At 46.2% G+C, this 71,684-nt stretch overlaps 1 protein-coding gene across 3 annotated transcripts; it reads right to left on the bottom strand.

Annotated features, from left to right (window-relative positions):
- Positions 1-52,183: 52,183 nt before the first annotated feature.
- On the bottom strand, positions 52,184-71,385 carry TFAP2A (transcription factor AP-2 alpha). Of its 3 annotated transcripts, XM_062499036.1 has the most exons (8): positions 68,151-68,733; positions 64,606-64,632; positions 62,879-63,313; positions 59,911-59,962; positions 58,071-58,302; positions 57,086-57,204; positions 54,635-54,776; positions 52,184-53,068 (listed from the first exon to the last, which is right to left on the bottom strand). In XM_062499036.1, the coding sequence occupies exons 1-8, from the start codon at positions 68,199-68,201 to the stop codon at positions 52,780-52,782; spliced, it is 1,347 nt and encodes a 448-aa protein (XP_062355020.1). In that variant the 5' UTR covers positions 68,202-68,733; the 3' UTR covers positions 52,184-52,779. The 3 variants fall into 3 exon arrangements, with proteins under 3 accessions (XP_062355020.1, XP_062355037.1, XP_062355029.1); XM_062499053.1 differs by lacking the exons at positions 64,606-64,632; positions 68,151-68,733 and adding an exon at positions 71,353-71,385; XM_062499045.1 differs by lacking the exon at positions 64,606-64,632.
- Between the last annotated feature and the right edge of the window lie 299 nt (positions 71,386-71,684).

The raw sequence follows: 71,684 nt of genomic DNA, 5'->3' as shown, positions 1-71,684 counted from the left end.
CAGAGTTTCTTCAAATGAGGTCAGATTACCCAGTCCTATCTGACCCTCACTATCCATGCTGCTACCTTTGTTGTGTGGTAGCAGTCATCTTTGGAGTGTTAGCACCAAAACCACTACCTCTGCTGCTCTAGAAACAGCTTTAGCCTTGTGGCAATTTTCATCAGAAAGAGACTCAAGGAGTGAAAGAAACAAAATCCAGATTTGCTAATGTCTCATTCTCTGCCCCAAGCGCCAGGTTTTTTCTTTCTCTGGGGTGCAATCTCCCAGCTTACATCCGAGTTTGAAAGCACTGCAGAGATGTTCCTCCCCATGAGCGGGCTGCAAAGCTTTGGAACTTCTGCTCTTTCAGTCTCAACGGACTGCAACAACAACAACAGAGCATCCTCCATATCAAGGTCTTGGCACGTTATGTCTGGACCCATTCCCAGGCCCCATGGTTGGAGAAACACACATTTTCTACCCAGTGGCTCTTCTAGCTCCTCCTCCCATAGGACTGAAAGTATGGGGAAGATTTTATCCAGGCTTTCCATGCGTGGTTGAATTTTGCCCGTAAGGACTTGTTTTTACTCATCCCACACTTTCGTCACACCAAGTATGAAAGATCTAATAGACTGGGATGCAAATGCTGTTAAAGTGTTAACTTATGTGATTTTTTTTTTTTGTTCTAGATTGCAGCTTGTCATTATTTAAGTTAGATTGGTTATCTCATTTTGTTATTTCACTCTGCTTGCTTTACTTGCTATTTATTGGTTGGCTTTTATAATGACTATTATTAAATTAATAGATTTTAGAATGTAAATTACTTTCCAGTAGTGTTTATTAGATACATCTACAGATAGGGTTTAAATAAAAACACAGCCTGAAATCAGAGTTGCTGTGCATTCTAATGTTAATGGGTGGCATGGACCTAACTTGGTCTTTGTTAGGTTTGGGTATCTGGAACAACTCTCTTCAGTCCACCTCTGAAAACCACTAGGGCAGATGTTGTTGGCAGAAATTATTTTTTTTTCTCTTTCTTACAGGGGCCCAGGTCTGTATCATTCAGATACAGACACCACAGTGAAATCATCAACCTTTGCAGCTTAAAGAAGACTTAGGGTTGAAAAGGCTCCATAGAAACGCTAAGCAAACACAGACTTTCAACAGAAGTTAGAAAGTCCAAAGGGTAGCAGCAGAAATTACCTATGTTTTTGTCCCTCCAAATGCCTTTTTATTTGCTAGTATATTTTTCTCCTGCTTCTTTTTGGTAAAAAGTCATTACTATCTGACTCTGTCACACACGCACTTCAGTCTAAACTAGTTTTGCAGCAAGCAGGTCAGTAACACTAAAGCTACATGAGCTGAAGGGCACCTGTATGTCTGCACATTTGCATGTAGTCATCCATGATGACTGGTGGTGATTCTTGACTCCATGGAGCTCTTGAGAGTCATGCTCATCTGGCTCTCTGTGCTGGAAAGCATCAGGAAGCAGCAGCCTTCCCAAAGCATCTTGCAATTATTCTCAGTTATTGGTATGATACCAGTCTGCTGGGATTTTGAGGAGGATCATCCTGGCTTGTCATACAGGACCCCTGTCCTCTGCAGAATCAGCCCACCAGTTCACAGTGCAACTACTGACATTGAACACAAAACCATGAAGTCTCTCCTGCACTGCCCTGCTCATGGGGAAGCAAGTCCTTGCTCTCTACATTTCCTGCCCCTGCCACCCCTGCCTTTAGTACAGCCACATGTGCCCGGGTGGTTTTCCTTCACAGCTCCTTCTGCTCCTTTAAAAGCAATTACATGGGGAATGTTAGTGATGCAAACTTGTTTAAACCTGAGCACATGGTTAAGTCAGCTTTGTAATTAATTGCCTCATCACTGCAGTCACCCTTCAGGAATGTTGTGCTGCTGGTTCAGTATTCGAATAAGAAAGAGCCAGATCTCCAGCAGAGATCCAAAGTGAATGAAGTCATAAAGCTGTGCAGGAGGTCAGGTCCGACCCCCTGAGATGATGAAGAGGGAGTGGCATCATCACAGGCCCACCAACAGCCCAGTAAGCAGAGGTGGGCATGGGGGTGCCATGAGAGCCCCCAGTGCACTGCTGGTTTTGTCCTGGGGAAAGGATTTGTTCCCCCAAGCATGGCCTTTGCATGGCCCACCACCCCGGTGCTGTGTCATGACAGGACTGCTTCCCACAGGGTCAGGTGCCTCAGAGCCCTCCAGGGCTCACACACTGAAGGGGAGAGAGTAAGCAAGGTACCCACTACCAGCGTGTGAGCTAATGGAAACAACATGGGACTGAAAAACAAGTCCCTGGAGGCTTGTCTAGAGACAGGTGTGGATGCTGCGGAGGCACAGTGGCAGCACCTTCTCCCTCATGTACCCTTGGCAAGAACAAACAAAGGCAAATGGGCTGAAGCCATAAAGCTCCAATTACTGTTGTCTTCTTTCTACTCACATCTAAATGTGCCAAGGGTGAATATGTTCAGTACGTGGTTTCACTGACACAATTTCTCCTTGACACTGACACTCATGTACATACAAGTGAGGAGAAGGAAGAAAAAGGAGAACAAACTTCTCAAAGAGTGACAAGTGAAAAGAGGGCAAAGAAGGAAAAAAAACAGTAAGTGAGAAAACAGGATGGAGGGAGCTGTGCCTGCAAGGGGAGAGCAGAGAGTGACGATGACAAAGGGTACCAAACTAAGAAGCAACCTGGAAAACTTCTGTATCAGTTCATGGCCATCTCTTCAGCCCTTGTACCTCTTAGAAGGCTGCTGTCCATTATGGAGGAGAAAGGGGCTGAAAGATATATAACTAATTCAGATAAGAGTTATTCTTATTATTTGTGACAACTTTTTAATTGTTACTTACATACCAATTAAATAACTACATTGAGGAAAAGACTAGGGTCTGAATTAAGGGCTAGATGAATGATGTGGAAGCACCCTGGTAGCAGGAACTTTAGCATAAGTCCTGCTCAGAGAATAGCCCAGGACACACAGCAGCTCTCATCCCTATGTCTGCCAGTGACCAGTGCAGCCCCTAGATTTAACAACTCGTGAAAAGTAGAAAGCTTTACATGGACTTCTGGGCAGATTTTGCACTGCTGGGGGGAAAGGGTGTGTTTATGCCAGTTCTCCTGCAAAGCTGTCAGCTAGTGCAGAGTCACAGGTTCACAGTCCCTCTCCCATACCACCACGCAGCTCTTCTGCAGGCTTCTGGGGGAATTCTAACACAACGAGATAAAATGGGCAATCAGTGCCTATGATAAGATGCTCTCCAGCAAACTGTTTACAATTTTTCTCACTGGGCTGCAGATGACCTAATAGGCTCTTTTCCATCTCTAATTTCTATGAATCTGCAATCCTATTATTTATATTGTATCTTGAGGGTTTCTTCCAGAGTAAATGCTGTAATTATGCCCTGAACCATAACATTTCAGGTTCTGGTGTAATAGAACTAAATATGCGATTATGTGGTTAGTAAATGTAACAGTACAAAACTCAAAATCTGTATCCATGTACTGTAGCTTCATAAGAATTTGTTTCCTGTTCTGTACACAGCAGATGTAATGTAATTATTGCTAACTGAAAAGTATCAGCAGACATTCATATGATACTAGCAAAAAATGCCCTTCCAGCCAATTCTTCATTTAAACATATGAAAATAAGAGAAATCTGACAATTCTATCTTATCAGTGAAGTCTAGGCACATACATTTGATACTCTGCAAAATCAATACTTTCCAGGCCTTTAGATACATAGAACTCACAAAGAATATACATCCATACACAAAGGGAAGGATCAGACTCACCCCTGATGTTAGTCCAGCCACTTCAGATGGATTACAGGACAGCAGAAGACAGTCCATTATGCAACTTGTGTGGATTATGGCTGGAAGAAATAAACCTGGCCTCTGACATTTATACAACACTGTGTGACAAAAGGAAGACAACATGAAAGAAACCACAGCCTTGTGGCTAAGGAGCTAATCCTGAACTTGGGAGATACAGTTTCTACTCAAAGGTTTCCCACAAGTTTCACATATGAAAAGAAAAAGAAAAAGAAAAAGAAAAAGAAAAAGAAAAAGAAAAAGAAAAAGAAAAAGAAAAAGAAAAAGAAAAAGAAAAAGAAAAAGAAAAAGAGAAAAAGAAAACAAAAAGAAAAAGAAAAAAGAGAAAAAGAAAGAGATGAAGACCTTTATTGTGGGCCTTGCCTGCAAGAGGACACCTTACCAGTAAAAAGTGTGATTTTGCACAGGCTGCAATGCCCTTTAACTGGCTCTTAAATTCAAATGTGAAATGTGCCTAGCTGTACCAGGGGAAAGTGCCATCAACAAATCTTGAGTTTTAAAAAATTATTTGAAGAGTTGGGACAGCTCTAGCTTTAGAAATCTTGGGATTCCCATTTGCTTAATGAGACAGCTACATGCTGGTTGGATGGGTATGGTGGGAACCCTCTGGGTAGAGCCTTCAGCTGCAAAATCAGGCAGTGAAGTGGGAGTCACCACTGAGCCACTGTGTGCCCTTGCAGCAGCTCTATTACCTCTTGGTGGAGGCATGACATCTCACCAGGTTTGTCAGGCACAAAATGACAGAACCTAAAGAAGCACAAATTGTTTTCCTGTAGAAGCTGCACTTCAGTTATCCGAGTGTAAAAAACCTATGATACTTGAAAAGGGTGTTTTATTGCTAGGCAAACATCCATCAGGCTTCCAGCATTGCATGTTACCTTGCTCCTTAGAAGCAATCTGCACCATTCACCCGAAGTGTTCAGCCACAACACTCCTTAAGCTTGAATGCCATAACAGAGCTCTGAACATTGCTGTGTTGTACTTTCATCTCCACTTCTTTGCAAACTTATCATTTGCCAAAGGAGAGTAAATATCCCACCATCTCCACTGCTGAGTGACGGTTCCATGCCTGGGTGCCTTAGAGAACTGTACAGTTCTTTCTTACCTTCTCTACAATCAGTCATGGATTCTGCATCATATGACTGAACCACCAAGATAAAAATTAGCATGATGCTCTGTAATGATATGTAGTTGCTTTCATTTGAGCTGGAATTCTTGATCATAGTCTCCCACACTTGTGTCATGCTATTGGCACTGGAAGCATTAGCTTTGTAGTCACAATTATATGAGAACTAAGTAAACTGCAGAAATTTGTAAACTGTTGCATTGCTAAATTAAATGCTGTTTTAACTAACAGTTAATAGTGTTTACTGCTGTGTAATAGTAATTTTCATTTTTTACTGTATCTAATGACTTTCTGATGACTCAAATTCTCTGTAGGGATACCAAATCATTACATTAAGGATGAGTGATTTTAGTATGCAATGACTGATCAGTACAATAATATGTAGACTCATGCTTCAGCTAGTAAATTAAATCATTTACACCAGAGCGTTTGTCAACCAGAAGAGTTCTATTACATTGCTGCATTATAATGTAGAATCTGCTCAAAATAAAACACATGCTATATTAAATCTGTGCCACTTTACAAACAAAACCCTTAAGGAGCAACAATTTAGCATATAGTGAGGCCATGGAGGACTGTTTTTCACACAGAGTAGATAAATCCAGAAATTTTGTCATTCATTTGGAAAAGCAGCATGGCAACATACAGGTGTGAGTCTACTAATTGTCTCAAGTGTTCCAAATATCACTTGAACACTTCAGTGGTACAAAAGGGACTTGTGGAAGGGAAAATGCCCACAGCCAGAATTTGTGAGTTTTCAGATAAACATACAGTTGAGCCAGCCTCAAGACTTGGTGGGATCACCACATCATCCTGAGCCAAAAAGAATAAAACGACAGATCACTCTGGGATGTGAACACTCAACAGGTCTGCTGAAATTCGGTGGTAGAATGTCACTGGTGAACATAATTGTATGTTAAGAAGCTAGATCAATTCTTTGTTTGAATAGGACTTAAAATGCAACCTCTTACAGCAATTAGGAATTTCCTAGTGTAGGCTTTGGTTTGGACCCAACAATTATTTTTTTGTCAAAATGTTCAGAAGAACAGAAGGTGCTTTAGGAAATTTTTGTTTCAGTGTTTTGTTTGAGACACCAAGGGGTCTAATTTCCAGTAAGATGAAAGCATCAGATTTTCCATTTGCCGTAATTAGAACAGAAGGTTCTTTACTATTTGGAGGAAATAAGATCCCAGAGTCTCAAGGTTATCTCCTAAAGGCCATGCACCAATGTTAAACCATTGACTCCACTGACTTTGATGCAGTCATGCTCATATAAGAACGTTTAGTGATTCGGAACCCCACGTTACCAACACGTAACTATGCCATCCAGAAATACTTGTAGGGACCTATTACCTTGGACAAATTTTCCCTGTTTGTTTTGAGACACATCCTGAGACACATTTATTATAAAGCCTTGAAGGACAACAGGAGATGCTTCATCATGTTTGCTAATTTCATCCCCAGAAGCAGCAGCTTTACTGTCAGAGAAGGACTCTGAGCTTCTCATAATGGGAAAGAGTTGTGACAGGGCAAAAGGCTTGTTTTGTGAACTACTTAAACCCACATGAATTTATTGCTTTTCAGGAACTTAATGAGTCATTCAATCTTTTTACCCTTGGGATATCGAGAGTCACAAAAACAGTGGTATTTTGACTTGTGAAATCTTCATCGTAAAAATGTTTTCTGTGCTACTGTGTGGGAATCAGGTTTCTCTGGCAAGAGCTAAAAAGACAGGTTTACCATGACTAGTTTATTACTTGGCATGCTTTGCTGCAAGCCACTTAATGGATGAGATTGATAGCAAGACAGTGGCGTTTTGTGGTGCCTTAACACCTGATTCAAGGGGGCATCTCCTGTGCAGAGCGGGATCCCACATCTGTAACTTTACATGACACATCTAAGTACAACATACACTGTCTGCTCAGCAAAACATCCCATATGAGCCAACGCAATCAAGACTGGCCCCCTGAATTTTTTGTTGCTGTTGTTTGCTTAAGTAGACATAAAAAAAAGAGATATTAAAAAAAAGCACAGCAAATGTTTTTTATCTTTTTGTTTAAAATATAAGTGTGTTAAAATGCCCTAATAATCTGAAGTCTTGCCAGCTTGTAGGCAGGCATTAAGTGAGGTTTAATTTTTGCACAGAAATCAAATATTAGCAAGGGGAACATGAACACATACAAAAAGACTGCTCATCTGGCCAACATCTGGTTTGATGCGGCCGTTATTTCAACAAGTACTTATAGGCAGATTTTTTGTTGTTGTTGCTTCCTCCCAGAGCAGCAACAAACTAGTAGAAGAGATTAAAATTTCCATATCATTCCCACACACAGAGTGGTGTTTTACAAGTTGCCCAGGATGCCTAATTCATCCCTTCGCCTTTTTTCATTTAGCTTAAAAAAAACCACTATCGTATTTAAATACATGGGCGGGAAAAGCGAGAGTAGCAGTTAAAATTGTTACTTTCCAATACATTCTTGCACGGCAAGTTGTGTCTGTGTTTATCACAGGTGTTTAATGAAAGAACTAGAATGCAAACCTAAAAGCAATTTGGGTTGGGAGGTGAAATCAGTCATCCTAAGACTCAGTGGCTCTCAGTTTTACAAATGCACACATATTTGGAAGCTCAGAGTGTCTTAACTGCTCATGCTGAGCCTATTGATCTCCATGTGGAAAGGTATGTCCTTTTTCACTCCACCAGAAGAGAGGTATTCTTCCTGGAATCATTGAAGATGATAGGCAGACTTAGTTGTGCATCCAGTTTTCTTTGCTATGCCTGCAATTGCTATACCTGTGCTTGTTTCCAGATCCCCTTTTCTCTCTCTCAGTACAGTGGTGAGTACCTTTCAGGGTAAGAGGGGAGTCACCACCAGTCCTGTGGTTAAATGACAGCCCCAGGTACTTTGCTGGATGGTGTTTATCAGGCCTTTCAGTGCTGCAAAATTCCAACCCCTTCAAACAACAGCCATGCCCTTGAAGCCATTCTGCTGTGAAGAAGCAATGTTCCACATAAAGAGAAAACATAGAAACCAAGAATAAATCTGTGTTATAGATTGGAAACTAGTGACAGAAAGGCAGCCAGTGATGGAGTACATCTGTATGCAGAAATGGAACTGAGAGAACTATCTCCACCACTGCTTTGCTTAATCTGCTTTTCACAGTAATTTCATTTCTTCTGCTTGTAACACCTCCTGTCTTTATGTTGCTTCTCCTCTCTGGTATGACTGTGACCATTTCTGAGGTTTCCCAAAAGCAGAAGTCAAAGTTATGGTTAGACTCCCACAGAAGTAGTTGCACATTAAGTGTGTGCATCCATTTGCTGCAATCAAACCAACCCACACAACTTACAGACACAAAAGGTGATGAAGGCTGGTCAGCCTTGTCATGAAAGACAGGACTCTAGATTTAAACTGGAGTTCTCAAATCTTTCTATCTCAAACTCTCATCTCCCCCAGAGCAAACTCCTCAGAACGTCTTGTTCCCTGTACGTGATGCATCCTGGCCATCAGACCTCTGAAGGGCTCCTCATCCCTGGGCTCAATTCTTCTGGCTGCCTGCAAATGGCTTTCTCCAAAATGGGAGGGATTAAGGTGCCAACATGGTTTTTGGGTGGGGAGAAAGGACACAGCTATCCTTGTCCATTGCTTTGAGACTATGAAAAAACTTTCCTTCTGAAGGTGTTGCTACATGTCCCAGTGGTAATAGTCTCAGGTTTGGGGGAAGAGTTGGCAGGTGCATGTTTATATTGTCTCCTTGGGAAGGAGACAACATGCTGAACATGACTAAATAGTACCTTCTTCCCCCTCCAACCAGAGCAGTCATGGAATTAGCCAGGAACTCAAAACCAAGTCAATATGTGGCAGGTCACCCCGGCAGCAGGAAGGGGAGAGTGCTAAAACACAGATGAAGTTTAGAAATTAACTTAGTGGCTGTCTGTGCAGGCCTGGGTGGAGATCTTTGTTGCAAGCAAGTCTTCTTTCAGCCTTTTCTTGCGTGAAGAAATTGCTGACACAAGGGGTCCAGAACACACCTGGAAATCAACTTTTCTTCAACTGCCCTCACACAACTTGCTACCCTTCACTCCCTCTCTGTGCTTTCACCAGGCTGCCTCTGTGCTTACAGCAACTGTTGCAGCTCCATCAGTGACCAGCTCTGTTTCCTGTACGTGCCAGGCAATAATTAGTTGGTTATTTCTCGTCTCTGATTGACATAGCTCCTACTCCAGCACAACACAGAACTTGTTCTCGTCACTTTGCAACTTTCTCAAGATGCCATTAGTGGGCAAGGTGACACAATGTGAGGTAAATCACACAACAGTACCATAAACACAAGGGCAGGGCCAGATTCACAGCTCCGTCTTTGCAGTTTCACTCTGTAGGAACTCTGTTGAAATGTATCTGTCACACATAAGACCAGAGTTGCATATTCAGCCCACAATGTGGTCATGAGATAGTGCAAAGGTAGAGTACTCATTTCTATTACTAGAGAGCACTTGTGCCACACAGTTGTTTCATGTTCTGTGAACAAGTAAAGATAAGGCAGAAATACATGCACAAAGAGGAACAAAGATGGGGTTTCTATGGAAACACAGAATTTCCTGACTCGTGTAATTAAAATTAACCATATCCCTTGTTAATGGAGTTGTGGGGACAAAGAAATGTTGAATTTTTTTTCTTTATTATATGTGAGCAATTTTAGTTATCTTTCTCTTTTTACTTCATCTCTCTGACACTGCATGTCTATGCACAGCTTTTTACTTTTATATATGTTTTATGTACAATGAGCACTCCTTAGCTTTCCTCACTCCCAGTAATATTAACAAGAGCTACTCATGTAAATCTCCCATTCTTTGTTGGGACAATGAATATCAAAGAGTGTGAAAGCACTGCACTGAACTCATTTTTCTCAGTCCTGATATGAATCTAGGATGCTAACATCTGGATGAAATGGCACACATAAACCTAAGGATCCACTGTTGCTGGATATCACACATCATGTAGCTTATCTCTCTGTGCAGTACTGAGGGAGAATGCTCTCAACAAAACACACTTGTATTTCCACACAGCAACATCTCTTGCTAGGAAAATTGAAGCAGCACCAGTACTTTAAAGCTTTCCACAGTGAAATACAGGTTGTCTGCCTGTAGCTTACAACTTTTGGTTCAGACTGTGCCATATATCACATGCTAAGTAGGAGTGGGACTGATCAGAGCTTGGATAGACAACCTCCAAGGAAAGCTTTAATCTGGCAGAATAGGGTATCAGTGACTCTCTACATGGTGTAGATTCCTAAGACTTAAAATTGAACCAGCATTCCAGGTGCAACCCACTGGTACTGATGGAGGTGCTAGTTTTTAAAATTAAAATTTAACCACAGCTCTAACCCTTTTTGAGGAGAAGTAATAATATATTGCCTCCAGTTTTGCACAGTTTGGCCTCAATTTCCTTCTCATGTAAATCACAGAATCAGTCCACAAAAAATCTTTTCATTAGTAGCTGCAAAGTACTATCATATAAGAAATTAACTTGGGGACACCACTGCTTCCACACACAAATAACAGACAGGTAAAATAATAAAAATTAAGTATTTGGAAGATTTTGATGCCTTGGAGATGGGAAGGAGAAGATTCTTCCTGGTAGAGTTACAGACATGCTCCTATTATCATAATAAGGCAGGATGATAGCCTTATTTCAACCTCAAATGGTTTATTTCTGCAACGGGTATAAAGAGAGCCCTTGTCGTACCATCTGCCAAGTACCTTTGGGATCTGACAGCATGGAAAGATCATTAAAAATGTAAGAAGTTGCTGTTTGCATTAATAAAAACACAGGTTCAAAAATTAGGTTGAAAATGCAACAGCATTGTAAACACGCCTTTAAAATGGAAGTAATTTCCTCTTTGAAAGGCAGGTTTTATTTTCATTTGTTACTTAGGATGTGACTGTGCCGAATCTGGTTTCAGTGTCCTCACTGTGCCACTCTCTAATGCAGTTTGCACTCACAACAAATTAAATGTGCACTGTACATGGGACTCGCTCTGCTCTTTCACCTGGACAGAAATAAGTGCATTACAACCCCTACACCATTACTAACAGAATTCTTATAATGAAGGCTGGGTAAAATTGAAGCCCATAATAATAGTATACAGTTCCTTTTTTTAAAGCCTGACCTGCAGTTCTGGTTTCCAAACCAAATGACTGTAGTTAGGCATATTAGTGCTTTAACCTTTTTATTACATTACATACATGAAAACAATTAAGGCTGGGATTCTTTCCAATGCATTATCATTTTATGTTCCCTCTGGCCTTTTTCCATCCATTTCAAAGAATGTACATAACATCAACTGAACATTCTCTCATGTTTTATTTTTTTGTTTCTTTTCTGCTTAACAACTGTCATGCTTTCAAGATCAGCCAACTATAGAGTATCATTCAACAGCAGCAGCTGACAGCAGCAGCAGCAAAAACAACAACAAAAAGTTTGGGAGTTTAAAACTCCTCATAAAATTAATTCTGAGATTTAAATTCTCCCTCATATTTTATTGTCTTTTCTTTTCTTTTTCCTGTGGTAAATGGTAATTAGAGTCAATAATCTTTTGCTGAGAGAGCACCTTGTCCTCACAGTGTTTATATCATCATCATCAAAGATCTGCCTTAAGGCCCTGGCGTGTTAATAATTTAAGGTGTGCACAGCCTAGTTATAGCAGGAAGCCTAGTTATTGAGTTTGTAAACCAGCTGATGATTTATGGGAACACCTTGCATGAGTCATGCTCATTAAATAAAATACTTCAGTTTAATAAGGAACATGGGGTAAACAGTTCTTCCCGTTACAGGGTGACTGTGCAATTGGAAATTGCTGAGTTTTGTCACCAGCTTTGCCACTGCTATTTTGTCTTAATTGTAATGTTGGGGTCAGCTTGTCTGTGTGCTTGTGCAGGCACATGCATGTGCACACACACACATTCCCTTGATAGATAGATATATCCCTTCCACAGATAGAAAGTCTTTCACCAATGAAATTCCCCCCCCCCCACCCTCTCTGTTTCTCCCTTTCTCTCCATACAGCTGTTTCATAACTTACCCTCTGATAATGAAGATGTTAAATCTCTCTTTAAAAGGCTACTAATTAAGAAAACAGAAATGTTCACAGAAATAAAATTACACAGGAAAAAAGAAATCAATATATGGTTGTTAAATGTAGCTTGCATTTGAGAGCCATAACCATATTTTACTTTTAAGCACTAGAGTTAACTCTGACTCATTAGAAATTCCTTGGGAAATTGAGGCAGTAAAAGCCCTACACATTGGCCTCTTCTGTTTAACCAGAAGCAACCGTGCTTTGCCCTTTGCTTTAGAAACCCACTGAATCTCCAAGAGATTTCAGTGGAATTAGGTAGTGTCAGCATCTACCCTGGGTTGGCAAATATTCAGACAATAACCTCCTCTGCATCAACGATATTGTCAGCATTTTTCAGCCAGTTAGGAATCTGGGCATATGGCTCCTTAGGGTCACTGGAATCCCTCCTCATTCCCACCAAAGCCAGTGGCACTTAAGCACTGGGAGTGGAAGGAGCCAGTGCAGCTGTGGCTGGAGGCTGGAGTCTTCCCTAGGCTGGAGACTACTGCAGGGCAAAATTACCCTTGTTTTCACTGGGAGGAAGGTGGGACGCATGGAGTTACAACATTTCTATGGAGTAAGGGGAGAAACAAATTGAGTAATAACATTAAAAATTCCCATATACTTTCCTTGATGGGTTTCAGTCTTATCATCCCAAACCAAAGACAACTCAACTGTTTTTAGTTAAACTCTCAAACAAACAACAAGAAATTAGTTTTTAAAAAAAGCCAAATTTTCTCAGCAACAGTGTATTTGCAAACATGCCATTACCCCTGCAATATTGATTTTTGTGCTCTTTATGGTTCCTTTTAGATGTACTTTTCTGTATTCTTTTCACAGGGGTGATACAGCTATAAGTTTAATTTTCTGACTAATAACTGAACATCCCCAGACACAGACAGCCTGTCAAATATCATTAATAGATTTGTGCAAGAACATTGGGCCAGGCCTACTGGTGGGGTAATTTTGGATTTAACAGCACCACACAAATGAGTGATCTGACTGCCAATTTGTAAAAAATGGCTTGACTACTCCCTTTTTTTCCCAGGAAATATATAGCATGACATAACAGGGTGCACATACTACTGGGCCATCTCTCTGAGGTATCTAGTATTTGTATTTTGCAACCTTTTGATTGACACCTGTACCAGTGTAAGTCCTAGCATGGTCTTGTTTTGCAGAGAGAGAAGGCAACATGGACTGCTTCTGGTGAGACCCACAAATGAAATAAGGCAACCAATTGCGCCTTATTTATGTTTGGTTTTGGTTTTTCACTTGGTTTTGTTTTGTTCTTCTTATTACACAGTCCCCTGACTTAGTCCAGGGGCTGCTCTGAGCCCTGTTCTCCTGCAGCACTACCTTGCATGCACTGAGGTGTCCAGCCTGCAGCAGCTGTACCTAAACATGTCCTTGGGTGCTTTCAGATTACAGTTGTCTCCAGGCAGCTCAGTGAGGTATTTGAGAGTATATATTTTACAGGTAATGGGAGTTAGGCATGTCCTTCTCACCAAAAACATCCAAGTCACTGAGTCAGAGGTACACAAAGATCCTGGGGCAGAGCAGAATGAAAAAAAAAATTATTTTATTCAAGGCCTAAAATAATGTCCTAATTCATACATTTGTCTTCTAAATGGGAGAAATCTTTGCAATGTCTTAGATATTACATTCCTTACTCCTGGAGGCTATAGCAAAGGTGATGTGGGAAGGAAGGACACTGGACTGCAGGAGAGGTACCCTTTTTACAATTTATTCATTGTAGAGGACTGCTTTGGGCATTTTTTTTTTATTTTGTTCCTCAGCTTCATATAGTGTCTGTTGTGGCTGCCTCTTCATAACCACACAGAAGGAAGAAAACAAAACACATTTCTTTCTTATCTTTTGCTGTGTTTTGTGAATGCAAGAATTGCATCAGCCTCATCTCCACTGGAGTGACCACCTCCCTCCAGAAAGTTCCCAACTGACTGCACTTAACTGCATTTTGTGCTAGCAAAACTCATTCCTGGTGCCACCTTCAAGCCCTATAGAAAGTACCACCAAATTCAGAAAATCTGTTTTATGGAGCTATTCCTACCAGTGCACTGATCCAAGGGTAAAATAAGGCCTGAGAGTTCACTCAGACAAGGGACAAGGAAATGCTCCCAAAACATGGTAATACTAGCCTAGACTGGAATATGATGCTCTTGACACCGTGACAACTCCTAGTGCATCCCCAGTCTCCACACTGGGGTGGTGTGAGGAGCAGAAAAGTCCTTGATGCAGTGCAAGCCCTGCTCGTCAATATAAAAACATCCCTGTGCTACCAGCCTTGTGTTCAGCACAAATCCAAAACACAGCCCCATACTATCTAATGAAAAGAAAGATAACTCTATCCTAGGCAAAACCAGCACTTCTGATGCAAAGTTCAGGGGTCCACTTCCCTTTCTTTGGCTGGAGTCAATGGCAAGAAGTTTGGATGATCTAATTACCAATGTCAGCCAGAAAGAATAGTCATATATGAACTAAATGTCTCCCTCTAGAACTCTGGTCCCTGCTGCTGTGGGTTCTTCACCCATGGCATGGAATAGAACATAATCTTTGATCCTGCCCCATACCAGGAGTCAGAGGCTGGTTCCTGGTCTCTCTACAGAGAGACCCATTCTACACCCATTCTGGTCATGTACCCAGAACAAGCTAATTCTGGGGAAAAGTGGGCCAAATTAAACCATTTGTATCCATTTATCTAGAACTGGTAAAGAGCAGCAGAGAATCTCATGCCTAGGTTGCACGATGCTAAAGAGGAATGCTTCCACATCTGGAGTGGCTGTAAGCCAATTTGAGGTGCCACAGGAAAAACACACTATTGCTTCTACCCTTTATGGTGGGTGTGGTAGGAGGGCAAATATCTTCCTTTTGGAGACGGGTGAAGTGGCAATTACGATTATTTGCATTGCAATAATACTTAGAGACTACATCCCTACTGTTCTAAATTATATAGCAAACTATTCAGCCAAGGTAAAGGATTTTTGGACTTGGTATAGAAACATAAAGTTTCATGTATTGGAGGTTTCAGATGAGCTGACACAATTTTGGATGATCCTTTGAATTGAGGTCAAAAATAGTCACAAAGTATAGAGAAAGGAACAAGCATGAATGTGGAATTGAAAACATAAGGAGAGGAAAAGCTAAATTAGGCCATTACCTTATAAAAGAGGTATTAAGTGGAAAAGGAATTTTGTTGGCATAACTTTAGATTATATAATGGAAAGATACCGAAACAAGGCAGTCTCCTATACTTAGGCAGGTTAACATATCTAAGCAAATTCATCCTGTAATTGCCTTCAGTTAAGTGCTCTATTCAGAGCATCTTTGGGAAAATTCAGAGTGCCACTAGGTTGCCTGGCAAGTTAAAAGCTTCTGGGAATTAAGCAAAAGAGTCTCAGAAACACCCCTAATGAAACCACTGGAAGATAACAAAGAGTGTGATGCAGCTTCACCTGTTTTTTTAAGGTTGTTTGTCAACAAGACACAATGGGACTCCGACTGAAAATTGGAAAAATAATAAAAAAATAAAAAGAGCTGGCTGATGAAACTCTTGCATTCATGAATATGAGTAGAAATAAATCACGGTGAAAATGAGTGAGTCCATATATTAAGGATGCCATTTATCATATTCTGGCAAAACTGCCCAAATTTATCCAGAAAATTGCAAAATGAGCTCATGCTCAATATAAAGGGAGCAAAGAATTTCAAAACACTAATATGAAGCAAATGTTAGCCCTGCATTTCCTCATGTCCTATTTGAACCAAAGTTGACTTGCATCTGTGTTGAGGCAAACTCAGGACTTGACCCAGCCTGACTGGATTTTAAAAGCATGGCTCCAGATGAGCAGCCAACACACAGGGTCTAGGTACCTACAGATAAGCTTCTTTCTTTGGATAACAGAAGACACAGAATAGCACATCATCCTAAAACAGTCAGAAATCTTAGTCATAGCCTTCAGTGTTCAGCTGAAGCACAAGAACAGAGCTGGAAACTGTTCCTTTGTAGATAGAAGAGCACCCACCAGAGATGAGATAAGATAACTGAGTGACTCTGTAATAAATAGCAGGAGCAACATCCAACAGAATCAGAAAAACACCAAGATATTCCTGATAGATTTTTGTACCTGGCAGATGGATACCTATGTGATTTAAACCAGAAAGGTCACTGAGTGACCTTACTCTGACTCAGTTTTGAGTGTTTTGATAAGGTGCTGCACAGCACATGCCATAGGAATTAACCAATTATAAATCCTAGCTTTCTTTACATACATTTTTATTTAAGTTATAAAACAGCTACCATAACTCGTAAGTGGTTCTTCTGACCAAGATATCTTTGAAAATCAATCAGGAACACCATGCCCAGCCTACACCATGCAATGTCAAACAGCCTGGCAGATGTCAAGTGATAAAGGACTTGATAACAAAAAGTCTTGTTTGAGTAAAAAGATTAGTAGTTGTCATCGTTACAACATCATAACACACCTCACAACATTTTATTAGGCTCACCAGTTTGGGGCAAATAGGCAGAAGGCAAATTACAATCCTGCCAACTTCTTGAGCAAATACAATTAATTCTGAGGTATAGTTACAGAAGAAGGTTATGCCAGGACAAGAGCAACATCCAATGTTGCCAAATAGCTGCTATATAAATAAAAGAGATTTCAGCAAGTATCTGGGAACCTGACATACTTACGAATATTGTGCCTGTGCCAAAGTCAAATATGAGGAGCTTGCATTACAGGAAGGCCTGCAGCAGGACTTGGAGCTGCCACTGTACCTTGAGGACATCCAAAAGCAGTTGGCATGGTCCTTGTGCTGGCAGAAAGCAGCACATGCTCACCCCACCACTGGCACAAAAAAAAAAAAAAAAAAAAAAAAAAAAAAAGTGGAGCTGACATGAATGCCAGGTGCTGCTGAACAAATGCTGGAGATGAGGAGCATAGAACACGACAGTAAAGTCCTAAGAGGCGCTCAGGATGTGGTTGCTAATCCAAGCCCTGTGCAGCTCAATAGCCTCTTGGCAACAAGGTGTTTCTGGTCTTCTCCTCCTCCCCATCCCCACATGCACAATATGCGCATTGATTTGAGTATGTGTTTGGGGGGCAAGAGATGGTAGGTTGCTACTGTTTTGTCATGTTTGCTTTCAATTCCTTTTTTCCTCTTTTAGGTCTATGGTTTAATAGCAGTTGCTGAAATAAAGACATTTACCTCCTCCCTATGGAAAGGACATAGTCCTCTGCTCCCTGGCCCATGAGCAGGAGCTCAGGGCACAAGCTTAGCAAAGCTCCTCTCTATCAAAGCTGTAAAAAGTGGCATTCTCCAAAGCCTGGTGGAAAACTTCACCTCAGGTGGCAGAAGTGGCAGTGTAATGTTTCAAAGCCTGAGAAGGTTCTTGCATCATTTCCAGGTAAAAGAGACAGCAATAGTCATCAGCAACCAGAAAATTTAGCTTCCAATTACCATTATTTTAAAGGACTTCCTTATAATACGATGTATGATGTAACAAAGAGCAAAATATATGGGTTTTTTTTAGAAAAGGGACTCTAAAAAGGAAACATAATGGCCTGCAATTGGATCTGGCTTGATCTTGCTCTTGCTGAGCAAGCACATCCCAGGCAGTGTCAGAGGACAGTGTCTTTGTATCAGCTATGTCATGGACATGAGACACAAAGATTGAAGTGAGTCTGCACAGCCATACTCACTGAAACACCAACTGCCTTGTAAATCACTTTGTCTTATCTGCCTGGAGTTTTCTGAGGAATTGAATTGTTCTGGGAAGGATGAGCCTACAGGGACACAGCCCAGAGTCCTGCAGGAAGTGCAGTCATAGAGCACTGCAGGCAAGGGGGGAAAGCTTTTAGAGGGATCCAGACAGGGGAGCACACCCAAAACCTGACACATGAACTGTGTGGGGTCTGCCCACGCTTGTGATCAGAACATGCAAAGAGGAATGAGAACCCCAGTAGGTGCAGGGCATGTAACTTAGAGGTTGATGGTCTCACTGCCACATGCCTTAGCAGTCAGGGACACTCCAGCTCACTAGATTAAAAACTAACACACAGTACTCGAACTGAGGTCAGACTCCTCATTGCAATGCAGATAGACTCAGACTGGGGAAATAATTGACATGGGAACAATAATGAGAAAATCAATTGCCAAGTCAGATATCATTGACTGCAATGAAAATTTTGTGCATGGAGGATTTTCAGGATAAAGACCCAGCTTTTCTTTAAGGTTAGATGAGTTGGTAGAGATGTGAGAAAAGGTAATGTGGTTAATAGTGCTGTCCTTGTTACCCTGCTTCGAGATTTCAAAAGGAGTCTTGATGGCAGGGTGATTCTTCAGCCAATGTTTCAGGCTGTGCTTCTGCAAACGTTTAAACCTGTGCATGATTAAGACCTTGGGAGGCTAGAGCATTTTGCTAATGGTGTGGGGCACAGCACAGTTTCATTAAATTTGACATTAGAGATAATATATCAGCAAAAAATACAGCCCAGTGTCACCCTGCATATCTTTGCATGTGTGGGACACTCCACTGGATAAGGCCCACAGAGCTTGTACTATTATTTGCAGCAGCTCGCAGCTGTACTCAAAGCTTTTAATCAGCTCTCCACTAACACAGGCAGTGTCCAAAGTGTAAAAAAACCCCACATACTATCTGAGAATGCTTAATACCATCATGAGCCATTCGCTGTTTGGCATGATGTTATCTCCACCTTCTGTCAACAGTATCTGCTGGAAGATCGATAGCAATCATAAAGTAATGTTTATTATCACCTTGCCCCTCACACCTGCCCCACGGAATCGTTGCTCTTTGTCTCAGAGGCCATAAAAGTGCAGCAGAGGAAAGCAGAGGCATGCCTTTACCTTACAGTGATGTGTATTTTTGTTGCAGGATTACGGTGCTAATTAAACGCCACGTGTACGTCACTACCATTACTCTCTGAGCGGCAAGAGTGAAGCACTTTTCCTCCCGGAGCTCTCTCCACAAATGCATTCATAGGTACTTCCACACCAGGCACGCTTTCCTATTTCAGTACTAAATACTCGGGTTTAAATCTTCCCCGTGAAACGAAAGGATCAAGAAATTCCAGGTGTGAAGGTGGCTGACGGGGCACGGTGCGGGTACTCTGGACCGCGCTAGCAACCGGCCCGTGTGGATGCTCCCTTCCTTCCCCATTTCTCCCTTCCTTCCCCATTTCTCCCTTCAGAGAGGGGTCCCTACCCGCTGGGCATGTCGCTCCCAGTCGGGAGCTTGTCGCGACAGGGACGGGCTCCCCTCGAGGGCGGGCGGCAGCGCCGGCGGCCCCGGAGAACAAAGCGGGGCCGGGCGGGGAGGGCGATGGGCTCGGGCACCGGCCCCGGGAGGTACCGGGTGATGGCCCCTCGGGGAACAAACCCCTCCCCGGGCTCTGGAGAGTGATGGGCTGCTCCCGGGGCGGCGGGGGGTGGGAGGGTGGAGGGAGGGACGGGTTGCGATTTAACCTTCTGTCGCGATTTCGTGATTGTCACGACGTGCGACGGGACGGCACGCTGCTCGTCGACCTGCAGGCAGGGAGGAATTTGTTCCCGCAGGCCGAAGGGGAGCAGAGGGCAGGGCGCCCCAAATCAGAGGCACCGCTCTCCTATCCCTCCTGTCAGCAGCGCCCCCGACATCGGCGGCAAATTCTGGCGCTGATGTCATCTGATCGCCGATATATTTTTTTAATTAGGTGGCAGCTAAATGAAGAGTGATGTTGAACATCGTGAGTGTAATTATCCATTGTGCTTCAGAGAGACGCCTATAGATCTTTTTTTTCTCGCCCTCCTCCCCTCTGAAAACTATCAAAAACCGGGGGAATTCAGATAATCTTCCGTCCCTGTGCATGGACGGAGCCTGTCAGACTCTGTGCTAGGGCTGCTGACAAACACAAAGGAGCAACAGTAACTGCACACCACTTACGGCACTGCTAGACTTATTCATTCATTGTAACATAATAATTTTAGATGGTCATTGAAGAGAAGCATATGTTTCGGGCAGACATCAAAAGAACAACCAGACGTTTAGATAAGACAACTAAAACTCAGTTTTAAAGTTTCAGATCTAATCCTGGGTAAAGACCGAACAAAGAGTCAGAGAGCAGAAATTACGTTATTTAAACTGACACCACCTAAATCGGATCCTTTCTTCTGCGATCTCACATAAACACAGCGCGTTCATCACATCCAGCCGGCTTCATTACTATTTATATTACCGCGCGCTGGCTGCGTGCAGTCAATTCATAATTGTCCAGTTTTTCTAATTAATCACAAAAGATTTTTGTTTTGCCTACAGCTAGTTCTGGGGTGACTCACAATGGCAAGCCAAAGCTCATACATCAAACGCAGCCCTCCTTCGCTCCAGCCGGCTGCCGGAGGAGGCGGCCGGGCCGCCCTCGCCTCTCCCGGCTCACGGGACATGCGCGGCCCCGGGCTAGAGCCCGGCCGTGTGACTTGTTATTTTTATCTGATGCTCGCATTCTCAGCCCAAACCCGACCCAGAGTTGCTGGTTTGGTTTTTTTGTTTGTTTTTTTTTGTTTTGTTTTTTTTTTGGCAAGACGTCTCAGTTTCGGAGGCGCTCGATTTCCCTCTCTCTCGTTCTGCCCTATGTGCGTGTGCATGCTCCCCTCTCCTGCTCCAGCAATCTGTTCGAGGTCTGTGCGGCTCCAAAGGAAGCGAGCTGCATCAAACGCTGCTCAAACTTGTGCCTGATCAATATTTTCTTAATGAGCTCCACGCAGCCAGTGTAACCCGGCAGAGGCTGCTGGATCTCCGCAGCTCCAAAGCACCGAGGTCTTTTGGTAACATCCGTAGCGGGCCGGGTTGCTCCGGCCGCCTCTGCCCGGACCGTGAAGAGGAGCTGCTCACAGAACTAAAATTTTTTGGCTGCAAGACGACTGCTTCTGAAAGCCACAGCTTGCCAACCTGAGTCACAGGACAGCGATCTGACCTCTATTTCTTGTGTTGTCAGAGGTGCAAGCACACAGAAGCTGTACCATGAACAAAGAAATGGGGCATTTTGGCTGACAGCAGCATAACAGCGTGTTCTTTCTACACACGTTTTTTTTAAAAAAAAAAAAAGCAAAAAAAAAAAGCCCAACCAAACACACCCCCAAGCACACAATCTTAAAAACAAACAAACAAACAAACAAACAAAAAACCCCTCATCTTTATTATTGGCAACATTGTAATACCAAGTGTCAGCCCAGTTAGAATCTGTTGAATTCAGGTGAAGAGAGGCAAGAAATAGACACACTCTGCCTCTAAAGCGCACTCTAAGGCTGCAAATGTTGTTAATTATGTGGAAGCTTTCTGGTAAGATGCATCTATCAATGCATCTTCCTTGATCACATTCTGCCCACTGCTGGGTTTGCAAGGAGTCAGCACAGTGGTGGGAGAGGGGTGTTTTATTAATAAACCCTGCACAGAGCCCTGCACTCACTCCGGGTATTTTGGAGTGAAAATGGTACTGAAGCCAAAGCTGGTTTCTGTACGACAAAGAACGGGCAAGCAAACAGTTACTGAGAGCAAATTAAATAGAGTTTTAACAACATAGGAGAGAAAAATGTGTTTTCATATCTGATGGCATAGAGGAAAGGATATTTCTGATCTATTGCATGAGATTGCAAGTGGATTTGTTTGGAGGAAAAAAATATTATGTTTTGAAAGGCTGAAAAAGTATGAATTAGCAAAAAATGATGTTTTCAGAAATTTCTGTCATGGATTATTTAGCTGGCAGCAGACCCCTTTCTTTGCAGACCAAAGAGTCCAAAAGCAGGGGAATTGGGGTGAAAGCTGCTTTTCTCAGGTCACCTGGGGGATAAATTGCAGTATACTATTTCTGAATGTACAGCCATACCTTCTAGTGTGTTCCAGTTGAAGACATGTTCGTATCCTTGTTTGGGAACTTAGCGCATCCCCAGTAACATGCTGTCACTTTTTAAGTCATCCATGTGAAAAATACTCCACAGAAACTCCTGCAGGACCAGAATAAAGTTTAGACCTCTGCAGATATGATAATGTGTCTAAGAGCAGATTCAGAGGATAATCCATGAGAATTATTTTGAAGGATCAAGCCATACTTTCATTCCAGTACCCAGCCCTAGTTTTCCACCTCGGTATTTACTGTTTCACGTGAACATACACAGGCCCTGCATGTGACAGGAGCACACACATCAGCCCATCATACTGACTCAGATTTGCTGCTCTGGTGCCAGGGATGGCCTTTGAGGAGCCAGGAGCAGCTCTGACAGCACATTTTGCCTTCCCTTTTCCTACCCTCCATTGCATAAATCAGCAATAGCTAAGTCCCCTGTCCTTGCTGTCAGCCCCTTACTGGGACTCACCTCTTCTGAGGCATGTTGGCCACAGTCACACACAGGTGACACCAGCAACCCCATCCACAGCTGCCGAAGCCTTGGTCATAGTAAGGCTGTAGATCCGGTGTTCCCTTCTGACTCTTTTCACTCACAGGAAGCCAGATTCAAAGCTCATTGAGCCCAGGGGAGTGTTTTTCAACTGGCTTTGTCAAGCAGGTGAGGCTCCCCTAGTCTATTGCCACCTTGCTGTAAAGACCATAATTTTGCTGGGACAAACTGCTTATTACCCAGTTGCAAGCTTAATAATAACCAAGGGCTGTGATTCCTCCTAAGGAACTGAGGACCTGAATTAAGTGTTATTAATACCAACAATATTGTGCTAACACCAGAAAAAATAGCAGAATTAGTAATAATGTTATCTAAATGACAGTGTAAATATAAGGTAAGTACTGTACCTGGCTTCCGAGGAGTGTGAAGCCAAATGATGATTTCCTCTCAGGGCAGTGATAAACAACTCAGTCATACTGAGTTTACAGTTTTAGTAATAATTGGCTTGGAGGGAAAAAAAATTATATAAAGCACAGTCACAGGTTAACTACATTATAATTACATGGTATAATTTCAGCCCCTGCTCCCAGAGTGGAAGGCACAGTTGTTATCTGATCATCCTCTGTGTGCAATTCCCTGCTAGGTTTGGGGCTAAGCATTGCTGTGCTGCTTTATAAAATGACTAAGCCGATGTGCAGAGACTGCAACGGGCCCCAGGTCACAGCGAGTTTGGCAATGGGCTCAGGAGTGCAACCTCCAGCCGTGGGCATGTGGGGCTGGAGCAAGAACAGGTGGCAGCAGCTGCATGGCCGTCGGTGTGTGCAGTTCTCCATGCCACCTAGGCAGGGTTTTGGAGCTGAGCCAGGTGATGCTGCCCAGTTTCCCTCTGAGGGTGCCCAGGTTCTGTGGGTATGGTGGCAATGACAGCTCCTGTCACCATGCTGGACCTGGGACACATGATGTCCCCCAACAGTTTAGTAAATCCTGATGCCTGGTTGCCTTCCCAAAACATTCTGTCAGACTTTTCCGAAAACCAACGAATAACTGGTCACACCACATGATTGGAAAAGGGACCTCCAAAAAGACTTGCTTATAAGTAGATGCAACAGGCAAAATTGGAAGCCAAGAGCAGCATCAACTGCAAGTAGTGACTTGAGTGATGTCTTCTGGGGAAAGGGTAGAAACTGCTGCTTCTTGATTTTTCACACCCTTTTCTATTTTCACTGGAAGCCTGATTATGAAGCCAAGCTCCAGAGGTGAGGGGAAGAATGGATGCTACTTGCTTTTTTTCATCTCCTTAGCGTCTCGCTGACAGAAATCTGTGCCGCTTCCACTAGGATAGGCTTAAAGCAGGGGAAGACTTTAGCTATTGCCTTCTCTTTTTTTCAACTCTGTCAATCCACACACTTCAGTCAGGATGAGTAGGATAGGTCAGGTCTCTTTTAATGTGGGATCAGGTACAGGGACAACCAGAAGCATCAGGTGACTTTTCTTACTGTCCTGTATACAAAGCCTCAGCTAATTAACCCAGGCTCTCATGGCTTGCTGTAGGTGACAGTAGATGCTGAGCCCAGGACACTGAAATATCTGATTATGCTCCACTTTCAGGAGACTGTCCCATGAGCCAGCTCAAGACATTGAGATAGAAAGCTGAACATCTTCTCCATGCACAATTAATAAACAGAAATGTCAAAAATCTGTGAGGTACCGCTCCTCCTCCATCCAACTTGAGACCTCTGTGAAAGCAAATTTCTGCTGTCCCTCACCACTGGTGCCTCACACAGACTGCAAGGCAGGTTGGAATAACTCTCAGCTTTCCTTTCAAAGAGGCTGAAAGGCACAACCCACTCCCTAATGAGTGAAAATGTGGGTCCCATGTTGCTCACTATGCAATACAAGAAACATGAGAAAGGCTGAGGGGGAAAGGGAAGCCCAGCAAGACAGAGCTGTCTATTGGCCCTGTGGTGCAGGAATATCATTATTAAAGTGAAAGCAACGTCTCTATCTTTAAATGCACTTCACTGCAGATGGAAAGTTTACTTGGGAACCAGTGTAATTCCTTCCCAGTGTCATCAGAAGAGATGCAATTTTAACCTGTTCTGTCCCAGCCTCCATGACTTGGCTCACCACCCTTCTCTGGGATTCCCTTGCTCCCTTCTTGCTTGGCCAAGGCATGTCCAGGCATGGAGGAGCTATTCTGGCAGTGTCAAAAGGTCCTGCTTGCTGGGTGCTTTGAGATTGCTTGTGATGGGCTTGCATGGCAAGGGCTGGGGCAGGGACCCCATGCTGGAGCAGGGGAAGAATCTGAGAAGTTCTGGCCCTGAGTGGGAAGGAGTGGCAGAGACCACAATGTGACGACAGCGTGACCACAACCCTCATTTCCCATCCTCCTGTGTTGCTGTGGGGAGGAGGTAGAGAAAATCAGGAGTGAAGTTGAGCCTGGAAAGAAGGGCTCTCATTATGCTACTCTGACTTGACTGGGAAAAAATTAAATTAAATTAATTTTCCCAAGTCTAGTCTGTTTTACTCGTGACAGTAATTGGTGAGTGATCTCTCCCTACCCTCATCTCAACCCAGAAGCCTTTCACTGTATTTTCTTTCCCCTGCACAGATGAGCAGGGGAGTGATAGAGCAGTTTGATGGGCACCTGCAGCCAGACAGGGTCAACCCAACACATATACAATGAAGGAAAAAGGAAGTCTAAGAAAGTCATAAAAGCAACTCTCAACATCCAGGCTAGCTCTGGGGAGGAGCAACCCACTGGGTGTGGGAGCAGAAGTGGAACACAAGCAACAGGAGAGACCCCCACAGCTGAGCAGAGATGTCCTCCAGCTGGGGGGGAAGAAGGTCCAGAGCTTGCAGAAGGATCTTTGTGTAATTTGGGATTTTCTACCACAGAGTCATGTGAAGTCCACTTCTATATTTTCTTGCCTGAAGCATTAACCATTTGTGCTGCTTAATAGGGAGCAACTCAAAATATTATCCAAGCTGATAATAAGTACTCTTGGTTTCTAGCATCTGTGCCTGCAAACTTTTTTCTTCCTTCTTGTACATGGGTATGTCCCCAGGCATTTCCTCACCTCATCTTTTCTTTAAATAATTTTTCTCTCAATCTTCATTTCTGCTGCAGCGAATCTCCATGAAAGGAGATATCTTTGCCCTGTTTATCATTACCCTTGTTAGCCTGTTTACTAAAAGGGCTTCAGAGAATGATGTAAGAATAGCATTATTCTGAGCTAGTCAAGGCTGGGTGAGAACAAGGAAGCCTTCCCAAAATGTTGGTATTTTACCCTCTTGCAAAAAGCACTCAGGCAGCAGTGGAGCTCCACTCTGCCATAACATGGCCAGAACCAAGGGCTTCCCCTTATTTCTGTGAGAATATTTCACAGGAGCCCAGGTAGTACGAGCAGAAGGGGAGGTCTCTGGAAGTGACTTTCTGTCACTGGTGTATTAATGGAGTAGTAAGACAAATGTAATGTCCTGACATGCCCAACTCTTTTGCCTGCTGGTGCTAAGCTGTCTTCTGCCCGACGGGGCTCGACTTGTGCAAGGATTCTTGCAGTGCTGTGTTTCTGTCCCCATGCCCCCAACCCCTCCCTAGACAGTAGTCCAGCTCCTCTAACTGATTATTTAAAATCCAGCATTTTAGTAAGACCCTTGGTCGCACCTGGGGCAAATTTGCATTGCCAAACACAGATAATTTCAAATAGGTGTAGTGACTCAGGAAAAAGCTGGGAAGGACTTCAGGTGGACTCCAGAACATCGGTTCAGAGCTGTGGGGCAGGAAAGCCTCTTTCCTCAGGATGCTCAAGAACAGACCAAGACTGATGCGCTGTGCACAGAGAGCTGATTTTTGCCCTAAATGCACCCCATGAGTGATGGGGCATAATTCTGGTTGACATCACTTGCAGTGCACACAGGAGGCTCCTTGCTGCATTCAGAGTCCTTCCTTGGAGAGTAGGCCCTCTGCTGTGGATTTCTGTTGATTTTTTTGAGGTTGTTTTTTTATTTTTTTATCAGGCTAAAGAGGATATATTTTATCATAATGGTTTCAAATCCAATGTGTACAGGCCAACGCAAATAGGGTATTACAAGTTGAAGAACTGTACCTCAGGCACCATTTTATTAGAACTAGTGTTTACATCAAACAATACATCCTAAGTACTTCATATTAAGCTTGGACAAATCATTTGCCTGAGGATTAGGGTGTTGTGCCACTGAAATGTAATCCTTCTGTTGATTTTTTTTTTCCAAGCTGCCAAAACAAACATGGTAAAATCAGTAACTGTTAAAAAATCAGAAGAGTGAAAACCTTAGCCCCAATTTGACATGTTTAATAAAACATAGAAAAAATTATCAAGGTAGATTTGTAGACGAATATCTGAACAACAGGTCAGATTTTCACTTGCTCAGATCAGCAAAACTCTACAGGGTTAAAAAAAAAAAAAGTAACAGTGGGTTTCAGTGTTCCCCCATGGTGGCTGAGAAGGGAAGAGAGGGGTGGTCTGGCTGCCTCCCATAACCTGTAGACGACTCTTGCATGTGGAACTGAATGAAAAAATTGGGGAGTTGAGCCAGGAAAAGTGGCCAGAGCAGGCTGTTTCTCACAAGGCAAAGTCCTGTGTCCCTGCACAGCCCAGGGAGCATGCCCTGCCCCAACAAAAGGGCAGGATAACATGAGGGAGAGCCTCACTCTTCTGGCCTCTGCTCCCAAAAATGGAAGAATGGGTGGTGAGATGCAACATGTAAATGTGCAACAACAGCTGTGAGGTGAGGTGGGTGGCAGGGGCACAGCCAAAATTTGTAGTGTTGTGTGGAATGGAACCAGGCCAATCCCCGTTGGCTTCAAAAAAGCAATCTGCACTTCACAAAAACACCCCACGCCTTTCCAGTACCCAGCAAAGCACATTTCTCCACGTGTCTTACACAACCATGCCATTTGCTTTCCCATGCATGCACTGCCTGAGCCTCTTTTAACAAAAAAAACCCCAAAGGATGGGTACTCAGGCACACAGGACACCCTTGGTGGGAGCTGCTGTCATGTACTGAAAGGACAAGGATGGCGTCAAGGTGAACACAAAACACCTCCTGTCTCCTCACAGGGATTTAAGCTCAAGTCAGAGGCAGAAGGAGTATTACAGAGATGCCATCCTGGAACTGAATGCCCTGGAGACTGTTCTCAACAGAAGCCCCATAGCAGTGGCCGAGGAGGATACATTTCCATGCTAGGTAAGAAAATACCTAAATATAAGTGTTTGGTTTTACTGAGAGAAAAGAGTGGAACTCTGGCTTCAAACATGGGAAAGAGAAAGCTTTCGTGGACTTGTGCAGGACTGGCATTTCACCTGTGTGATTTGTCCCATCTCCAGCAATGCTCTGGTGCTCACACGCTCACGTGAACCTCAAGCATGTCTTCCCTGCTGTCCCTCCCTTCCCTCCTCCCAGAGCCATGTCTCACTTCCCCTGGGGGTGCCCTCCATCCTCCCCTATGCTTTCTACCTCACCAGGCAACCTGAGATGCTGTTACCAAGCTGCTGGCTGGCTGAAGCTTCAGGAATCAAGAGGGAGCAAAGGGGGCTAGCAATGCTCTCTACCCACTTCTACTCCTTTTTCTAAAAAATGTATCAGGTTACTTAATTCCACAGTTTCTCTAGAGAATCAAGAAGGTGGGATATGTGCAATGTCAGAAATCAATATCTTGTTTTGGGTACAAGCTTGCCAATAATGACTTTCGTTAATAATTCCAGGGGAATCTGCGTTCGAGAAGTCTAGTACCCAATAGCTGTGAGTAGTATGAGATAAAAAGACATGAAGGGGGTTGTGCAGCCACCAGTGAATGCCAGTTCCAGCACATGGTGCACTGGTCACTCACTGGCCCTCATCTCTCATCACTACTACAGTTAAGGAAGGCAAAGTCCTGCTCAGAGGGAACTGAGTATGGTGAAATTTTGCTTCACTACTAAAGGCACTTACACTGCAGGGTAATCAAAAACATTGAAGTGGATAGCAAACCACAGAATATGCCTTGGGAGACACATTTAAGCAGATCAAGGTTTCTGTAAGACTTTACAGCCAGAATTCTTCAACAAAGTATATGCTTTGGTTTTATATACGTGTGTCTGTGCCTATGAATTAATCTACATCTGCATAATATTTTATCTTTCGGAATGACACACAACAGATATATACCTTGACAGAGATGTAGATACAAACATAGACACAAGAGACCTCTATGAAGAGGTTACCCAACACAGTGACGAGTGATAGTATGCAAGCACTTGAAGAATCCATGGGTCTGACCCCACAGTCAAACAGATAACTCCCATGTTTAAAGTTAAGTACAATAATAAGTGTTTCTGAATAAAGAATTAGGCCATCATGAATGCAATCACCTCCATCCTTTTGGAAAGAAGAGTCACTGAAGATGACATAAAAAAAGCCCACAAAGACTTGTACTCTTGCATCACTGGGAAGAAAAAAGAGGGATTACATCTAAGAAACTAACTATTAATTACCTAATATGCTTCCATACTCTGGTGCATACACACTAAACTTACTGCTTGTCTTATCACAGTTTAAAAATAAATCTAAAACTAATTTATATTCTTTCACCAGCCATGAGTTACCTGCTAAGTAAATTCAGCAGCAGCTCTTTGCCTTTTGCGGCTGCTGAGATGTGTCACAGACTTGTGAGGGAGCTCAGCAGCTCAAGCCAGGTGTGAGAGCCACAGACTTTTATCCCACCCTGCAGTTAATTTATCAACACTCTCACCACCCTCCTGGGTAACTCATGCCTCCTCAAAGGTGGGCAGAGCACCCAAAGCTGTGTCTGTTGCAGAGTGCCCATGACCACCTGCTGCATTCCCATGCTTCTAAGAATTCTGAAATCACCAGTTGTTGTGCAGGGGAACAAAGCTGCAAGTTCCATTGAAAGCCCAAAAGGTTCTGCTCAGGCAACACTTCCCTAAGGCATCTAAGTGTCCAAATATTTGAAAGTCTTATGAAGATCATGCTTGCATAGTCTCCATAAATGTGTCTGGTTTGAGGAGTATTCACAAGATATGGCATAGATAATGTCCAGTCCCTGCCCATAAACAAACATTTATGAGTATCAAGGCATAAAAGAACTGCAGCAATAGGAAGTATTATGTTTTTCTTGTAAAAAGCACAGTGAATGCTTTTGAAAATGAATCTTTGGCTCAAAATTACACTCTCAGACTCCAAGCATTCTTCCGTCAAGTTGGAACTGCTGTGCATTTTGTTAAACCAAGCCACCTACTGAGGGGTGTCTTGATACTTTCTCTCCTTGTGGGTCCATTCTTCAGCAGAGAAGGGAGAATGCTGGCTCTCTGAAGGAGCCATACTCATTGAATCTCCCAGTAGGTCCCGTTCTGTCTGCAGTCTCTGTGCAGCACCTCTGAACAAGGCACTTCTTCAAGAGCTCTGCTTTTCCAAAGCACCAAGTAGCACTGCTGAATGCTGCTGCCTTGGCTTCAAGCAGAAATTTCACAGAGATCATACATGTGTGATCAGGTTAAAAAAAAAAAAAAAAAAAAAAGAAACCAACCCACAAGAGGTAGAACCTGAAAAATTAGGAAATTATAAGTGAACAGGGAACACAGGCAGGAGTATTGCACAGAAAGGGCAATAAACATATGGAATAAATTAGGGGAGGAGGCAATCAAAGCAAAGCATGTAAATGAGTTCCACAGACACCTAGGTTTGTTGCTACAGAAGCAGGGGATGGGGGAGAAAGATGGAAAAGCAGAAAACTGGAATTAAAAGGACTTTCTCCTGATCCCATGGCCTTCTTATGGTTCCTAAACTGTTTATCTCGGTGTTGCTGAGACCCCAGATTAATAAGCACTTGGTGTTTGTATGTACCACGTGTACAAGCACACCTAGACATAGCTTCTCTTGGTTTACATCGGTAGGAGGATCTCTACTGCAAATTGAAATGCAAGTGTGTCCTAGATTACAATGTAAAGATGTGCCCAAAAGTATGTATTCTATCACCATCTGCTGAAACCAGGTGGAGCAGTGATTCTTATCTCTGAGGGAGATATCCTCTGCTAATGTGTTAAAAAACAGGTGGGGCAGTGTTCTTTATCTTTTCCACAACCCATCCTTCCTCCAGGAAGATATCTGCTGTTAATGGGCCATTGAGTCCCACTGCATGACTGATGAAATTATATCATCCTGTTGGGAGATGCTCCACCCAGGGAGAGGAGCCAAATATTTCCTACGGAGATAAAAACTTAGAATTGGAACACCAAGGCAGCCCTTACCCACAGGTTTCCAGAGGACAAGAGCTACCAGACCTTTCTACAGGATCACTACTTCAACAGGTCCACTTCATCTGGACTGCTACCACCACCCTAACTAGCACAGTGTCAGGTTGTATTTTGACTCTGTCAGTGTTTTTTCTTTTGTACTATTTCATGTATTTTTTTTTTCTTTTTTTCTTATTAAATTGTATTTCTGACTTGGAGTCTCCTACTGGTTTTGCTTTCAAACCACTACAAATTTTCCCTGATTTCCCTGAAACTTTGAACTCTCATTTTTACTATCCTTCTGAGAGGACAGGGTTGAGGATTCAGTTATCAAGGAAAAAAAAAAAAAAAAAGAGAAAGAAATTCATGAAAGCATGTTTTGACTTGAAAGAGCAAAATAGAATATGCCAATACATGGGAGAGGAACAACAGATTTTAAGATTTTATATTATTAAAAGTAGCTTGGTCACAAGCTGGAGCTGCCACAGTTAATCTTATTGCCCTGGTTTTATTGGCATTTTAATGTGCTACCCAGGATTTAATGCTATATTATTTACTAAGATGCTTATTCCCACCACAGGACATAGAAACACTACTGCTATTAGCACGAAAAGGGGAGCCACATAGTGAAGAGAATAGCCCCTTGTGCACATATACTTTTTATGATAATGCTGTGGAGTTAACTTTCAGGGTTTTTTCCCCCTGGATTCCCACCATGCTCACTTGTGGTGACAGGATTGTTGCTGCAGCCAGGTCTGACACTCTTGCACTGGGACTGAGGGGATATCACCCCATCAGCAGGGCAGAGCAGAGGCAAGACAGAGCTGCTTGCTGCAACAGAGGAAGTGCTAAATACAGGCTTTCTCCTGGGTTGTGCAGGCTTTTTAATTTGTCCTGTTGCTCATAAAGGATCTACTGTAGCTCAGGAAACAAATGGGCCTGGGGAATGGTGGTGGTGGCTGCTGCAGGCAGGAAGAGTCAGCTTAGGCTGCGTAAATTGGAGGTTTCACATGCTCTGCAAAAAGTCTCTTTGCAGAGATAAAAAGAGGTAGGAGACCATAACAGACAATCTGATCCAGAGCTTGCATGGGAGAGCTGAGGCTGTTGAACACCATGCCAGCCTTTCCCAAAGGGAGCTACACTTCAGTCAGTGTACAGGAGGCTCCTTGCCTGCAGCTCCTGCCAGGGCAGCTCTGACACTGACCACCAACCACCAGTGCTTCAATGCTTCAGTTAACACAAGTCTCACAGGTGATACAGGCGGGACCTCTTTCCATGCATATTCTTAGTTTCTTTTGCTACTCAATGAATTTTGGGATAAAACACAGAAGATTTTACAATCTCATTTGAAATGGGTCTTTAAAAGGGAAACAGAACTAAAGAAAAACTCATCACCACCATTTAGGCACTTCAAATTCACACATTGAGCAGAAATTAGAAGTTGAATGGGAAACACTTATTCTCACCTGCATTTGCAATATCTTTGTATTTAAGTTCTGCATGTCTTGAACAGTGAGTTTATGACTCCAAGGCCAGCAATATAAGCACACAAAACTGGCATGTTAATGGGATTTAATTAAACCATATTTTATTCATGTTTCCATCCATGGATACAGGACAAATCCTTCTTTGCACCCAACAATCTAAAAAACCATTTACAAGGCACTTGTAGTTTGTTTCCTGAAGTCATACCCTAGCGCAAACTGTTTCACGTCATCCTTTTATTCTGTATGTCTATACCATGCTTATTTCCTCCAGTACACTGGAAACTCTACACCACTCTACAGGGGGAAGTAGAGAAAAATTATTTACACAAGAATTTGATAGGCAAGAGGCTTGCATTTCTCTTCAGTACTGAGTGAGGTGGGATATTTGGCCTTGAACAATGTCCTTTAACAACTTGGTGCTTCAATTCCCCTCTCACTAAAGGACTAACATAGCACTGCCCTTCAAGTCCACAAGGGAAATGTTCACCATAAATGCACAGCACTCACACCACTTTTGCTCCTACTGACAAGTGAAACAGCAAAAGTTCATTTTTCTTTCATTCAAGGCTGCTCCTTGCCCCATGACCCAGACAGCCTGATCCCAAGGCCTCTTCCTGCTAACAAGAACTGCCCAAACAGAGACTAGCTTAGAGTACGTCATCTGAGTGGGGCTGTGGGCCGTGCATTTCCCAGGAAAACTGCTTCTGTCTTTGTAAGCCCCAGCACGGGTGAAGTTTGTCAGTTCTCCTGTCTAATATGTATTATTCCACTGGCAGGATGAGTGGCATGCTGAACCACGGCTGGGGTTAACCAAATATCATGGAGGACTCGTAACTACTTAAAACCTTTGCCCAATCACTATGCAAAATGCCTTGCTGGAGGATCTTTTCTTTGTTGTTTTTTTTTTATTTTAGGAGAGAATAGTATATGTATGTCTTCTGCATCAAATGCAAATAATAATGGAAAATGTCTTCCTTTTTTCCCTGATTGGTTTTCATAAAATATCCTGGCATGTGCTTAACAGATGATAAAATAAAACCCAGTTTTAACAGGATTCCTGTTGAAATATTTGTTGATTGACCAAAACACCAAAAAACAATGGAAAGAAAAATTCCTTTTCTTAGAATAGCTGCTTCATAGTAGCTGGCGGAGGAGTTTCTTCTGGATTTTGTCATCCTGTTACTAGCACATTGCTGTATCTCCACATATCAGCACTGTTTTAGAAGGTACTGCCAGATACAACAATAGTTCTCCTTTTACAGTCCAGGGACCCATAAAAATCACTAAATTCAGAACCTGCCTATCTCCTTAGCCCCAGGATGTCAAAAGTACAAGGGCTGGGAACACTGGACTATAGACCAACACAGAGATATCTAGAGAGCCGCATCTGAAAGACAACAAATATTTGTATTACTCATTCTTCAGTTAGTTTTATGCAAACCCAAAAAGCAGCAAAGTTTCCTGATAGAAAGACCCCTCTAACACCAGTGGGGACATCTAGCTAATTTCCTGGGGGACACATTGGAGAGGAAACAGGAGTAATTACAGAGCCTGACCACTTAATGCTCCACAAGCTATGATCTCAGATTCTGGGGTGGTGGTGATTCCTCTCTGCATCCCAATAGCACAGGGTTTGCTTGGGTGCATGGCTCCAGAACCAGTTTTCCCTCTCCAAGCACAGCCATGAGGAGCACATGAGCACTGTTGTCCCCTGACTTGCAGAGCCTCTCCTTGCCTAGATGACTTATCTGACTCACTCAGAACAAAATTTGGAGAAGGACTGATCATGCCCTCACTTGCCTGGGAGGCATTGCTGAACCATCATCAGAAATGGCCTGATTGCTGTGAACAAGGGGAAGCACATTTTGAAGAGGCCTAGGATGGGATGCCAAAACATATCACACTGCTCAGCTATGTTCAGAGTCCTTTTGTGGAAGTTCACAGGAGGCGCTCAGGGACAGGACGAAGGGCAGTGGCTGGGGAGCCACAGGTCTGTCTGTCTGTCATTCAGAAGACCCCATGGAAAAGGCCGCCAGGATGCGTTCTGCCAGCAAGGTCCATGTCGAATACCAGAGACTGGGTCTGGGGCAGGCCACCGAGTTTAGGGATAAACAACCCCTTTGATAAGCAGCCGAGAAATGTGACACAGCCACCGAAGAAATGCAGCAGTGGATGCACGCAATGGTTTCTACCCTGGACACTGTCAGGGCAGCAGTGAGGAGGGAATCTGAAGTGACAGTACTACTTACTCGTTCAACAGGGTGAATCCAGGACACAGGAACAGCTTAAAATGTGAATTTCCCATCACTTTGGGTTCAAACCTTAGTTTATAAGCAGGGTTGTGAAGTTTGTTTACTGTCCTTGAGAATGTTTCCTTCTCATTAATTTTATCAGTAAAACCAAAAGAGAAGGATCTACCAGTAAGGGTATAAAGGATGACATGATGCCATGGCATCTCAATCCCTTTGTCCAGATCCCCAAATACCAAGGCTTGGGAGCAGCTTTTCTAAAGTGACAAGACTCCTGTATGGGTGTAGACTGTCCCATGTAAATGTCCCATCTGCAGGATACAGTTTTACATATGTCTGTATTAGATGGTCCCCTGACAAATGTAAACTTGAAAGGCACGGACCTAGAGTATCTTTTTTGTCTTTATTTTCTAACTTATTCTTAGAAACAGGCCATCAAGTATTTTTAGTAAAATTTTCACCTGCTTCCAAGTCAGTTAGGCTGATCTTAAGATAAGGACATAGACTCAAAGCACACAGGGATCAGATTTTTAAATCACTGAACTACCTGAAAGTGCAGAGAGACACCTAGCTGTTTCCCATTGCTCTCAGTGCAGAAGAACTGGGCACAGCCCAGTGAATGTAATCCCAGTACCTCTATACTTGAAAAAATGTGAAGAACAAACAGTAGATTATAGAAGGGATACAGTGCCTTTCATTACTCCCAAGTTATCAGCATCTTGCAAGTCATATTTTGCAGCTTAATCCACAGCAGACAGCCACGTATGTTGGGGTTAAATTTAGTACAGGAGCCTGTGCTAATCAGTTATAATCAATTACATTCCTCAAACAGACAACAAAAGCACAGTACTTGTGGCCTGTGTTACAATCCCACCTCCTCCTACCTATTCCCTATGGTAGAGGTAATAGAAAAGAGTGTAATTGCCCCAGGTCCCACCCTGGTTCCAAGTCTCCCTATCACCACTGTCTACATCCCCATCCCAGCACACCATCAAGAGATGAATGAGCAGCCCCACTAAAAATGTGCCCACACAGAACATGCTGTGAGCGTTCATACTAATAAAAATGAAATGTTGACAAGTTTGGGCCCTATGTGTTGTCAGTGTTTATCCTCATGGCTTAGCTAATTACACTATATAATATTGGTTAAAAATTTTACACTTCCCAGTGAGTAATGTAAAAAACCAATACTCACATGAGTAAACTTTTTGGCAAACTTTTACCAAAAAAAAACAGTAAAATGCTTCAAAATTATACTGGTAATGGAACTGCAACCAGCATGACAATTAGACACAATGTTAATCAGATACAAGCAATATGAACCAGACTATTTTATTTGCTTGGCAAAGATGGTCAAGCTTCTTTCATCTTTCATTTACCATTTCCTTTAATGTGATGCTGCTGATGATGATGATGATCCTTATAATTTTATAGTTAGAATAAAATTTCTGCTGTTGTTTTCACCTCAATAATCCAACTTTAAAACAGGGTGGTTACTTAAGTCAGTCTCTCAAGGAATTGCTGCTCTCTCTGCTGCTGCTGTTGTACTGAACCACTTTTATTTTTAAATCCATCTGTCTATTGCTATTTTTAATGTACTCATCCTGATGAGAACTTCACTCCCACCATCACACTGAGCCTCATGCAAAGGGGTCTAAAGAAACACACCTCAGCTCCTCCGAAGTCAGTGGTTAAGGCCATGAGCTTCACTTAAGACCGGTCTTCAGGATGCAGGCAGAGCACTTTGGACATGCTTGTGGCTTCCTACTTGGCTCCTAAATCTCTTGGGCACAATACCACAAAGAAAGCTACCCACAGTATTAGGGCTGCCTCCAGCACGTGGATGCTGGCAGTCCTGTCTGAAGTAGGACTTCTTCCCTTGTCAGACCTGATAGTATATCTCCAATCAGCTCTGTGCAGGAGCCTTCGTGTACTGGAGGGATGCTGAGCAATGCCCATTCCAAAAAGTGTGAGGGGAGCACCCCTGTTATGCCAAATGAGATTCAGCTCCCAAGGCTGCACTAGCCAAAGGTCACTATGGGATTAAGTATCATAAACTTACACCTGCAAGTGTGAAAATAAGCTATGGTATCCCTCCCTGTCCTGTCCTGTCCTGTCCTGTCAGTGTTCCCTGCAAGGGCAGTAAGATTGCTCTCCAGGTGTTCACTGAAAACAGCACATAAATGTTTCAAACACCACTTCATAGGTGTCACTCCAAAGCCATAAAGAAAACAGAAGGCAGAAAGCCTGAGCACAAACCCTTAAATAACAAAAATTCTTCTCCCCTCTCTAGGATTTTACAGGCTGAGGAGCAATGTTAGCTGAAACCTTCATTTTACATTTTTTTCTCAAAAACTCAGTATACAACCAGCCTCAGACGTGTTAGTGATGTTGCCTGGAGAAGACCTTTTGGATTTACAGGCAAAAATTAATGTTTAGCTCCAGTAAGGCAGCTGTGCTGCAGGGTTACTAGGAGTCACCATGTTGGTAAATTATGATTGCACCGCACACACGCAGCCCTGAGTGAGTACCCTGCAATTATGGGGAAAGGTTCCCTGGGGACTTGCAAAGGCCCTCAGGTTAAGAAGTTCTTGCCAGGCAAGCTGGAAAGACCTTTCTTCTCTGTGCAAGACAGACTTTAAGGCAGGGTGCCCTTAGTAGATGAAGCCTCTGAGGACAAGATATAGACAGGAGCTAAGAAAGAGGGATCCATTAGGTCACCATGTCTTCCTGGCAGCAAGAGTCAGGGCTGCTATCTGCTATGTCTTTATACATTGAATTCAATACCTTGAATAACTCTGAATTGGTCCATTTGACCAGCTGAGGAGGGACAAATAGAACATTTGAATTAGGTGTATTTTGCTCCTTGTGGCTGCCAAGGGATGAGAGCAGCATTGCTCCCCTCTCTCTCTCTGTTTTGATTTCCACCACAATTATGTCCCTTCTCTGTAGTGGGAGTACCATCCATAGATCTCAGCTGCCTCGGCTGAAGTAACCCTTGTCCATCACTTGTCTTGCTGGTGGATGGGAGTATCTTGGGTGCAGCCCAAGGTGCTTGCAGGCACCAGGAAAAGTCTTGAACCAAGGGAGAGTGGCAACACTCCTGCCTCTTCACTGAAGACCCATCTTCCTAACACCTGGCCAAGCCTGGCTCCACTGGAAGCAAAATAAGCAAGCATTGAAAGGGGTTAGCTTTCATAGGAGCCTAGGAAAAGACAGTTTGCCTACTGTTATGTCTAAGTAAGATCAGCCAAACACCAATACCCAAAACAGCACTGTGGATATCTGTAAGGGACCAGAACACAAAGTCTTGAAGTCATTTATTAGTCATAGCTTTAATGACTTCATCAGATCTCTGTCATGCAGTGGGCTATGCTCTATATTGAGCCAAATCACTTGGATGAGACTCAGTCACATCACCTGTATGGACATCCACACTTCTGCCAAAAGATAGGGGGAATAGGACCAGTTCACCTCTCACTTATTCACATGGTAAATAGCCTGCCTGTGCCTTATCTTGCATTTGAATTTGTCTGGCTCCAGTTTTTGGCCTGCTGTTTTGGAGAAGATCCCTTTTCTGCAAGGTATTTTCTCCCCAGGAAGGTATTGTAATGCAAGGCACTTGTTGCTCACCACAGGATTCCCCTCCCAGTTGGCGGCAGCAGCCCCAAAGGCAGAAGCCGGAGTCATACAATCTGACACTAAGTAAACACTCCGGCTCCATTTGAATGGAAGGGCAGTCCAAATGGCCTCAAAAAAAAAAAACCCAAAAATCTACGAAATCCCTTGCAGGGCTCTCCTGTATGTGTTTTAGTTCCCCCTTTGCTGTCTAGAGGAAGGGGAAAGGAGAGGATAAATGTCCCTTAGCCCTTTTCTCCAAGCCCTTTCAGCCCTGGCCGGGTGCATGTGCCCCACTCATCTCTGCACTGGCTTTCAGCTCCCCTGGAGCTGAAGAGTGAATAAGACCTCTAGGACATTGTCTCTAAGCTGATAATTGCAGCCTCTTCACTGGCACAAGGCGTCTCTCATGCCATTTTGACCCAAACTATGTCTTTTTTCTGTATATTTTTAATTACACTCAAGAATGCAGAAAACCCAGCGTGAGATCCTTTCATTCCCCTTTGTTTAATATCTGTTATTATGACATTAAGTGTAGGGTTTTGTTGTGGTGGAGAGTTCAAAATCCCCCTCGGTTCTGCTGCTGTAGCCATGGGTTCGCGTACATTAAAGTGGTCATTTTCGGATTAGCTCTTGCCTTCCCTTTGATGCATGTGAAACGCTGAGCCAGTTAGTTGGAGAAGGCATTTTGCCTCTTTTGTTGCCCTTCCTCACAACCAACGGCAGGGAGAGGACGAAAGCCCCCTGGCTCTCTTAAACCAGAAAGGAATTTCCAAAGGGTTTAAAGCTTTAGTTGCCATTTCTGTCTGGGGTTGCCTGACGAAAAATAGAGCGGGTTTGCTTCCAAATAGAGCAGGCAGTGAGGAGCCTCGAATTTGCTGCTGTTGTCATCATCGCCTGTGTGCCTGTTCACTGGGAATTTGGGAGTCCTGAGGGCAGTACCGAGACTGAACATTGGCACAACTCAAAACTTTTCTCTGGGATAGACGTCTTAAGTGGTGGGAATCAGAATGTTGCAGCAGTCAAAATTGTGGGTTTTTCCTCTTCTGTCTTCCTTTCCCCCCTTTTCTCCCCCCTCCTCTTTTTGATTTGGCAGTTAATGGGAAGCAGAACAAAGGTTCGATTGAACAAACGCTAGATTTCATGTATACTTCACATTACACAGGCAACCCTATGATTTCTATCCATTTATATAAGACCTACACTCTGCACAGCTGTTTCTGTGGGATGTCTGATATTTTCTTCCAAGGAGAGAGCATTCTAGAGCCTTCAGCTCTTCCCACTTTAACCATTCATATCATTACAACTAATCCTAAGGGCTCTTGATTAAAATAAAACTGAGTCAATTGGAAAAAAATTTAAAATGGTTAATTAAAAAAAAAAAAGAAAAAAGAAAAAGAAAATACACACGTACAACTTTTCTGCAGCCTTAGACACCATCCCAAATATTCGCGTGAAAGTCGGGCAAACAGGGAGAGAGGGAGGAGAAGGTCGGGGTGGGGGGGAGGAAGTGTTTATGTCCACACGGCTCAGTGATGGAATAATGCGCTCCAACGTGAAGCCAGACCCGCGGGGCATGTGAAGTCACAGCTTCTCCAGGTGACAGGTGCTGCAGCAGTTCAGATGCGATGCAGCCGCTCCATGCTCCCCTCCCGCCCCTGCCCCGGGCATCGGGAACCGGGGAGCAGGGGCTGCTCCTCCGAGCGCAGATCCTCCGCTTGACATACGGATGGGAAGAAGGGGCTCATGAAATATTCCTGATCCACCAGAATAATTTTTGCCTTGAGAAACATTCTTCCTTGTTTTGGGTTGGGTTTTTTTTTTGTTTGTTTGTTTTTAAAATTTTGATAGATCGTAATACATGCCTAATCAGTGAGATATGTCTTAATTTAAAAGCCAGTAGACTGCAGTTGAACTGCGCTACCGAAATCCGATGTAAGGATAATTTGGAGTATTCAAAACCGCTGAGTCAGCGGCGGAGCCCATCTCCATGGCTAGAATATTGTTTATAAGTCTCGCTGCTATGTTTCACTTACTGTTATACCGATTGTATCGTGTAATTATTGTTTGTTTTCCAAAAATGTAATTACTTTTTTTCTTTGTTTCCTCTGCGACGTTAAATCTGCCAAATGCCTGACTAAGGCAGCTCCAGAAAATAAAAAAAGGGAGGAAAAAAAAATAAAGCTAGTGAAGGGGGGGGGGGGTGGGAGGCGGGTCTTTTTCTCTCTCTGTAGTCGAACATTTTACTTCTCGGGGACCTTCTTCCATCGACTATTTAGTAAAGACAGCGGCACGTGTAGAACCCCAGCCCGGTTTGAAGAAGACATCGACCCCGGGGCAGTCTCACCCGTTTCTCGGGTGGATTTCCCTGCTGGCCGCGGGGATGGGGCCGCTCTGCACAGAGCTATCTGCCGGGGGGGGTTAATAGCAGTGATACCAATAATAACGATAATAACATAAAGCTTATCATGGGGGTGATTCCAGCCTGGTGCTAGGGCCAAGCTGCACAACGGGACCAGGAGGCCCGGAGCCAGGGGGTGGTCTGGGGGAGCCGGAGGCGTCCCCGGCGTGCCCGCCTACCCTCTCGGCAGGCAGACGGTGAGGCTCGGAGGTCTGGCCGCCGGTGGTCTCCGTTCCCAGGCGGGAGCTGCCGGGAGTGCTGCCCCGCAGCCGGGAAACCGGATCCCGGCACCGGCCGTTCGGTGACAAGTTTGGCCCTGGGGCCGAAAAGAAGAGAGGATGCTGACCTCCCCCTGAAACGTCGCATTGCTCTTCTTGGGGCTACTTTAAAGGCTCAGCCCGGAACGGGGTGAAACAGGGGCAGCCCGGGCGGAGGGGACTGGCGTGCCAAAACGCGGGGCGTGCTTCAGCTCTCAGCGTGCCGCATGTGTCCAGGCCAGAGCTGGAAGAGTCAAACGCCCAGACCAGCGCTCAGCAACGCACCAGGAGAGGTTACTCCACTTCCCCTTCTCTTCAATGTAGGTTTCGGGAAGAGTGACACTGTGTAGTATCTGCTCCTCCGACAAATTATACCTGCTTTAGTCAAAACGGTGCAGAAGGGTCAGATCCCCCACACGCCAGCAAACCTCCCCCTGGCTTCCCTGGCACGTCCCCCCGAGCAAGAGCTGGCGGGCAGCACCGGGGAGGAACCGGGCAGCTGAAGACACTTCTCACCGCACCAGCGTCAGACGTTGCTGCCGGGCTGATTCTGGAAAGAGGATGGATGGGAAGGGTGAGAAACCTCGCCCTCGCCTTGCCTGTGTAGGAGAATCAGCCGCCTAACTCCTGTCCTCAGGAGCGGGGGTCTGGGGTTTCTCAGCACGGAGAAACAGATAGTCCCTGAAACCGCAGATTTTATTTCTGGCAAACAATGCTCCCCCAGCCACCGTTTGTGTGCGAGACAAGTAATTGTGCTCCCTTGCTTAAATAAATCATTGATGGGTGAAATTACACATGCTCACTTAAAATGTAATGTGATTAAGAGATTATGGGATCGCAGTTAATATGTTGCCTCACAGCTTCTGGACCCAATTTCTGACACCAGAAATCCATCAGCCACAACTGTCCCTCCTTGCGGGGAGGCAGCTCCTCCTGCCACCGGCAGCCGTAGGGGCTGGCCGGGAGGGGGGACAGGGGTCTCCCGACTCTGTTCCCCGCAGGGGGCCAGAGAAGGTGAGAGAGAGCGTCAGGTTTGCGTTCAAATGAATAATAACTTCTTGCTGTTGTTGTCTGGGGGGAGGAGGGGAAAAAAAAAGTTAAATGGAAAGGCAGGAGACGGGGGGGTGGTGGGGAAACGAAGGGCTGGGGCTGCGCCTGCAAGCTTATTACCTCTCATCTGAAAGCTGCTCCATTTCCTCACACATCGGGTAAGTCCTTTATCATGAGGTGGCACAAGCCCTGCCGGGGGCTATTGGTCGCCCCGAGGAAGGAGCCGGGATGGCAAGAGGGATCCTATCATCAGGCTGCATAATAACCCCGGGCTCGCCACAGCTGCGCTGTGACCCTTTGTGATGGAGCTGATAGCGCTCCCGTGAAATAATGTCCTCCTTTTGGGTGTGAAATCACCATGTTTATTAATTGAGCTAGACATGAGGGTTACCTTTTTCTTTCCAAGCCATGAAAATTTGTGATTCAGGGCAAATGGTTCCCCCTTCCCCCCAAGTTGTGTTGCCAAGGGGTTGAGAGAGGAGGACCAGCTGGGAAGAAGAGCTATTTTGGACGGTCGAGAAGGACTGAGCTTTACGGCAACTTCAGAGTATATTCATGCACAGGCACCCCGCACCTCGCTCAACCACCAAAACAGCCCCCCACTCCGGCAAGCACCGCGGGCAAATACCAAACTCATTTCCAAAGGATGGAAGCCGGGGGGGGGGGGGGGAATGAGCACAGCGCAGCCTGCCCCGGCCGTCCCGCGTGGGGGGTGCGCGGCTCCCCACGCCACGATTAGCGCGCATCCCCACGCACGTACTTCAGGAGGTGGGTCATGCCGAAAGGGTACGGCGTCTCTCTCTCCACAAGCATTTTTCTTCTTTTTTTTTTTCTTTTTTTTTTTCTTTTTTTCTTTGCAATTAGGCTTGTAACGAGCTTATTGCAGTATGTGCTTCTGGGCCAATAATACTTGTATTATACAATGATACTTAACCTAATTAAAGTCGACCTTTTAAAATATCTGAAATATAAACACGCCTTTTTTTTTTTCTCCCCCCTCCTTTCCTACTCTGGTTTAACAATTTAACGTTTGACTCTCTGGGCTGGAACATGCAACCTTTCACCAGAGCACAGAGAGAGAGAGAGAGGGAGGGGGAAAGTAGCAAAAACCTGCGAATGAGGCGGAGGGACTGGCTTTGCCCGAGCACCAGCGACACGCTTCCAGGTAGGCAGCTACCCCCACCCTCCCCGCCTCCCGGGGCCACATTTCTCCTCACTCTCCTCTTCCTCATCTTCCTCCGATGGGCAGGGGGCGGCAGGCATGGAGCGAGCTGGGTGTCGCCCAGGAGCCGGGGGGACAACCTCTGCCCTGCTGGGGTCGGGACCCACGCGGGGACAGCCGGCTCCCGGAGAGGGGTGCCGGGAGGAAAGGGAAGCGCCGCTCCCTTCGCGCCGGGCAGCCGCGCGATTTTCAGCCGAGCGCTGCCTGCCGGGGGGCGGGCGCAGCTGCGTGGGGACAGGCGGACACGGCACTCCCGCTGCCCGGCCGAGGTGGGGCGAGGCTGCGGGGCTGAGGCAAAGCCCCCGAAATAACTCGGTAAACGAGTGTGTGCGTTAATGCCCTCTACGCTCTCATCGACAGGAACTGAACGGGTCTGTTTCCCGCGAAAGCCCACCCTCGCACAATCTCAGCGAGTTTTTTTCAGATCAATAGGAAATTTAAACATTTTTTTTTTCCCAGGGCAAACACGAATATGCTAATTTTAATATTTTTATTTTACTTTTTTTTTTTTTAACGGCGTAATCAGAATTATCCTGGGATTATTTTTGATTTCCGCTGAATGACATTACAAAGAATTTTGTTAAAGAAAGCCAGACTAATTGCTGCCAGAAGAGTCTTTTCATGGAAAAGCCTGGTTTTCATAAGGCAGTTTCTGTGGATGTTGCGGTTAAACACAAACGTAGTGGAATAGTGGAAACGGGATTTAATTTTTTTTAATATATAGACAGATAAAGGTGATTTTTCTCAGCAGCAGGAAAGACCCACGCTTTACTAAAAAAAACAAAAAAAACCAAAAAAAAACCCAAAAACAACCAATAAAACCAACCAAAAAAAAAAGCTGCCCCCACGGCAGCTCCCCGGTGCTTTCGCGGCCCGGCCCGGCCCGTGAGTGGCGGCGGAGCCCGTCGCAACTCCCGGGGCTCTGGGGGCTCCCTCGGAGCGCAGGGTGCGGAGGATGGACGGAAGGCTGGGTGCGAAATGCAACCATCCCATCGGTGGCCCGACACCCCGTTCTCTTGTGAAAGTCTCGGTCCTCACCTGCGGAGAACCAAACGGCGCGGAGAGGGGAGGCAGGACCCCCCCCCCCCCGGAGCCCCCCTGTCCCCGCCTCCCAGCAGCAGCAAGGCGGACAGGACAGCAGGCAGCCTTAGGGAGCGCAGCGGCCTTCCCAGGAAAGGTGGGCCCGGGATCGGCCGCGGTGCTGGTCCGGGGAGAATGGGGGGGCTGCCCCCCATCAGCCAATCTAGGCAGCTGCGCAAAAACAAGAAGTAAGCAAGACCCGAAGAGTCCCGCATGGATGTCAAGATCGAGCACATTCTCTCTCTTTTTTTTTTTTTTCTTTCCTCTTTAATTTTAAATCTCCCTCGGTTAACCATCCTGCCTTGCTCTTCTTTTGCTCCCTCAGCTAGGGGATCCTAGGTAGAATTTTTAACCCCCTTCGCAACATCAGAAACATAACAAGACTCCCTCGACTGAGGAAGAGACTCAAAACAAAACAAAAAAAAATAACAACAACAAAAAAAAAAAACAACAACAAAAAAAAGAAAAGTAAAAGACGGAGCCTTTCCCTGCAGCAGGGCAGAGCCTGCCCCACCGTACCCCTCCGGGGTCCCGAGCGGGCTGGGAAGGGCAGGAGCATCCCTGCTCCTCTTCCGTGCCCAGCCTCTCTGTCCCGCCGGGCCGGGGCTGGCACCGCCGGGTTAAAAGTCGAATATCGGGATGGAGGCAGATTTCTGCAAAAATCTCCCATTTCGCTGACCACAGAGAGCAGCGGGAGTTTTCCAGCCGCTTATTCCCAGTCCTTCCCCTGTCATCAGCAGCACAGCCACCGAGAGGTGGGGGTTCCACACACCTATTCAAAACCTAATGCCCACTTGGACTACCGGAGCTCTTCACCGTGACAGGGAACAGAGCTCAGCCACCCCGCGGGATGGTTTTTGTTTGTTGCTTGGGTTGTTTTTTTTGTTGCTTTTTTTTAATTTATTTTTTTCCCCACAGCAACAACAACAACATCATACTCTAACGCCTTTGCAGACAGAGCAACCTCAGCCCGGTGCTGCTCGGCCACTCTTTTGTTCACGGTGGGGAGACCCGGTCTGGCTCGGCTCGGCCCGCCGGGGCTGCGGGAAGCCCGGTCTTCCCCTCCCTCCTCTCGCCGGAGCGGGGACGTGATAAAAGGAGACAGGGCTCTGAAAGGATTTGATTGAAATGGCGTGTGCCAAGCTGATGGGAGCCAGCGAGGGACAAAGCGCCGAGGAGCCATGGACACTCGAGCAATTATTCCTCCACGCTGAAGGTGGATTAGTGCAATGGAAAGAAGCATATGTTCGGCCTGGGGCGACACTCCCCCTGGCTGGGTTTAGAGAATGAGAGCGGAGAAAGAGGCTGAACCTGGAATATCAACTATCCGGGAGACAGCCCACCCCACCCCCTCTTATCCCAGCCTCTCCAAAAGTCTCATGGATGGAGACATAAATATACACGCCCATAACGATAAATAGATAGATACGAACAAACATGCAAACATCCAAAAATGTAGATGAGCACACACCTCTAGGTACAACCAAACGTGCACACGGCTCTGGCACACCGGCTCTGCACAGATAGGCAGGAGCAAGAGGCGCCCTAGGTGAAAAACCTCCCCGGGCATGACAATGTGAACAAATAAACAGTCGGCCTCCAAGAAGGTCATAGCAACAGTCAGTTCTGCTGGAGACTCCAGTTTCCCCAAACCTTTCCCAGGAAACTTTCCAAAAGCAGATTCAGCAAGGTATGGGTGATCTCCATACCCCCTACCAGGGCCATGTCCTCCTGGAAACACAAAGCAAAACCTCAGCTGCTCCTTTTTTTCTAAGCCACAGCCAACTCCCGTTTTCTTTCCCTTTCCCTAGCTCTCTGCAAAACCCCACCTTTTCCAGCATGATAGCTGCAAGCTGTCCCAAGGGCATGAGGATGGGAAGAAGCCCCAACACCCAGCCTGTCAGCCCCCATTCCAAACATCAGCATACCAGGAACAGCCTTCATCGGGGCTCTGTGGCAATGGGACACCCATCAGCCGCTGTCCTGGATCATCTACACCCATACACAGGCTGAAAAACTCAAGCAGGCATGGCAGGAGCACATTTTTAGCACTAGTATAGCGTAACTCGTTAGGCTGATGAGGAAAAACAGCACTGAGGCCAGGCACAGACCCTGCTTTCCTCCCAGCACTGCCCCACTGGCCTCCCCTGGCCTGGGCACACCAGGACCTGTCTCTCCCAGGTGTTGTCCAAGCCACCCCGCTTTGCAGGGCAGAGAGATAAACTCCATCACAGAAGAGGAGGAGACAGGACAAGCACAGGGAGCAGCATCCAGCAGAGAGGTAGGGGGGCAAGGAGGACCAGCTGGAGGGAAGGGTGCCTGCCAGCAAACTTTAATGGGAGGGATAAAGAGGGAGGAAAAGGGAATGCAGCTCTTCCCTTCTTCTGGGAGCCCCAAAAATGTTCTGCTCTATGACCAGAAATGTGCCCCAAATATTTCACATCTCTGTTTCTTTATCCTTAGCTTTGCGGATCAGGATGTATCATATGCAGAGAGGATGGTGCCAGCTCTGCCCAGACAGTGCTGAGGCAGGAAGTTCTGTGGGATGAATGAGCAGGTAAGAACCAAAAACATTGTGTAGAAGCAATATACATCCCTCAGCCTGCGAGTGTAACCACACAGTTCACACTCCCACTAGAAAACACCTCTCTATTCAGAACCCCTGCATCTGCTTTTAATCAAGTATTACAAAGAGAATTAACTATACCACAGGCAATAACAGCAGTGGGGCTTGAGAGCATTTCTGGACAGAAAAGGTCTTCATGTAGGTGCTGCAGATCTATAGAAAATAGGATATGTGTGTATGTGCACACAACATGCTCAAGGAACAACGTGGTGAAATGGATTACTCTTCACACTCAACAGTCCTCCACCTTCCTGCTGAACACAAGACAATTTTTTCCTCACCTAGGCTATGCTTTCCCAGTTTACCCTCCTTGCCCCAGTTTGAAGAGCCGCTGTGCAAATAAACTCTGTGACTACAAGCAGGACAATAACCATGGAGCTTGGAGTAACCTCAGGGCCCTGGTTTTGAGAGGGAGGGACTCATGGGGAAACCACAGGTTCTGGGTGCCAGCATGTGCCTTGCAAAATCAGAGCCTGACAAAAAAGTGCCACAGGGAACCAGCAGGTCCCTCCTACACTACCAGAAAGCTCTCAATAGTCTTACCCTGATTTCCACACTACATTCACTCAGTTCACTCTAACCGCTCTGTCGGTATGATAAAAATTTTGAGCCACCAAAGTTAAACTCAGCATTAGAGAGACATGATTGCAGCTGTTGTAAGAGGGAAGACCGCAGATTTGTCACCTTCGTATCTACAGCACCAGAAAGGAGTAACAGTTCAAGGATACAAATATTTACTGCCATCATGAGCTATACATCTGTTTACCCTGCCTGAAATACCAGCTGTTTCATCCACCCAAGAAAGCTTAGAAACTTTAACTAGAAGAAGAAAAAAAATGCTATTTTGCTATTCTGAAGCCAGTAAGGGTCTTCTAGCAATGGGTCATAAAAGACTTTCACTTTTCCTCTGTTTCCAAATGCTTGCTTTGAGAGTTTCTTTTTGGGAGTTTGGGGTTACTAAATGCAGCAAATGGAGAAGCTGCAGCCTATGCAGAATAAATGATTTAAGAACTGGTCTTGGCTGATTTATTTTTTCCTCCGTATTGGAGATAAAAAGAAGGAACACATTCTAGTAATCCCTACTCATTTTCGCAGCCATTCTTGCACCTGTAACTCAAATAATGAAGCCATTTGTTATTTATATTGCACTTTCCCCTCCATTCTAGATTTCTAACGATCTGACCCTGCTTTATGGCCCTGACAAAGCCTGAAACCGGTGTGGACTTCCAATAATTGAACGATATAAGGAAAAATCTTTAACTGGAATGAAGCAGATGTTAGCTTCATGCAGTTCCCTAACTTGATTATTCTTTGGACACGTTAGACAAGCATTAGTGATTGATAATGATGCTAATTAACCCCTTTCCTTTCCAAAACAGTAAACCAACGCCAGCAGGATTCTGCAAACAACACACACAACAAAGTGTATACCAGTATCTGTTCAAAGTGGATCAGGGACACAACTTCATTGCCCGGTGCTCAACAAATTCCTTATCCTGCTGACACCAAGCTTGCTCCAAATCCTCTATAGGAGTTAACAACCCCAGCTGCTTGCAGGGCAGGGTGCAGAGACATAGCTCTTTCATGCAGAAAAGATGCAAGGGACAAAATCAAAGGTACCATTTATTTTTTTATACTCCCAAGCTTTCACGTTTGATTACAGAGCCAGTTTAAATCATTGTGCCTTCACTAGCTGGGATGGACTTCATGCTGCTCCCTGTCAGAAGGGTGTTCCTTATTTTAGCTACACTTTCCTAACATGAGGGCTGAGACTCTGAGAATCTGGTCTGGACTGAGATATTCATGTACCAAGGAGGCAAAGGGAAGTGCACATTCTGGAATTTAAATGGAAGGTAGAGGACAAGTAAACAAACAAGGAGCTGATCTGATTATGCAGTCAAATTTATCATGGACAATAAAGAAATTGCCTTAAAATGTAGGGGTTTGGATAAATGAATACTCCTAGTAAGTGAATAAAATGTATTCAATTAACTAAAAACCTTGTGCACTTCTGAACTGAAGTGGAATCGACTGTAATTGATTTATTTGAAACCAGAGGTTAAGGACTGAATTAGCTAAGTACAACTGGGTATTTCAAGCCACTGACTTCTCAAATGTCAAATCTCTTCTATTTTAAATATTATTTCAGCTGCGGGGCATTGCTGTCCTGATGGCTGTTCCACCAGTTAAATCTCAAATTATATTAATATTTGATTTTTGGAGGGTGGGGTAAAATACGGTACAAAGAGGAGGGCTGTCCTTGTTCATGGTGAAAGAGCACCAAGCTGTATTTTTGGTTCACATGTAGGAATTAGCTCAGCGTGGCAGCAATGCTCTAACATTCAGCCACCACTCACCCTCGCTTCAACCAATCTGGGGGAGGGAAAAAATAACAATAGATTTTGTTTAGTGTATAAAGAGCATGACCTAGAATTTCACTGCTGCACCTCAATCACAACGTTAAAAATTCATCCAAAGAATGCTGAAGTAATTAGCACATTTTAGTAACTGCACACTGGTCACAGCAGAAGAGGCTGAACCGAACCTAGTCTGATTTCCATTATCGCCTGTAATATCCTTCCTTAGAAATAGCAGGAATAAAGAAATCTATGCAAGGTCATTTCATTTTTGTTTTTTGGTGTCTTGCTAATCCAGCAGCAGGACACCTAAAATGAGCTCTCCTACCATGAAGTAGCTAATTATATGTTTAAAACATTACTTATTATGACCTTATAATGTTCTAGCATAAGACTGCTTTACACATTGACCAGTATAAAACGATTATATTGGGTACAGGTTTCAAAAAGTAACAAGCATCTGTAAATCCAGATATGAATGAATGGTATTTAATAAGATTGTTTTCGTTTAAAAATGAGTATTTATGTGTTGCTGTAGAAAGAGCAGCAATGTATTGCTGTTTATGAATGCTATTGTGCCTGAGGTTAGGATCCCACACACAATCTGAGATGCAGCCAAGAAAAACAGCCCTGATAGACAATGCTTCACTTCACCTGCTACAATACTGTGCATTTCATTTATGTCAAGAATATGTACAGTTAGGGTTCATTCACCTCATTATTTTGTTACATCTACTTTACGGTTAACCAGTCTCTCTTGGAAATAATAAATAACTGTTTTTAAAACAATTGCAGCTTTGCATTCAAAAGATCCACTTTCAATTTACAGGAAAAAAATATTCACCATTTTTATAAACTAGCTGGCTCTTGAAAATAGAATTTAGACTCCACCAACTCTCTTTCTGCTTGGCAAGATTGATTTTACACTGCCTTCCATAAGTAGATTACCAAAGCAAAATGAAACATCTTGGGCTTTATCTAATGCTTTGCTTCACCAGCTCTACCAAACGTCAAAATATATGAGTAAATGTTAATTCTCTGTGCAGCTTTATTGTAAACACCTCCCTCCTAACCTCCTCAATTTCTGCCTGAGCAAAAAGAGGAAAAAAAGGGAGAGAGAGAGAGTCAGGGAGGGGAAAAAAGAGAGAGAAAAATCAGCCTCCACTACCAAAATATCATCAGCACTTAAAGGAGACCCTCTCTTTAAAATGCCTTTACATTCTAAACAGCATTAAGTCTCCCTTCCTATGATATAACATAATCCAGCCTGATCCTGACTTCACCTACCCCCCGGGCCAAAGAAAATAGATTCAAAATCTGAATTCTCACATGGTTTTATAGACCATCTTCAAGACATACACTCCATTTTTTTTAAAGCGAACTTCCCCGTTTCACAACTGGTTTCCACAAGAAGAAACTCAAGATAAAAATTTCAGTCCCTTATAAACTGACACAGCCATCTCAAAATGTCAGTCTGTGCATTCCACTAAAACACGAACCATCAATCAGAAATAATCTGTCTCCTGCAAGATTTCACTAAAGTTCACAACCGTGAGATGATTTTGTTGGCATCAACTATGGAGCTTTTCTTTTTTCTTGAGGGGGAGGGAGCACCCAGCTCTAATTTATCAGTATAATTTTTTTTCATAGCATTTATTTTCAGAATTTTCTCAGTAATGATTCCTTTTAAAATATCCTTCTTGAGATGTGGTTTTTTTTAATCTCTGCTCTTCATTAGGACGACTACATGTACAAAATTTTATAGAGTTATAATTCTGTACACTATATATAAACATAAATAAAAACCTAGAGGTCAACATAAATAAAATAAAACTTTTATTTTTTAAATAAAATTATGTTTTGGTCAAAGAAAAGATAGTGTGTCATTTTTGTTAGTAGTACAGACAATTTTTTATCCAAAAGAATACATTGTGCTTTATTGTGTCATTTGTCTGAATACAGACTCAGTGGAATATCTAAATGATACCCTGCTCTGAACTCCAAGTTGAAAGTAAGTTTTTATTATACTTGAGGGAAACAATGGGTTCAGCTGCTTATTGCAAGGAGCAATTGTCAAGGGAGAGTTAAACTCAATTACTGTAACCATACTGAATAAAAAATACTGCCAAGAACAAAAATACGCCTGGGTAAAGACAGCTACTGAATAAAAAAATCGACATAAAGCGTATCAAATATTTATTTATCTGGGCAACAAAGGACTATGATACATTGATAGGCATGGAAACTACTGCCGGCACAACTCAATACAACACAACTATAACTGCTTCCAATATGGCCAGTGGAAATACAGGATACCAGGTGGTCCCAAATGTTTGAAGTTCTTTGGGAAAAACAAAAAGGAGAAAAATAAAAGCAAAAGAAAGGGAGAAAGAAAAAAAAAGGGGGGGGAAAGGAAAGTAAAGCTATATCTTGTTTTAAAAGACAATATTAATTTATTGCTCTGTTGGTGCTTTCGGGAGAAGGACAGTGGATGAAAATAACTTTTTTCATTTTCCACAACACATAAGGGTTGTAAAACCACTAACATGTTTAAAAATCTTGCCAGGGTCCAACATCACTTTATTTTATCTTCAATGAGAAACTAAATGTCATACTAATTATATAAAAATTAATGTTTTTTTATTTGTTCAGCTGCTTCATTGTCGCTTTTAACATGCTACAACAGGGCTAAAAATGATGAATCCCAGAGAAAAACCCCCAAAAAACCTCTGATATCTAAATAAGTAACATGAACCACATGATGAACTAAGAGGGGAAGATTTAAAACCCACTAAACAAGAGGTAAACGAGATCACCAGATAAATAAAAAAAGGCTTAAAACAGACTCACCATATTTACAATTCCCATTAAATTACACATAAATAAATATATACATACATGAACACTGATTCCCTTATATAATAACCGTGAATCGTGTTGCTATAGAAAGTTCAAGTTGGTCGCTTTACCTTGGACAGGAAAAAGTTCTACAACTGAAGATATGACATGGAACTGCTTGTGTTTTGTGTTCAAGTTTATTCACAATACTGATAAAATGTCATCAGTCCTTTTTGCCTTTTGTATGCCTGCTGTTGTTGTTGTACTTTTTCGCTTCTTTTTTTCATCTTTAGTATGGCTACAATCTTAACTGAAGTTTATGTAAGGGAAGGTGGTGATTCAGTCCGGTGAAGCTCATAGAATTTTTAAGTATTATTTATTTCTTTTTGTTTGTTTTTTTTTTTTAATTTTTTAATATATTTTTAGAAAAAAAAAGTCCTTTTCTTTTTTGTTTTGTTTTTTTTTTTTTGTTGGTTTTTTTTCCTCCTTTTGTTTTATTTAAAAAAAAGTTCACAAACTCAAGACAGAACTTTTTTTCTTTGCTGGCTCCGTCCCCCTGTTCTGTTCTCTTAGGCTCCAAACTGGGGTAAAACGATGGTGGCAGTGGGAAGAGGGGGAAAATTTAAGCAGGAGCAAATGGAAATGTGGATGCTGGGAAGGGGTGTGAAGAGAGGGCAGAGCGGTCCTGCAGAGTCAGAGAACAGGACTGGCAGAAGGACGCTCATTCTGTTGCTGTAGCCTGGGGTGCTGGGTGCCGGGGAGAGGGAGGAGGGAGATGAATGGATCGATGGGCTATGAGGGGGAAGGGAGAGAAGTAGGTGGGGGGGAGGGGGCATCCTCACTTTCGGTGCTTCTCCTCTTTGTCGCCGCTTTTGGTGCTGTTGTCTGTGTGGCTGTTGGGGTTGTTGCTGAGGTACATTTTGTCCATGGCCTTGAGCGCCTCGGTGAGATAGTTCTGCAGGGCGGTGACGGCAGCACACACCGCCGGGCTCCCAAAGCCGTGCGAGATGAGGTTGAAGTGGGTCAGGCAGCTCTGGATGCCCGGCTCCAAAATGGGGTTGGGCCGCGAGTTCCCCAGGGGAGATCGGTCCTGAGCCAGCAGGTCGGTGAACTCTTTACAGATCTGCCTGTAGCACAAATGGAGCAGAGAGACAGAGGGAGGGAGGAAGGGAGGGAGGGAGGGAAGGAAGGAAGGGAAGAGAGAGGGAGAGAAATGAACCATCACTGGCGGCAGCAAAGCCCATGCATTCTCCCTGCTAGATTGCACAAGCCCCTGGATCAAGGGGGGTCCTGCTCCTGAGCACACTCTCTCCCTTCTCTCTCTCCTCTCCATGCATCCCTTCCCCCTAATTCTCACACTTTCCCAGCACACACAAACCTCTTCCCTTCGCCTTGCGTGCACACATGACAGCACACCACACATCACACCCCAGCCCCATCCCATACACAGGACATGGAGACACATGCCTCTTGCCCCACCGCTCTCTGTATCTCAGCCCCCAACACTCTCCACAAACACACATCCCTGCCCAGCTGGGGTTTGGAGCACAAACACAGTTTAAAGCTCTGAGCAGGCTTAATAGACAGGCTGTGATATCCAAAAGTAGGCTTAGGGATTTATCCATATCTTAGAAGATTCCTTTTTTGGGGCAACCAGAGAGAGATATGGGCCTCTTCCTTCACAAGGCTAAAACACACACCTGTGTGTCAGGAAGAATGAGTGAGGGCAGAGCGGGCAACTGAGGATTTAAATTAGGGTATTCTGAAACGTTTATATATGTAAATCTCTATCTCCAAATCCAAAGGGACCTTTCCACAGAGGGGATGGTTGACGTTAACCAGCGCCTGGAAATTTCCTTCCAGGGAGGTGAGAAGGGAGGATACGAGGGCATGGTGCAGAAGATAGGTTATATCACCCACTCATTTCACAAATGGTTGGAGAAATAATACACCTTACAGCAAGAGAGCTCAGAGACGTGTTGAAACAGTTTGTATTCTAAAACCCACATTAATGTCTTCCAGCCATAAAGCAGCTCCCATCTCCTGCTTGTGTCCTCTGGCACTGTGCCCTTTGGTGACACCTCCACTGGTAATTAAGGACTACTGAAAAACCCTTTTAATTTCCAGCAAACATACCAAAACAATCATTTTCTTTTCACGCACCACCTGGAAATCTAGGCAGCTCCACCAACGATAAACTCCTCTAGCATTTTAACTGCGTGCAGATTGTCATTTAAAATATATTTTTAATATCCCTGTATTTGCTAAGTAACAGAGCTGCTTAGGAAGGAAGAACCATTGCCAATTTTAATGAACTGGAATCAGTTTAATGTGCCAGTTTTATTTTACTGTCAAGGGGAAGCCTTCCCCTCCTACTTAAATAGATAAGCTAAGTGAATAGGCCCGGAAAATGTTTTGCTTTGAAGAATCACTGCTTTTTTTGTAACTAAACATCCACCTTCCATTTGCACAATTCACATTCAAGGTAATCTGTGCAAACTGATTTGAAGGAAACCAAGGTTGTCTGTAGAGTTCTCCTATACCAGGAGGGCCAACACACACCCTCACAACTTACAAAGCCACCAGCCACTGGTTATGCAGCAAACAAATATCTTCACAAATAAAAGTCCCAAACTCGAGTTTGTCCCCCTCCCTTATTTCTAAGCAACATGCCAGAAAGTTAAATGTCTTACTTTGTAGCTAGAAGCATGTTTTTTCTTGTGACTTGCTCGTTTGGATCGGAATGTTGTCGGTTGAGAAATTCAGCTACTGCTTTGGCAGGAAATTCTGTCTCACAAACGTACCCAAAATCTCTAGCTAGATGTACTGCTTCTCCTGAATAGGGAGGCATGGGTGGGGATGGAAAGAAACACAGCTCATCAGTACACATCGCACAGAGGCAAAAATCCATTTGAAAAAGAAACTCAAAAAACCCACTACATTCTACTTGGGATTTTCTTCTCAAAAGCTTGGACATTTTCTCTTTGAAGAAGTTAGGGCCAGAAATGGCTAATTACATCTTATCTTGCAGTTTTCTTTGTTTCAGTTGAAGGTAATGCAAATGAGTATTTTCATAACAATTGTTACGAGTGAAATCTCGCATAAGAATTTTGAAAAGTTCACATTGACTAAGAGATACTTTTAACAGTGGCTCCATCCACCTAGAATGTGTGCTTCCACTTGCATCTCCATACCTATAGAGACCCATTTATGTACATTTTATTCACAGCTATTTACTCTGAAAATGTGTTTGCCTCAGCCACATCTCTATATTCTTTTGCAATGCACCAATGATTAATATTGACCATAATTACTCCTAGAGCTCTTCTAAATAAAATGCATTAAACAGCTAAGTGTTTAAAATTTAACTTGATCGCATATAATTATATGTTCACCCCCAAACGATTAACCATGAGAATTTTAGGGTCATTCCACCGAGTCTGTCTGTTTTGTTGATTTTCAAATCTTTGGTTTTAATTTCCTGAACCAGTTGGTTTTTACTGCAGGGCTTCCTGCCATTAGCTCTAGCTCCGGAAGAACGCATGCGCCAATTAGAGCTTCAAAGCCTCAGTCCAGTGAGCTTGTTTCCATAAAATGGAGCGGATCATAAACAATAACAGTACTCTAGAAACTGCCTCATTGCTATGGGACTCAAAGCCCCAGCAATGTTTGTACTATCATCTCCCCAAAATTAGCCACCATCACTAAGTTATCTGAAGATCAGGCCTCTGGTTTTGTTTTCTTTAAAAATCATTATTTTCAAAGCCATTGTACATGGAAGCCAAACAGAACAATGGATTACCATAAAACCTTCTCCATATTCATTAACATCACAAATAATGTTAAGCATCTACCAAATCTAGACTTTTTACAAGTTTTCCCCTCTCAATTTTTTTTACCACAGCGTGTCAATGCAATTGCAAAGCCCTTTCAGAAACATGAAGACGCGGCAATTTTCACGCAGTATAAATATAGTTTGTTCACTAATCCTGATGTTTAAAAAAATTACGCCTGGCATCATCGCACAGCATTTCTTCCCCCATCTCTTTGAACATTAAACATTGCTCAGAGAATGCGAAGTGACAACAAAACAAATTCCCGCCTGCACAACCATACTTCAGCTGAACCTGGACAGCTCAGGCTGAGTTTAGAAGCACTTTATGAACTGAACCAGTCTAAAACGCACCCCAACTCCTAAGTTAGGGGAAAGGAGAGGGGTCTACCTGCAGCCCTCAGACATACTTTGTGTCAGCCAGCATGACAGAGCCACTGCTTCAAAACTGAATGACTCCAAACTCTTGAGCTTCCCACCTCCCCGTACAAACTGCATAGGACGTCCCAAGGCATTAAAAGCAAGTTGCACTTTTTCCAGCCAAAGCAAAGCAGAGGAGAATGATATAGCCAAGGGAATATGTGTTCTGAAAATGAGAACCAAAAGGGAGTGGGGGCTGGCAATGGTGCAACTTTGAGGCTTTCAGGACACCATTAATTCATGGCTGAGGTCAAGGATTCCCAAATTAATTCAGGAAGTAATGGTCACGCATTTCTCAAATGCAGATGTCAGAAAAGTTAAATGATTTACTAGGCTGCAGGCTGGGAGGGAGAACAAACTTAAAGTAGCTGGAGTTCCTGACATTTAAAATTGCTTGGTTGTCCACCTGTGGCAGAAGAACACCAGTGAAGTATTAGAGGCTCTGCTGCCTGTAACTTCCAACTTGATACTCATGGGTCTCTTATGGGGCTAAGCCCACAATCCCCATTCACAGAGATCCTTCCCGTGCTGCTCCCAGTGAGATCTGCTTACTCCACAGAGGGATTACTCATTTGAATGAGTGAACAAGATGGGGCCCTGAAAACATCTAGCTTGGAAACTTTTAAAAGCAAATAAATAATAGAATGCTTTGCTGAATCTGCAGGACTCACGCAAGCCCGTTTCAGGTTGTAACGAAAAGCAAGGGCACACAATTAACCCGATCTTTTTTAAGACACGGAAAATAACACCCTTCCAAATGCCAATGAGCAGCACTGAGTCTGGGAAAGGAAAAAAGAAAACCCGAACAACCCAACAGCAAGTCTTCTCCCATTTGGCAAAAGCAACAGGCACATTTTCCAAACGAGCCCTCCCAGCTCTTTGAGTTACTTACCCTCCACGAGTGATGTGAGCAAGGTAACATTAGCAGCTTTACGCCTCCCGGCTGGCAGGTTTAGTCCTATTTTGTCCAGTTTCTCCCTCAGAGATCTCCCTCCGTTTTTTGACTTTGCCCTGTTCCACATAGAAAGATGGTGAGAAATGGGGCTTGGGGGAACACCTGCCCACACATGCCCCCACCACATCCCTTCTCAGGGAAGGGAATAAAGGGTTTAGGCACAAGGAATGGGATACATGGCTGTGAGAACCTCAAGACCAACTGTTGCTGAAAGCTGAATCCCAGATATAGTGATGGTGCTTTGGATATTTCCACATCTAGAGAACAGCGGCCCTCACTAAGGTCTAGATCATCCCCAGAGCTGATGCAGAGCCTTGAGGCGTCTCCCTGAGCTCCCAGGGTGCCATGGACACAGGGACAGCTCCTCCCCAGGCGTGACAGGAGGAAGCTGATCTGCAGGGCCGGCAGGCCCAGAGCATCACCGCCCTCACACCAAACTCTGCGTGGCCCATCTGTGGCTTCGCAGCAGAGCTGGGCTAAACGGGGCTGCAGGGATGGGAGCTGTCTTAATTAATCCTGGATGTTATTCCCTGCCCAGGCACTGCCTAATTGCCTGGGTGAGGCCACGGGGTGGGAGCCCATGGCAGGGTGTCGGTCCTGGGGGTGTTGTGTGTGTGTGCGTGTGTGTGTGTGCCGTGGGAGCGTTCCCGGCCACGGGAGGGGTAGGGACACGCCGGGGCCCCCACGGCAGGGCCGCGCGTTGCCATGGCGACAGCGCCCGGGCCCCCTCCCGCCGCGCTGCCCCGCCGGCCGCGCGCGCCCCGCCCCCTAGCGGCGGCCGCCGCACTCCCCCCGCGCCACCGCCCCGCGTGGGCGCTCGTCCTCCTCCTTCCCTGCCTCCGTCCCTCCTTCCCTGCCTCACTCCCTCCCGCCCGCACGGCGCTACCCGGCATCCCGCCTCCCGCGTCCCCCCGCCCCTCACCTCCGGAGCACTCCGCCCAGCAGGGAGGCGTTGAGGCACTCGGGCGGCGACAGCCGTCTCTGCACTTCCGCCACCGTGACCTTGTACTTGGAGGTGGAGCTGAGCAGCGAGAGGCGGCCCGGCACCGAGCAGAAGACCTCGTTGGGGTTCACCACCCCGCCGAAGAGCGCGTCCTTGTTGATGGGGATGGAGGAGACGGCGTTGTTGTTAGACTTGGAGAGGGACACGGGGCCTGCAGGGAGGGAGGAGCAGGGAGGTGAGGGTGAGGAGCGGGCGGGGAGCCGGGGAGGGAGGGGGAAGCACCCGAGCCGCTCTCTGCGGCCAGCCCCGGCCCCGCACCGCTTGCGGGGCGGCGAGGACGCAGCGGCGGCACCCCTCCGCTCTCTCGTCGGGAGGCGCAGGGAGAGAGCCGGACATCCCTCGACCCGCAGCGGAGAAATTGACAAGACCCCGCGGCGGCCCCCGCAGCCCCTGCCGTGCGCCGCACGCCGGTACCGCCGTGTCGGGCGGGCAGTGCCCGGGCAGCGGCACCGCCGGCGGGATGTGCGACAACCCCGGGGCCCCGACAGCGCGCAGATTTAGACGTGGAAAACCCGTAACGCGGCGGAGAACCGGCACCCCAAAATACAGCTCGGTCCCTGCCCGGCGGGGAGGCGGCGGGCCATGCCGCCGTTCGGTGCCGCGGGTCCCGGCCGCCTTCCCTTTCCCCTCTGCCTTAGCCCTCTCCGCTTGGCGGGCGCAGTCCAACCAAGCGGGGGGCTCTCTCCGTTTTGGATAGATCACTTGTGACATTAATAGCTCTGGGAAGGCTAATAGATACAACAGGAGTTAAACGAACTCTTGAGATTACTAATAAAAGAGCCAATTATCATGTCGACTTGGAAAGAGCATCTCTTAAGATTTATCCCTTGCACATCTAATTTGACGTGACAAAGGCTTTACAGGCGGGGGGTGGGGGGGTATGAAACTTCATGTTCGCTGGCTGTACAGCGATTAGGGTTAGAGGAGAGTACCTCTACTCAGCACCTCTCTCCTGTGGTGCCCTGAGTACCCATATTCCAGGCGGCCACGCAGCCATAGCACCCCTCAGAGCAGGCAGAAGCTAGCTGCGCCTTCCACCCTAGCAGTTTTACTCCAACAGCATCTCACTGCACAGCATCCAAACACAAAACCCATCACTTTCTATCGAGAACCTGCTTTGCACAATGCCCTGCACCACCTTCCCCAATCCTTCTGTTGTCCGAAGAACGACAGGAAATGAAAATCGAGTGAAAATTTGTAATAAATATTTTGCACGATTTGGGTACTAGCTTCCAAGCAACTCAATTCCAAGTGAAGTAAGTGCACAAAGCCAACGAAAACCAAACCATCCTATCCACCGACAGAAATCAGTTTCCAGAATCTCGCCCCTTGTTCTCCGCCAGTCCACCTCATCAGGAGGGGGAACAACGATTTCACTTTCACAGCCCCGTTTACGTTTACCAACAACGATTCGAGCCCTCCGCTCAGCCAGATGCAGGGGGCAAACCATGAAACCCAATTGTACACTAATGCACTAAAAGACCGGCTCGGATTTTCTAGATCATCTGCTAACATTTTTCCTCCTTAACGACAATAACAATTAAAATACCCGGCGAACGTGGTCATTGAAGGGGGCGGATTTCAACCCATGTCGCTCTGTTTTTCTTTGCTTCCAACCTTTTGGCCAACAGTACATGCCAGAGGAAGGAGCCAGGGGCCGGGGGGCTGGAGGGGAGAGGGGGGAGGCCGGGTAAGTCCTCCCTGCGAGCAGTCCCCAGCCTGTGACGACATGTTTGGTATGCACAAGGAAACAGCTTACCTTTCTTAATTACAGTTTGATCTGGGATGTTAATACCGGGGTCTTCTACGTGCTGCAACAAAAGGAACAGGCAGGGATGTCAGTGTACAACCACAACAAAAGGCAGGGAGGGCCGAGGTGGGATGGGGTGCAGGAGAAGTTTTGTGTCCTCCCCCCATTCCTGGGCACTGTGTGGGGAGGGAAACAACAGATCCTACATGAAAAGGAGGAGGGAGAAGGGAGGAAGGATACTTGGAGGGAATTTCCTTTATCAAGAAGAATCCTACATCACTCCCAGTTCTTCCCCCTATCCCCAAGAAAAAATATAATAAATCACTCACACACCCGCGGGGCCCGAGCGGCCCTAAGCTTCCGACTGCTCCATCCTCCTGTCCCTTCCCTCCTCCCCGGGAAGCAGCCCCGGCCCGGCCCAGCCCTTCCCCGCCGCTGCGCCCGCTCCCGCGCCCGCGGGAGGGAAAGCACAAAGGAGCGCGGAGCAGCGCGGGGCCGGGGGGGCCCACGCAACCCCGGGCTCCCCCACTATTGTCCCCTCGCAGGTTCCGCGGCCGCGGCTACAGCTGGGGTTCGCGCGGTGGAGTCACGACGTGATTAGAAAGTCAAATGAAATCATGTTTTCTAATTCCAAAAACTGACAGGCAATATAATGTCTGGCTGTGTTTACAAATTAACACCAGTGCTGCTGAGATAGAAGATTTCGCAATCGTTACAAAATCCAGGCATTACCATTTAAAAAACTATTACTTCCTTCTCTAGTCTTTGTCCAACAATAATACTGATTCTAACATTTTCCATTCTGTCTTGGATTTATGCTCCTGTTAATTGTGCCTGATCTCAATGATTCCGGGTGGATGGTACTAAGTTGCTTTATTACAGGTTTTATTATACTCAATGCTCTCATTTGTAACTTGCCTAAAGTGCTTCTGGATTTAAGTATAATTAAATTGAGAAATGTTCAGAAATGACTACTGCTGCAGTTCTTGTGTTTTAACTATATGGGGAAATATGATCCCTTTATGCATGCACCCTAAACCCATAAAGTAAATGTAGTGTGGCATAATACTTTTATTTGTGTTATTTCTACGCATATTCCGTACAGGGAGGACTGTTAAGTTTAAAATCCCAGAGAGATATTTATGATTAAATAATTTTCATCGTCTACTTGACTTTCTTAAATATTTAGCAGTCATTTTTATTAAAGGTTAACTGTTACAGCAACGGAAAAATTCAAAAACTACCTTCCCAACTCAGATTTCTGTAAAGATTTTTTTTTTCTTAACTAGATAAAATACACTTAAAGGATGCACCCTCTTATTTTATACTCTCCTTCATGAAGCCTACTGATTCAGTCTTACAGAGAAAAAAAAAATGGCTAGGCTGGCTCAAGGATTTAAACCAGATGGCATTTGGTTTTCACGAAGTATAGCAGTGCTATTAATTCACAGATCTGCAGAGGAGGCTTCCCGAATCAGCCCACTGCCATGGAGCACAACTGAGGAGAGGGAGAATTCGAGAGAACATTTTAGGTCATGTTCTTCCTACAGCAATCAGGGGGTTGCAGTCAACACATTAGCTTATTCTTACGATTGCCTCTGTGCTATTTTATATCAAGTTTAAAGAGTCAACCTGCTTTTAACGGATCCAAATTACTTACTAAATCCTCCACTTTGGAAAACGTATGTATTTATTGCAAAACTGCTAAACACAACCAGCAATTTTCTGTGGCTAATTTAGCCAGATGAGGGCTGTAATAAATTCACTATTTTCTCCGAGTATAATTTACAAAAGATTTCAAAATGACCCCCAAAAATAGGTAAGTCCATCTGAACATTATCCTTGCAACACAAAACTGTACTCATTAAACTGTCAGCGAATATATTGTTGTAATATTTGATCCTGTAATTTGGGATGGCATTTCGGCAAAAATCACATCCAGATACCACAGTTCTCTCCTCCTCTTTCCCCCTGCAAGCCGAGCAGCTTCAGTCCCTCAGCATGAGCTCTGTGGGCTTTAATAAATTTATTGCTATGTTCTAATTCCATTTTCGGGGAGAAACCCAGAAAGATGAACTTTGATCACAACCTATCATGTTGCATAAGGCCACTTTCCTAACTGAACAATAGCCCTGGCTTGCTTTGTAAGTAGCCTGTGCATTAATGTCATGCTTAATTAGAAATAATTTTTAAAGTCTGTACTCATCGATAACAGAATTAGGTCCCCCAAATAATGCATCCTCCAATAGGCTCCCAACATTTAATTTAATATAGGGTGTAGCAGGTCTGACTCAAATTCGATAACCTATAGGTAATGATTTATGAGGTCATCCCTTTGCACCGCTACTAAAAGAAGGCGGCAGCATTTTAGTATGCCTCTTCTCTGATTTGTCAATTAATTCCTTTAGAGAAGAGGATCTGCCCATACACTCTTATAACTTTGTATGTGGTTATCCCATATGCCAATACTGTAATCATGGGAAACCAATTTTTTCTTCTTAGGCCACTTTCACCCACTTCCCCCCTAGCCCCCCTTTACATTTGTGAGATCTCGTTAAATGTCCTCACAGGCATTTCAGACTCGTCTTTCCCAAGGCAGTAAGAAATCCCCAAATGCACAGCCCTGTGGTGATATTATATATTCTTCCAATCGTAACAGCTTATTGTCATTGAGAAGGAAAGATATTGTTAACGATGACAGTAATTTGATTTATTTATATTTTAGTGGGCAAGTTAGCAGGGAGGCATCGCGCAGGGACGAGCTGCGAGAACCTTTTGTTCTAGGTGGGGGCTTCACTTTTCCCTGAGGGACGAGGGGGAGTTCTCTTCTTCCCTTCCTCCTTTTTTTTTTTTTTTGGGGGGGGGGGGGGAGGATGTTCCTCTCTCTCCCTCCCTCCCTCCCTCCCTCTCACCCCCACGACGTTGAGCTCCCGCGGTAAGAGGGACGAGTGGGCCCCGGGGCGGCCCCTTGGCTTACCGGCACGTCCTCGATGGCGTGGGGGATGGAGTGGAGGGGCAGGTCGGCCAGCCCCGAGCCCAGCCCGTGCGGGGCGTGCAGCAGGTCGTCGTGCCGCCGGTAGTCCCTGCGTGGGTCGAGCCCCGAGAGCTGGTGGGGCAAACCCCGGTGCGTGTGGAGCAGCCCCGTCTCCTGGCTCTGCCTCTGTCCCGGCCATCCTGGGTGCTGGGGCTGGGGCTGGGCATGGAGGGGGTTGAGGCTGTACGGGTCGTTCACGTGGGAGTAGGGGTCCTGAGACTGGGGGTAGATGGGCTGGTAAGGGGGGGGGAAGTAAGGGGGTTGGAAGTCGGCGTTGGGGGTGTGGGAGAGCGGTGGGGCGCTGGTGTAGGGAGACTGACCCACGGTCCCCAACTGGGGTAGCCGGGCTGTCCCGTTGCTGGTACTGTCGTGGCGCTCCTGAGGTGGGGAGCGGGGGGGGGGGGGGGGGCGGGGGTGGGGGTTCGGGGGGTGGAGGGGGTAGAGGAGGGGGAGGGGAAAGGAGAAAAGAAAAACAAAGATAATATCAAATTGATTTTCCTCAAAATCGCCTTGAAAATTTCATCTATAGGGCAATGAGGGGCAAATCATCGTCTCCCAGGCGGAGAAAAGCAGATCTAGAGATCTCTCTGCTTCTGATTTGCCTTCCCAAATAATTGAGAGGCAGCCTCGCTTTTTAAAAAGCGATAATAACGGCAATAATGATAACAGCAATAATTAGAAGAGGACAGCTTATAATAATTAATAAAACATTGCGGCGATACAACGTGGATTCACAACAGATCGCACCCCGGCATTTCAGGAGCAGGTATTTCCCACAAATAAAAAGAATAATTCACAATCGAGCATTATTGAAATAATAGTTCTGCCACAACCAAAAATCCTTCCTCTGGCCCTAAACAGAACCGAGATAAATACTGTCGCTGACATTACCGATCGCGTCCCGAGAAAACCCTGGAAAATCCAAGCCCACTGCCATTTTGTTACCAGAACACGCCGAAATAGGCTCCGAACAAACCGGTAGTTCCCCACAAGAGTTTTAGAATTGTTTCGGGGAGAAAGCACTGCCGTGATCCCCTACCTACGGGGATAGCCGTCCCGATGCCCGGCCGAACCCCGGGCTCGCCAGCGTGCGGTTCGGGAGCGGGGCGGGCAGCGGCGGCCCGGCCGCCCGGGAAGCGGAGGAATGCGGCAGGCAGCCGGGGGAAAGCGCCGCCGCCCCGACGGGCGAGCGGCACCGAAATGAGCCCCGGCGTTTCGGCACGGCTCTGCCGGCTCCCGAGGCCGGGCAGATGAGCCCGCATGAACGTCTGGGGCAAAAGGAATGGCCTCCACGGAGGAGGATTCGAAGGAAAGGACCACGGTCCCGAAAAGGGGAAACGAGAAAGCGAAAATACTACGTTTGCAGGTGGCAAAGTGAAGGAATCAAAGCAGTAGGGTCCAAGCAAAGCCTTTTGCCGTTCTCTCGAAGCAGACCAAAATAAAAAATAAAAATAAAAATGGAAAAAAGAAAAGGGAGGGGGAGAGAAGAAAAGAAAAAATAAAGGGAGAAGGGGGAAAATGTAAAGCACCGAATTTATAAATACGAAGGAAAGGGGAAAAAAAGCCTTCTCCGGAAAGCTGGGTGCGAAACCCCCACCGCCACCGCCGACAACAATAGCAACACCCAGAGCGCACCGAACCCCCTCCGAGAGAAACGTGAAGCAACTCACCATAGCCGAAAAACTGTGCACTAACATCTGCGAAGAGTCGGGGGTTACAAGTCAAGGTAGAAAAAAATGACAAAAAGGCAGAGGAAAGGGACCGGCGAAGCGCGCAGCCCCCGGCGGAGCCCCGCGGGTGCGGGCGCGGCGCGGGCGCGGGCGCGGAGGGAGCGCGGCCGGAGCCCGGCGCTAGGCGCGGGCGGCAGGACCGGGACGCCGGGGCTGCTCCTGCACCGCGGGCGCGCCACGATAATCCATCAGAACTTGCACCGATCTCTGCTGCCCTTCATCGGGTGTTCCCAAGGCGAGCTCTCTATCCTGGCGCGGTGTGAGGAGTCAAAGTTGGTTGCTTTTTTTCTTTTTTTTTGTTTTGGTTTTTTGTTTGTTTTGCGCTTCCCCCCCCTTTTTTTTTTCTTTTTTTTTAGGCGTGTGTATATTTGTTTCTTAATCCTTTTTTTTCCTCTGACTCTTTCTTTCTTTTTCTCCTTTGACTTAGCTGCTGCTTCACTTGAGCTCCTAATAACAGATCTGCTGCCTTCCTGGAGACTCCTAATAGCAGATATTCATGACTATTAATATTACACGAACACTTAATAAGGGAAGAATGGCTGGAAATCGAGCGTGAAGCGAGAAGGCAACTCAAGGCAGAGCCTGTTCTAAATGACGTCCATTGAATGAAGAATCAGTGTATCTAATCAGAGATGGGGGAGAGGGAGAGAGAGACAAAAAGGGAGAGAGAGGGAGCGGGAGAGAGAGAGGGGGCACATGCTGCTGCGTCTGACGAATCACAGGAAAGGGGCAACATTTTAAAAGGTTGCAGGGCATGCAAAAGTGAAAGAGAAAGAGATCCGGAGAGAGGGAGAGGGTGGGAGCCGGGGGGGGGGGGGGGGGGGGGCGGGGAGGGAGTGGGAGAGACGGTCAGAAGAGAGGGGAGGGGGGGCGCGGGATTTCCCCCCCCCTACACTTCCTTCCTCACCTTCCCTTCGCTTCGCTTCCCTTCCCCCCGGCTGCCGCCTCCCCATGTCCCCAGCCCCGCAGTCCTTCGCGGGCGCACCTCGGGCTGCGGCTGCTGCGCGTAGCCGGCCTCAAAGCCCAGGGAGAACAGCGGCTGCTCGCTTCCCGCTTGGTTCTTGCCGCCCTCGGCCGCACCGCCGCTGCCTTTGCGCGGGGTGGGCTCCGCGGGACCGCCCGCCGCCGCCGCCCCGTCCATGCCTCGAAGGCGCCCCGCCGAGGGGCTCCCCTCGCCGCTGCCCCACGGCGGCCGCCCCGCGCCGCCGAGCCGGCTCGCCTCCGTGCCCCACGTCCCGGAAACCGGCTGGGAAAGTTTTTTTGGGTGTCTCCCCCTCTGGGTGTCAGCCCTCCTCCTCCTCCTCCTCCTCCGGTTCGAGCCCAACGCCGAGACCAGCGGGCGCCCGGGGCGGGGGGGCTGGGGAGCCCAAGGAGCATCCGCCGGGCTCCCCGCGGCCCCCCTCTCGGAGGATCCGGGAAAAGACGGGGGAAAAAGGCAGGAGGCGGCAAGGCGGGGAGGGAAGGAGGGCGGGAGGGACGCGGGGGGGAGCGAGAGCTGGAAAAAGAAGCAAGGCGAGCGCTTCTCCCGGCCCAGACAAGCCGGGGCTCCGGCGCAACCCGTCGGACTGGCTGTGCAACTCCCAAACAACTCCCTTTAAAACAGGCACCGCTCCGCTCGCCGCCGCCGCTGTCCCGCCGCAGCCGCCGCGCCGCCGGCGCCCGGCCCCACGCTCCGCCCGCCCGCCCCGACCCCCCGGCGCTCCGGCCGCCCCGGGCGCTGAGAGCGGCTGGCCGGGGTTTCATGCCCTTTTTCTGCGTTTATTTTTGCCCTTTTTAATTTTTTTAAGTTTTCATCTTTTTTTTTTGTTTCTATTTTCCTTTTTTTTTATCTCTTTTTTTTTTTTTTAATTTTAAGGAAGGTTCTACCCCCGGCAGGGTACAGCCAACCTCTTTTCCATCCTTTCTTAAAAGTGTCCTCACACCAGATCCCGAGGTAAGCATGGAGAGCCAACCGCACACGTACGCACAAAATCCGGCCGGTTCGCAGAGCGGCTGGCGTTCCCTCCGTGTTTGGTAACACCTCGGTGCTAAGTCCCAGTAACGCAAGGCAACAAAAGCCATTTGCGATGAAATCCACACGCTCGCACGTGTGCAAACTGGAAGACCAGTCCTGAGGGGAGGGAGGGGGAAGAGGCACGCTTTCCACCCGAAATGCAGCTGCGGAATATGTCTTTTTTCCGGGCTGAAAAGAATTTTTTTTAAAAAGTCCAAAACACCAGGAAAACCCAACCCAGCCAACCAAAAATAATAATTGAAAAAACCTTACACAACCCACAAACCCCAACGCTCCTGACACCTCATTCATAGGAATCAAGCACCCGCCAATGAGTGGATCTAAAGCTCAGCTCCCGCATCGGGAGACAGCTTCATCCCAAACTCCACGATCCGGGACTAGATCACCAAATCACTTAGTCGGCGCTGAGCCTGCCGAGTCCTTGGTCCCTTTCCTAAACTACAGCATCGCCCAAAACAGCGTCAGGATCGGACGGGAGAGTCCCCCCTTCGACCCAGAGATGCATGTCCGCCGAGGCTGAGGGGATCTTCCCGCGTGGGTCACGACCAAATAACAGCGTTCACTTGCAAAGTAGAGTCTTTTATTGCGCGGTTTGAACGCACTGCACAGGCAACTTTTCGAAACGGGTGACAACAGTATTCGTTGGTTTGAGACTAGGCATGGGTCCTGGACATCGCTCTTCTTTTTCCTCTTCTTCTCCTTTTTGTCAGATTAAAAGACACTCGCCTCTTTCTAAAAATACGTATGCACATACAGACAGAGAGACAGATGCGCGCATACAATCTGTGCTGAACGGCTCCAAAACCGATTGAGATGGATTTTGGTTTTGGTTTGGTTTTGTTTGTTTTTTTGTTTGTTTTTTTTTTCCCCAAGCCGTTAAATTACTATGTCCCAAACCCGTAGGAATGTGGCCCTGAAAATTTCCCCAGGAGGCTGGGGAAACACTGCTACCAAACCCGTGATTTCAGTTAGGAGGCTGACCCCTGTAAATTTGTGCAGCTCGGTATAATGCACCCGCAGATACATCGTAAAGGCTGAATTTAAGCGTCGGTCCTGAGCCAATTTATTTGGATGCCTCGGGTACCTAGAGTGCAAGAATAATTCTCTTCCCTTTGTCTCTTGGCCCTCTCATTCATTTATCTGTCCATTCATTCTGCCAGCCGCCTATCCATCCATCCATCCATATGGATGAGTGTAGCATCCTACAAGAAAGAGCCTTATCTACCTATAGACCAGGCTGCTTCTGGATCCTGTTTGCCTTTCCTCATACATTTCCGACAAAGCCGTGTTTCCAAAAGCCCCGAAGTTCCTGGGGAAGGACCCCAGCCGCCCTCGGGCTGAAGGACCGCAAGGAAGCCTGGCGACCGAGCAGAAGTTTTCCTAAACGAAATTGGGAGACGGAGGGATGCTGAAGGCTCCCGCTTGCAGCTGCGGGGCCGGGACTCTGCCCGGGCCCGGGGGAAGCGCTTACCTCACATTCCTCATACTTGATATTATCCGTTAGTTTCCAAAGCATTTTCATGGATTGGCGCGAGAGAGAGGATTTGGTTCTCCCTGCCTTGCCTCTCCCTACGGTGGCGGTGCCGGGCGGCGTGGGGAGCGCGGCTGGCGGAGGCTCGGCAGCGCTCCCGTCCGCGCTCGGAGATCTCCCTCTAATGGTGGAAAGTTTTCCCTTTTCCAGCTCTTTACCCACAGTCTAATCGCCTCATTAGCATATCAACAACAGCCCAATTGCTAGCCAGCACAACAACCTGCAGCGATGGACACAGGTAGAAGGGACCCACGAGCAAGAAAAAATAAAATAAAATAAAATAAACGACAAAAAAAGCTTTCATCGACCTGCCGAGCCCCGACGCGGGGGGGCAATGGGCCCTGTCTGCCTGCGGGCCGCTGCTAGCCCCCGTGCCTCTGCCTGCCAGCGGGGAGGAAAGTGGCCAGCGAAATCAGAGGCTATCGTTCCGATCCGCGGAAAGTTAGCCATGAAAACCCCACGGGATTTATCTCTCCCCCTATCAATTTCTTTTCCTTCCCCCCCCCCCACCCCCCCACGGGGGTTAAAGGAAGCAAAGCGAGGAGAAACGAGACTCGAGTCCTGCTCGAACGAGGTTATTGTCTGCGGAGGCTTCTTTTGCCCTCTGGACTTGGTCTTTTTTTTTTTTTTTTTTTTTTTTTTTTTGTGGACATTTTAAAAGCTTCTTTCCTTGGCAAACTATTTTTTTCTTCTCGACTCTGTTCGTTATTGGTCTTCAAAAACACACCACCCCAAACAAATCCAACATTATCTCCCAAATAGAAGTGGACGAGCGGTAAATTGACTGTAGCAGGAGCCAAAAAGTCTTTTGCAAGTACTTCAGCAAAAGGACAAAACAATGACCACAGTAAAACTTTGGTACTTTCTTAAGTGGAGCGCTTCGTTTGCTTAACCATGTGCCGCTAAGAGAGCGCTCAGGCTGCCCCTCTCGGAGGGCTGCTTCTCCACCCTTCTCTTTTATTTCCCCGGGTGCCCAGCCTTGATCCATCCACCGAAAGGCTTCGCTTTTCCCGTTTTTCTTCTTTTTCTTTTTTTTTTTTTTCTCCCGTCTCTGTGTGATCCCTACTTCACCGAAGGGCGAGGCATTCCCCTCTCCGTGGGGCTGGCGCAGCTCACCACGCTAGCCGTGTCCCCAGGCGTCCCCAGGAGCCGGGCATCCCCATGGCTGCCTGTGCACCTGGCTGCCCTGCTGCTCACCGAAACTTCCTTTTGCCGAAGGCAAAATCTGCCTTGTCGGCCTGGAAGACCCTCCCGGGGCCACCCTCCCCCCACGCCCTCGACGTCGGAGGAAAATTTACTGCCTCTAGGAGTAAATGGCCTCTGCACTCCGATGGGGAGCCGCAGTGGGCCCTCGGGGTCCAGCCCACGTGTCGCCACGCCGGGAAGGGTGGTAGAGCCTCCGGGCTCCCGGTCTGCTCCTTCACACACACACAGAAACACATCCATGTCCCCTAAACGGATTTTTTTTTCCCCTTCCCCCCTCCTCCACCATACTCCCACCCCTGATGCTCTTTTTCACCAGTGCTTTTGTCTGCCCCTGGCAGGAGAGTAAATTGTTGTTTTTACTCCCATTGAGGTTCAAATGGAGCTGGCAGATTAAGCCTAGTTAATGCCCCGGGGGGGGGAGGGGGGTGGGTTGATGCTGGAGATGAGAAAAAGAGGGAAGGGGGTTGATGAAGGGGCCCATCGTCCCTTAGCGCCGTCCTGTCTGAACGGAGGCGGTCGGGAAAGCCTCCCACCCGGGACAGCCTCCCACCTGCGGCTGTTCGGCACTCCCGTGGGCCAAAGGCCTGTCCCTTTTGCCTTCTCTCCTCTCCGGTGGAGGGCAGGATTACGAGGGGAGGGGGTAGTTTTCCCCGAGAGATCCACACGGGGCAGCGGGAGGCGGGTCCGCACGGCCCGGCCCCTCCGGCCAGGCACGGCCAGGGGGGCCCCGCAGCTCCGGGGAGAAGGAGTAAAGTAGGCCGGGGTGTAAGGAAAAGCCGGGAATGGCTCTCAAGTCAGATAACCCGTAAACACTATTGCGCAAGAATTTATTTCAGTGGAAGAAAAGAAAATCTTATTTTGATCACTTTTTTGCCCCGGTCTGATAAAAAAGATTTTAGCAGATATAAAAATAATTTAACTAATTTTTGTTTACTTGTTTTGTCCCCCCCCCTTTTCTTTCTTTCTTTTTTTTTTTTAAGACGACTTGCTGCTACCCTAAAGAAATAATAATAAAAAAACAAGGTAGTCAAAGAAAATACTTAGTCGAGAGATTTCAAAACTTGGGAGAAAAAAAAAATTGTCTCCCATCTGGAACTGGACTGTCCTGGGGCAGAAATTAATTTTTAAAAGGTCCTCTTCTGTAAGAAAATCCCGTGTGCTTGAACAAAACGGTGCGTCTTCCCTTTCAATAGCCGGCGAACTGCGGTCATCCGGCCCGAGCGGACGGGCATCAGGGCGCTCCAGGGTTTTTCTAGTGTTTCCCTGTTGGTGAGCCTCCGTAACTCCACACGTGGGGGTCCCCTGGGGTCCGTGGGGCCGGCCGAGGCCTCGGCGGGCCGCGTGTTCCCCGCCTGGCCTCTTTCGCCGGTGGGTTCTTTTCCTTTCAGCTCATCCCTCGGGAGTGCTTTCCACGGGCACCCCCGCTGCATCTACTGCCGGGGGGGACCCGGCAGCGTTATTTCTCCATGGGACAGGCTGGGGTGGGAGCTCGTAGGGAGGTTTCAGCTCGCGCAGCGCATCCCCGATGCGCGGCGGGTCACGCCGGGGGCTGAGGGCCCTGCCCCGCGTGGGGTCCCGCCGCGTCCCGTGGGCAGCCCCAGGGCTCCGCGGCGGGCCGGCTGCCGCCAGCCCCGGGCACAGGGACGCCGGGCGAGCACCCGCCGCTCTCGGCCGGCCCACGCCGCCGGGGTCGTGTCACCCGCGGCGGCCGCGGAGCAGCCCTCGCCTCTCTCGACCCCAGTCCACCGCTCTGTACCTGTTGCAGTCGGGCCTCACGAGTGGCCGCGGGCAGCCCCAGCACCGAGAGCCGCAAAACGCCCAACCCAAACGTCAGGCTTGCCCCCAATTCCCTCCGGGCCCGTCACATTTCTCGCTGCAGCCCTGCCTCCCGTCCCAAAATAACAATAAACCCCCCCAGGGCAGAGGGTCACCTTACCTGCCAGTCCCCCATCTTGGCAAGGATAGACATCCTGGCTGCGGTCTCCGAGTCCCCAGGTCCCTTCTGGTCATGGACTGCGAGGGCAAGCCACTCGCCTGGGACGCCTGTGGGTAAATCCTCCCCTTACCTGAGCCGGGACTCTCTCACCTGGCCATAAAGAGCTGGGTGCTCTCTGCCCGCGCCTGCGCGCTGCCTCCGCGCTGCCTGCGCGCTGCCCCCCGCCACCGCGCTCCCACCGCGCTCCCACCGCGCCCCCACCGCGCCCGCCCGGCCCCTGCGCTCCCGGGGGACCGGCGGCGCTGTCCCCGGGAGGCTCCCGAGCGTGTCCC

This window comes from Cinclus cinclus, chromosome 1, assembly GCF_963662255.1.
Source record: "Cinclus cinclus chromosome 1, bCinCin1.1, whole genome shotgun sequence".
NCBI lineage: Eukaryota > Metazoa > Chordata > Aves > Passeriformes > Cinclidae > Cinclus > Cinclus cinclus.
The sequence above is the reverse complement of the archived record's forward strand: the minus strand, read 5'-3'. Positions and strand labels throughout refer to the sequence as shown.

Excerpts from the sequence above, each read along its gene's own strand:
- TFAP2A (XM_062499036.1), bottom strand. The coding sequence starts at position 68,201 with ATGAAAATGCTTTGGAAACTAACGGATAATATCAAGTATGAGGAATGT. Across the intron at positions 57,205-58,070 it reads CTGGGCGGAGTGCTCCGGAG|GGCAAAGTCAAAAAACGGAG; the intron begins GTGAGGGGCGGG and ends TATGTGGAACAG. Across the intron at positions 53,069-54,634 it reads AACATGCTTCTAGCTACAAA|GCAGATCTGTAAAGAGTTCA; the intron begins GTAAGACATTTA and ends TTTGTGCTACAG.